This window comes from Triticum urartu, chromosome 7, assembly GCF_003073215.2.
Source record: "Triticum urartu cultivar G1812 chromosome 7, Tu2.1, whole genome shotgun sequence".
NCBI classification, from domain to species: domain Eukaryota; kingdom Viridiplantae; phylum Streptophyta; class Magnoliopsida; order Poales; family Poaceae; genus Triticum; species Triticum urartu.
Genome location: NC_053028.1, coordinates 476,404,700 through 476,476,788, shown reverse-complemented (window position 1 = coordinate 476,476,788; position 72,089 = coordinate 476,404,700). Strand labels below are relative to the sequence as shown.

General features: G+C 44.3%; 2 protein-coding genes across 8 annotated transcripts; both read right to left on the bottom strand.

Annotated features, from left to right (window-relative positions):
• Nucleotides 1-44,172: 44,172 nt before the first annotated feature.
• Nucleotides 44,173-50,479, bottom strand: LOC125518030. Of its 3 annotated transcripts, none has more exons than XM_048682998.1 (8): nt 50,295-50,479; nt 48,852-48,977; nt 48,695-48,741; nt 47,026-48,500; nt 46,194-46,899; nt 45,309-45,395; nt 45,029-45,206; nt 44,173-44,811 (listed from the first exon to the last, which is right to left on the bottom strand). In XM_048682998.1, exons 2-8 carry the CDS (start codon nt 48,960-48,962, stop codon nt 44,620-44,622), a joined length of 2,796 nt encoding a protein of 931 aa, XP_048538955.1. In that variant the 5' UTR covers nt 48,963-48,977; nt 50,295-50,479; the 3' UTR covers nt 44,173-44,619. The 3 variants fall into 3 exon arrangements, 2 of the variants coding, with proteins under 2 accessions (XP_048538955.1, XP_048538954.1); XM_048682997.1 differs by having other exon boundaries at nt 48,852-48,974; XR_007287942.1 differs by lacking the exons at nt 44,173-44,811; nt 45,029-45,206 and adding an exon at nt 45,739-45,944 and having other exon boundaries at nt 45,347-45,395; nt 48,852-48,974.
• Nucleotides 50,480-51,367: 888 nt separating this feature from the next.
• Nucleotides 51,368-64,327, bottom strand: LOC125518028 (ENHANCER OF AG-4 protein 2). 5 transcript variants are annotated; one of them, XM_048682991.1, is made up of 14 exons: nt 63,705-64,183; nt 63,457-63,533; nt 59,303-61,414; nt 58,697-59,195; nt 58,441-58,549; nt 58,237-58,349; nt 57,975-58,162; nt 55,678-56,320; nt 55,129-55,597; nt 54,956-55,051; nt 54,620-54,714; nt 54,278-54,477; nt 51,810-51,959; nt 51,368-51,709 (listed from the first exon to the last, which is right to left on the bottom strand). In XM_048682991.1, exons 1-11 carry the CDS (start codon nt 63,813-63,815, stop codon nt 54,641-54,643), a joined length of 4,491 nt encoding a protein of 1,496 aa, XP_048538948.1. In that variant the 5' UTR covers nt 63,816-64,183; the 3' UTR covers nt 51,368-51,709; nt 51,810-51,959; nt 54,278-54,477; nt 54,620-54,640. The 5 variants fall into 5 exon arrangements, with proteins under 5 accessions (XP_048538948.1, XP_048538951.1, XP_048538947.1 ...); XM_048682994.1 differs by lacking the exon at nt 51,368-51,709 and having other exon boundaries at nt 51,727-51,959; nt 64,018-64,327; XM_048682990.1 differs by lacking the exon at nt 51,368-51,709 and having other exon boundaries at nt 51,727-51,959.
• Nucleotides 64,328-72,089: the final 7,762 nt, after the last annotated feature.

Sequence of the window (72,089 nt, the reverse complement as noted above, 5' to 3'; positions counted from 1 at the left end):
CCTTCCATCTTTGGATACCGCCGCCATCGAGCTTCGCGGCCCGCCGGACACTCCTTCCTACTACGCATGAGACGCGTCAAGCTTTTGGCTCGACCTCTGTTTGCTGAAGGTTGTAATCTGCGAAGTGCCCACACCATCAGAAGACTACATGGTTACAAGCTCATTGCCGTGTTCAACATGGGATTAGTCTATCTGGAATCCGGTCGCCATACATGGTTATGGCTCATCGTCGATCCTCTTTACCCAACATGGGATTAGTCTATAGTGCACGATGGCATCATTTATGCGGTCAACGCACAGATTGGCTGCCTATACTGGTGGAATCTATCGTCGTGTAATTATTCTATCTCATCTCATCTTTACCTTAAGAATACGACTGTCTGTTCATTGTTACAAATTTAGAATATATAGTATGTCTATAACCACATCATTGCTATATGTTCCTCTCATTTCCTAGATTTTTATGACCACACATGTTATTGTTAGAGTTGATATGAGAACAATTGGTATCTAATGGTTGTTAGAATAGATATTATGAGTATAACCTCATGATTGCTATATGTTACTCTCATTTCCAGGATTTTTATAACAACGCATGTTATTGCTTAGAGTTGATATGATAACTGTAGTAAGTGCTATGGTAGAATATGAGTAGGCCCTGTCATATATGTTTTCCTCTCATTGTTACATGATGTTTGAACCATGATACATTGCTAGAATATGAAAGCCATTGGCTTATTTTTTTAACTTGGGGTATGATTATGACCACGGCATTTCAATTCTCTGTCTATGATATGTGTCGCTGTTATAATAATCTTAATTCCACACATACTCTGAACATGATTGTTTATTTTTGTCCTTTTGGTCTCCAATTTGAATTGTTGCAGCAGACGCAAAAGCACTGGCCTTCATGATTCTAGGACCTGGAATCATACCAGCTGATGGGTGGTGGTTTATCACTCGTTCATCTGACGGTGGTCATTTGATGCTCATTTGCACGTACCAAATTGACCAAACCATTTCATCAAACTACATGCAGTACAATGCCTGGGGCGTTCGTGACATTGATGGCTATGGCTGCTTCGTGTTCGAGAAAGATCCCAGCTCCATTGGGCCAGGCGTATTCAACTGGAGGCGGGTTTACAGCCTCGGCAACCACTCCATGTTCCTCGGGCTCAATTATCCGATCATCCAACCAATCATCGATCATATCACCGGCCATGATTACCGTGCTATGCAACTTCCATTCACCAGGGGGGACTATGTTTACACATCATACCATGGGTTTCATGAATCACCATATCTAGAGATTTGTTGACACAGCTTGTTGCCAGATAATCTTCAATGTGTGAAAGGCATCAAGCTTCCATGCGATGGGTGGCTTTTGCAAACCCGGCATGCGGCGATGTGGTTCATGCCAACAGCAAATATGCACAACTTGATTCGTACTGATATGTAGACTGAGCCATGTATTCTGCTGCTGTAGCACGACCCTCTTTTGTTGGATATTATGTACTGTTGTTAGTTTGAAGCACTCCTCTGGTTTGAAGGATAGATACCTTTCTGGGATCAAGTGCATCCTAACTCACCTGCGCAGGATGTACTGATAATGATGATGGAGATGCTGTGGTATATATATATATCACTTAGGCTTCAAGTGCGTACTTGTTAGTTAAACCTATGGTTAAAATGTGACACTAAATACGACTAGTAAGTAGTACAATAGCAGTACTAGTATACGTCGGGTCAAATTATTCATCATGTCCACACATTGAATTGATGTGACAACACGTTACGCATGAGGTGACACAAGAATCCCGGTGGCGTGTTTGAGTATTCTGGACTTCAGATTTGGAGTACCACTTATCTGTCGGAATCTTTCATCATTCACTTAAAACAGTCGATTGATCATACATTGAGTACCATATAACTGGAATTAACCCATGCAAGTTGAAGAAGGATTGGCCAGTGCTGCCGGCTGGCGTCAAGTTCGGTCCCACGGATCAGGAGTTGATCGAGCACCTTGAGGCCTAAGCAAGCATTTCTTCCAGCGCAATTCCAGGGCGTTCAAAAGGGGCATGTGGACACGTCGCAAGATATAGTCGGAGTGCAGCATGCATGCGATGTGGCACAACACCGACAATACCTTGCCGGTGATGGTGAATTGCCAGCAGACGGGCAGTAAAAAGGTTCTGGTGTTGCACACCAACAAGAACTTCGACCAGCAGAGGACAAACTGGGTGATGCACCAGTACCACCTCGGGGACCTGGAGCAAGAGAAGGAGCAGGAGCTGGTCCTCTGCAAAATTTTCTACCAGACGAACACTAGGGCCAGGACTAAAAAGATTATAAGTTAGTTTGGTATTGGTACTTGTACTACCTTGTCGTCCGCAAGTTGGTATTGTTGTTAACGATATTTTGGTATGAACTTGGCATTTGCTTCCAACCATCATGCTGAGGGTCGACGTAGATGTAAAGCTGAATCATTTGTTTCCAAACGAATTTTCAGGCACCTGATTTTTATTTGATGGGTAGCATAAGCACCTGCCGTTCGAATTCCCAGTTCTCCAAATTTTTCGAAACAAGTGCATGCTCTTATTATCACGATGAAAAAACAATATCCCTGCTGCATCCCAGTTATCAGTCTGTACTTGCAGAATTCTCTCGTTTATTGAGCATGTATATTGTTTTTTCGAATCGAGCAAGTTTCAACTGGGTTGTAGACTACCCAGGCTTGGTTTTGTTTTTAACAGGCCCAGCCCATGACGACAATGGGGCACAAAGATCCAGCAGGTATCTACTGGCCTCTGTCCCGCCAGTGTTAGTTATATTTTGTCTTACAACATCCGCAGGCACTTTTTTTACTGAATCAAACACACAACCTAGTTCTATTTTCCTCTTGAAACGCATGTCCTACATCCGTTTTCTAATCTCTACCTATAGTTTTACTAGTTCATATACACGTATCATTATATTGAAAATACATAAAATTCACTTTTCATATTTACATCCTTATTTTTGTTGTTGTTTTCCCTCCCAGCGCTGATTTTTCTTACCACTAGTTTTCCCTTATACCAACTCAATTGTCCCACGTCTTATTTGCTTACAAAAACAAAATGATTTTTTTGGAAAATCAATAAGTTCTTAAAAAATGTTTATCATTTCGGGATTACAAAAGTTCGGACTCCACCGAAATATGCAAAATAAGGTTGAACTTTTTGACCGTGGTCCTGGGCAGAAAATGGGCTGTAATAAATTACTTAAGAATTAGCAAATGGGCTGCAAATTATTAAAAAATAGCAAATGGGATCTATGTTGTCTGCCACGGATTTGGAGGCTGACTTGTGGGCCTATTAAGTTCATGCATACACAAGGTTTATCAAAAAAGAAACTTAGTCAACAATCGACTACCAGCGTCAGACCGTTAGATGTCAATCTAACGGCAATCGTGCTTCTTCACTCTCTGATCTTCCTGCCCCAACCGCCCAAACCAGCGTCGTCAGAACCGCCTGTTCCCACCTCCCGTGGCCGACTGTGCTGCCGGGCAGGCCTCACGGCCCCATCATATACTCGCATCCCTGGCCTGCCTATCCCTCTACTCACCCACACCTCCTGTTATTTTCCGGCGACGGCAGCCAAACCAGTCAACCCTCGTACTCTCCACCGCGTGGGCAGCCACTGCCGTGTCTTCCACGGCTCCGTGTCGTTCCCTTCATAGGCCTCGCCACCGTCCACCGTCCTGGTGCTCTCGACGCGGCGTGGTCAACGTGGTCAATGAACGACATCCATCGGAAGTGGACTGTACGTGGAGAGGCTGACAGCTGGGTCCACGGCCGCACACAAGGAAATGCCTCCTTATTACGCGCAAAATAATGATTCCTCCACCTGACATCTGGGACCTGCCGGAAGGGCCTCTGTATTTCGCGAAAAAAAGGTTCCCTCCGCTGACAAGTCAGACCCACCAACTATATCTTCGCACGCAAGGAAGTGCCTCCTTATTGCGCACAAAAAATGAATACCCCTGCTAGCTGGGACCCACCACAGTAGGAAGCTGACTTGTGGGCCTACTAATTTGACGGGGACGGAGGGCTTTGTCAAGTTAGTCAATATGAATGATTCTAGCTCCAGTGACCGTACGATGTCCATCCAACGGCCTTAGTGCTTCTTCAACCTCTGGTCTTCTTGCTCCAGCCGCCCATAGCAGCGCCGGTCGTGTCGCCTGCTCCTCCCTCCCGTGGCCGGCTGTGCTGCCGCGGAGGCCTCACTGCCCCCATACTACTCCCACCGTTGGCCAGGCCATCCCTCCACTCACCCACACCCCCTGTTATTCTGCGGCGACGGCAGCCTCACACCGCAGCCAAACCAGTGAACCCTCATACTCCTCTTCGCGTGGGCATCCACTGCCGCGTCTTCCCCGGCTCCGTGTCGTTCCCTTCCTAGGCCTCGTCGTCGTCCACCGCCTTGGTGCTCTCGGATGCGGCGTGGTCAATGTGGTCAACGACCGACTTCCATCGGAAGAGTACTGTATGTGGAGAGGCTGACAGCTGGGTCCACGGACACAGCCGGTTTTTTGTGATTTGCCAAGTAAGTCGCTTTGTCGGGCCTGTTGGGCTGCAAATCTTTCAAGACGAGGAGAGCTTCATTCGGCTGGCCAAGAAAATTGCCTATCAGTAATGAGAAATGGGTTGTACATTTTTAAAACACATCAAACCGGCAATTAGTTTCAAATTTCTTTTTTCATTTTGAGATTTTAAATTGCATTGATTTTTATGCGTGGACAATTTGTTGGATTTTATATTGATATACATTTATTTTTAAAATCAGTTTGAATGTGACTCGAAATTTTGGGATTAAAAATAGTTCGGACCGCACCAAAATATGCAAAATTTCATATAATTTTTTAACCGTGGCCACAATATGGGCTGTAATGCTAACAAAAAGAATATGGACTCCAAAAAAACCTTAAGTATTAGCAAATGGCCTGTAAATTATTAGAAATAATGGCGGATGGGTTGTATGATGTTTTCCATAGATTTGAGGCTTTCCTAAAAAAAAGGTTGACGCACAAGCAGTGACTGTTGGATGTCCATCCAACGGCCGTCGTGCTTCTTCAATCTCTGATCTTCCTGCTCCAGCCGCTCAAACAAGCACCGGCGGGACTGCCTGCTCCCTCCTCCCCGCGGCCGGCTGTGCTACCGCGCAGGCCTCACCGCCCCACCATACTCCCATCGCTGGCCTAGCCATCCCTCTACTCACCCACACCTGCTGTTATTCTCCGGCGACGGTAGACGGACCAGTAAACCCTCGTACAGTCGTACTCCCCTCCGCGTGGGAAACAACTGCCGAGTCTTCCTTGCCTCCATGTCGTTCCCTTCATAGGCCTCGTCGTCGTCCACCGCTCTGGTGCTCTTGGCGTGGCCTGGTCAACATGGTCAACGACCGACATGCATCTGAAGTGGACTGTATGTGGAGAGTCTGACAGCTGGGTCCACGGCCGCACGCAAGGAAATGCCTCCTTATTACGCGCAAAATAATGATTCCTCCACCTGACATCTCGGACCCACCGAAAGGCCTCTGTATTTCGCGAAAAAAACATTGCCGCTGCTGACAGCTTGTACCCATCAGTTATATCTTCGCACGCAAGGAAGTGCCTCCTTATTATGCACAAAACATGAATACTCCCCCTGCTAGCTGGGACCCAGTATAGTGGCAGCCTGACTTGTGGGCCTACTAAGTTGACGGGGACGGAGGGCTTTGTCAACTTAGTCAATATGCATGTTCTAGCTCCACTGACCGTACGATGCCCCTCCAACGACCGTAGTGCTTCTTCAACATCTAGTCTTCTTGCTCCAGCAGCCCAAACCAGCGTCGGTCGTGCCTCGTGCTCCTGCCTCCCGTGGCCAGCTGCGATGCGGCAGAGGCCTCACCGCCCCCTACTACTCCCACCGCTGGCCAGGTCATCCCTCTACTTACCCACACCCCCTGTTATTCTGCGGCGACGGCAGCCTCACACCGCAGCGAACCAGTGAACCCTCATACTCCTCTACGCGTGGGCATCCACTGCCGCGTCTTCCCTGGCTCTGCGTCGTCCCCTTCCTAGGCCTCGCCGTCGTCCATCGCCCTGGTGCTCTCGGCGCGGCGTGGTCAACATGGTCAAGGAATGGCTTCCATCGGACTTGGACTGTACGTGTAGAGGCTGACAGCTGGGTCCACAGCCGCAGCAAGGAAGTGCCTCCTTATTACGCGCAAAATAAATATTCCTCTACCTGACAGCGGGGACCCACCGTACGGGCCACCGTATTTCATGAAAAAACATTCCCCCCCTGACTGCTGGGACCCACCAGCTTCATCTTCGCACGCAAGGAAGTGCGTCGGGGCAAAAAAACGATTCGCCCCCCTGACTGCTGGGACCCACCAGCTACATCTTCGCACGCAAGGAAGTGCCTGACAGTCGGGACCCACCTGGTCGAAGCGTACGTAGCATTGTCATTCTGGTTGCGAACGTGTACGTACATATTGGTCGATGTAGAGGCGCGCACGTGTCGTAGTAGAGGCGCACACGTAGCATGTACACATACGTACAGCGGCCAGGGTGCAAGAAAGTAAATACGGCCACATACGTACATACGGGCGGGGTCTTGAACGCCTACTCGCGCGTACGTACGGCGAGGGCTCATGTACATGGCTGGGTCGGAACGGAGAAACAGCATCGTCGTCGTGTTCATGGGGAGCCAACCGGCTGGGTAGGAACAGAATGCGTCGTCGTGTTCATCGGGAGGACTTGGATGGAACAGCCGATGGAAACGAGACCTGGCGTACCGCAGAACGGAGGAAACGGCCTTGTGTTCGACCAGCCACATTCGAAACGGGATCATGTTCATTGGGAGGGGTCTGGCGTACCGCAAAACGAAGGAAACGGACCTCCTACGATCGAAACGGGGGTCCTATGGATCGGGAGGGGTGTGGCATACCATAAAATGGAGGAAACGGACTTGTGTTGGAGCGCTACGGTCGAAAAGGGGTCATGTTCATCAGGAGGGGTGTGGCGTACCGCAAAACAGGACTCCACGAGATACTGTTCATCTCCACCGTCGACCCCCTCCAGCCTCCACGGGCTACTGTTCATCCACCGTCGACCTCCTCCAGCCTCCACCTGCGACTGTTCATCCACGGGCTCCTGTTCATCCAGCCTCCACCGCGCGCTACTCCACCGGCTACTGTTCAACCAGCCCTCTCCATGGGCTCCAGTTCAACCACCCCTCCACGGGCTACTGTTCATCCTGCCCTCCACGGGGTGGTCCTGTTCATCCTGCCCTCCATGGGGTCATGTTCATCCAGCCCCAACCGGCTCGATCGATCAGGGTATTGTTCATCCAGAGGCAACACCACGGGGTCCTATTCATCCACCCCCACCAAGAACTGTTCATCCAACCCCCCCTGCAACGCTCACTGTTCATCCAGAGGCAGCATCGATCAGCTTCAGTTAGCAACAGTAGCGAAGGAATCGCTCGATCGGGTTCAGTTAACAACCATCAATCAATCGCTCGGGTTCAGTAACGCGTAGCCTGTAGTGCAATCGCTCGGGTTCAGTTAGAGCCCAACGCCTCACTCGGGTTCAGTTAGAGCCCAATGCCTCGCACACACGTGCGTACGTATGAGAGAAATGCGCACCGCTCGGCCCCCGACCACCCACCGTAACTGGGGACTCCCCGATATTTTCCGCGCCCTTGCTTCTACCATGGTTTTTTCCGTCATGGACGGCCCAAAGAATGTCATGTAGCTGCGTCACCGGCTCGCCCAGGACGAAAAGCCAGTTTTCTGTCATGATTTTTTGTCATAGAAGTAGGACCCAACCACATCTATGATGATACTGGGTTTTGTCACAATTATCGTCATAGAAGTGTCATAAGTATGACAGAAAAAAATTGTTCAACCCAAAATGTCACGGATGTGTCTTTTTTTGTAGTGAACCTATCTCCATCGCCAATTCCATGATGCTCCCCATCGGGAGTGAGTAATTCCTTCGTAGGCTCGCTGGTCGGTGAGGAGTTGGATGATATTCATCATGTAATCGAGTTAGTTTTGTTACGGCTTGATCCCTAGTATCCACTATGTTCTTAGATTAATGTTGCTATGACTTTGCCATGCTTAATGCTTGTCACTTTGGGCCCGGGTGCCATGATTTTAGATATGAACCGTTTATGAATTCATCATTATATCCATGTTTTAGATCCGATCTTGCAAGTTATAGTCACCTACTACGGTTATGATCCGGCAACCCCGGAGTGACAACAACCAGGCCCACTCCCGGTGATGACCGTAGTTTGAGGAGTTCATGTATTCACTATGTGTTAATGCTTTGTTCGGGTTCTCTATTAAAAGGAGGCATTAATATCCCTTAGTTTCCACTATGGACCCCGCTGCCACGAGAGGGTAGGACAAAAGATGTCATGCAAGTTCTTTTAATAAAGCACGTATGACTATTTACGGAATACATGCCTACATTATATCGATGAACTGGAGCTAGTGTCGTATCACCCTAGGTTGTAACTGTCTCATGATGAATATCATCTAACAAGTCACCGATCCAATGCCTACGAATTTACCCTTATTGATCTTGTTGTGTTACTATTGCTATCATCACTGTTACACTTGCTACAAACTACTGCTATCACTATTACTGTTACCGTTGCTGCTGTCACTATTATCAAAACTATCAAACTACTTTGATACTGATCACTTTGCTGCAGATAATTAATCTCTAGGTGTGGTTGAGTTGACAACTCAGCTGCTAATACCTTCAAATATTCTTTGGCTCCCCTTGTGTCGAATCTATAAATTTGGGTTGAATACTCTACCCTCGAAAACTATTGCGATCCCCTATACTTGTGGGTTATCAAGACCTTTTTCTGGCACTGTTGCCGGTACCATAGCTATATTTGTTGAGTCGCTTGGGATTATTATCATATTATCACTATGAATAATCTGAAGGATCCAAAGACTAAGATTTATCCCTCTAAGACGAGGGGGAGGTAAGGAACTGCCATCCAGTTCTGCTTTAGATTCACCTTCTGTTATGAGTAAATTTGTAACACCACCACATGCTATAAATTCTTATATGTCTCAAGTTATTGATGATGCTACTTCTACTATTAATGATTCTTATGATGATTCTAGTACCTTGCTTGATAATGATGATGTGCCACTTGATGAATTTCTTGACAAACAAATTGCTAGAGTTATACAACATGATGTTGTTGAATCTGATGATGAGCTTGAAACTGAAACTCCTGAAACACCTGCTAGAACTAGCCTTCCTAGATATGAATTTCCTAAGGTACCAGAAGGTTATGTTATGAGTGAAAAGCAACTAGAGATATTCTTTCTTGCAATGATAGAGTTGATCTAGAGAAATTACTACAGAAGTATAATGAAAATTCTTTGAATGCTAGAATTAAATGTGATCCTAAGTTTGCTACTTCACCTATCTATATTGCTGATAAGGATTATGAATTCTCTGTCGACCCAGAGTTAATTACTTTGGTTGAATCTGATCCTTTCCATGGTTATGAAACTGAAACTGGTGTGGCACATCTTACTAAGTTGAATGATATAGCCACCCTTTTTACACATGATGAGAAAACTCATTATTACTTTATTCTCAAGTTATTTCCTTTCTCATTAAAGGGTGATGCTAAAGCTTGGTACAATACTCTTGCTCCTGGTTGTGTGCGTAGTCCCAAGGATATGGTTTATTACTTCTCTGAAAAATATTTTCCTGCTCATATGAAACAAGCTGCCTTACAGGAAATATTTAACTTTGTGCAAACTAAAGAAGAGAGTCTCCCACAAGCTTGGGGAGGCTTTGCCAGTTACTTAATGATTTTCCTGATCATCCTCTTAAGAAAAATGAAATACTTGATATCTTCTATAATGGACTAACCGATGCTTCTAGGGACTTCCTAGATAGTTGTGCTAGTTGTGTTTTCAGGGAATGAACTATTGCTCAAGCTGAAGAATTATTGAATAACATATTGAAAAATTATGATGATTGGACTATTCCTGAACCACCGCCTAAACCCACTCCGAAGAAGAGGGGTATATTATATCTCAGTCCTGAAGATATGCAAGAGGCAAAGAAATCTATGAAGGAAAAAGGTATTAAAGCTGACGATGTTAAAAATTTACCGCCTATTGAATAAATACATGGGCTTAATACATCACCACTGCCTAAGGTGGTAGAGGTAAATTCTCTTATGGAGTTTAATGATAACGGTAATCCTCACAATATGCAGCCTAGTCCATGCCTTTATGAGTTTGAAAACTACATTAGGAAACAAGATCACTTCAATGCAAATGTTATGAAACAATTGAAATACAATTCTGATATGATTGCTCGCTTGAGTGACTTGTTATTTAGAATCTCAAATGATGTTAGAGGTGTTGGAAAACACGCTTCTATGGCTCAAACTCAACTAGAACAAGTTGCTAAATCACAAAGAGAATTACTTGATGAAATGAATCATAATATGTTGGAAATATGCCCTAGAGGCAATAATAAAAGGATTATTATTATATTTCCTTGTTCATGATGATTGTCTTTTATTCATGCTATAATTGTGTTATCCGGAAATCGTAATACATGTGTGAATACATAGACACCAACATGTCCCTAGTAAGCCTCTGGTTGACTAGCTCGTTGATCAACAGATAGTCATGGTTTCCTGACTATGGACATTGGATGTCATTGATAACGAGATCACATCATTAGGAGAATGATGTGATGGACAAGACCAAATCCTAAACATAGCACAAGATCGTATAGTTCGTTTGCTAGAGTTTTTCCAATGTCAAGTATCTTTTCCTTAGACCATGAGATTGTGTAACTCCCGGATACCATAGGAGTGCTTTGGGTGTACCAAACGTCACAACGTAACTGGGTGACTATAAAGGTATACTATGGGTATCTCCGAAAGTGTCTGTTGGGTTGACACGGATCAAGACTGGGATTTGTCGCTCCATATGACGAAGAGGTATCTCTGGGCCCACTCGGTAATGCATCATCATAATGAGCTCAAAGTGACCAAGTGTCTGGTCACAGGATCATGCACTACGGTACGAGTAAAGTGACTTGCCGGTAACGAGATTGAACGAGGTATTGGGATACCGACGATCGAATCTCGGGCAAGTAACGTACCGATTGACAAAGGGAATTGTATACGGGGTTGCCTGAATCCTCGACATCGTGGTTCATCCGATGAGATCATCGAGGAGCATGTGGGAGCCAACATGGGTATCCAGATCCCGCTGTTGGTTATTGACCGGAGAGTCGTCTCGGTCATGTCTACATGTCTCCCGAACCCGTAGGGTCTACACACTTAAGGTTCGGTGACCCTAGGGTTGTAGAGATATGAGTTTGCAGTAACCCGAAAGTTGTTCGGAGTCTCGAATGAGATCCCGGACGTCACGAGGAGTTCTGCAATGGTCCAGAGGTGAAGAGTTATATATAGGAAGTGCAGTTTCGGCCATCGGGAGAGTTTCGGGGGTCAACGGTATTGTACCGGGACCACCGGAAGGGTCCCGGGGGTCCACCGGGTGGGGCCACCCATCCCGGAGGGCCCCATGGGCTGAAGTGGGGAGGGGAACCAGCCCATAGTGGGCTGGTGCACCCCCCCTTGGGCCCCCCATGCGCCTAGGGTTGGGAACCCTAGGGGAGGGGGCGCCTCCACTTGCCTTGGGGGGCACTCCACCCCCTTGGCCGCCGCCCCCCTAGGAGATCCCATCTCCTAGGGCCGGCGCACCCCCCTAGGGGGCCTATATAAAGGGGGGGAGGGAGGGCAGCCGCACCCTGAAGCCTTGGCGCCTCCCTCTCCCCTGCTACACCTCTCCCTCTCGCAGAAGCTCGGCGAAGCCCTGCTGCGATCACTGCTGCATCCACCACCACGTCATCGTGCTGCTGGATCTTCATCAACCTCTCCTTTCCCCTTGCTGGATCAAGAAGGAGGAGACGTCATCCACTCCGTACGTGTGTTGAACGCGGAGGTGCCGTCCGTTCGGCACTTGGTCATCGGTGATTTGGATCACGGCGAGTACGACTCCATCATCCCCGTTCTCTTGAACGCTTCCGCTCGCGATCTACAAGGGTATGTAGATGCACTCCCCTCTCGTTGCTAGATGACTCCATAGATAGATCTTGGTGAAACGTAGAGAAATTTTTTTGTTTTCTGCAACGTTCCCCAACATTGGCATCATGAGCTAGGTCTATGCGTAGTTACTATGCACAAGTAGAACACAAAGTAGTTGTGGGCATCGATATTGCCAATTTGCTTGCCGTTACTAGTCTTATCCTGATTCGGCGGCATCGTGGGATGAAGCGGCCCGGACCAACCTTACACGTACACTTACGTGAGACCGGTTCCACCGACTGACATGCACTAGTTGCATAAGGTGGCTGGCGGGTGTCTATCTCTCCCACTTTAGTCGGATCGGATTTGATGAACAGGGTCCTTATGAAGGGTAAATAGAAATTGGCAATTCATGTTGTGTTTTTGGCGTAGGTAAGAAAACGTTCTTTCTAGAACCCTATTGCAGCCACGTAAAAAACTTGCAACAACAATTAGAGGACGTCTAACTTGTTTTTGCAGCAAGTGTTTCGTGATGTGATATGGCCAAAGTTGTGATGAATGATGAATGATATATATGTGATGTATGAGATCATGTTCTTGTAATAGGAATCACGACTTGCATGTCGATGAGTATGACAACCGGCAGGAGCCATAGGAGTTGTCTTTATTTTTTGTATGACCTGCATGTCATTGAGAAACGCCATGTAAATTACTTTACTTTATTGCTAAACGTGTTAGCCATAGTAGTAGAAGTAATAGTTGGTGAGCAACTTCATGGAGACACGATGATGGAGATCATGATGATGGAGATCATGGTGTCATGCCGGTGACAAGATGATCATGGAGCCCCAAGATGGAGATCAAAGGAAGCTATATGATACTGGCCATATCATGTCACTATTATTTGATTGCATGTGATGTTTATCATGTTTTTGCATCTTGTTTACTTAGAACGATGGTAGTAAATAAGATGATCCCTCATAATAATTTCAAGAAAGTGTTCCCCCTAACTATGCACCGTTGCGACAGTTCGTTGTTTCGAAGCACCACGTGATGATTGGGTGTGATAGATTCCAACGTTCACATACAACGGGTGTAAGACAGATTTACACATGCAAACACTTAGGTTGACTTGACGAGCCTAGCATGTACAGACATGGCCTCGGAACACAGAAGACCGAAAGGTCGAGCATGAGTCGTATAGAAGATACGATCAACATGAAGATGTTCACCGATGTTGACTAGTCCGTCTCACGTGATGATCGGACACGGCCTAGTTAACTCGGATCATGTTATACTTAGATGACTGGAGGGATGTCTATCTGAGTGGGAGTTCATTGAATAATTTGATTAGATGAACTTAATTATCATGAACTTAGTCTAAAATCTTTATGACATGTCTTGTAGATCAAATGGCCAACGTTGTCATCAACTTCAACGCGTTCCTAGAGAAAACCAAGCTGAAAGACGATGGCAGCAACTATACGGACTGGGTCCGAAACCTGAGGATCATCCTCATAGCTGCCAAGAAAGATTATGTCCTACAAGCACCGCTAGGTGAAGCACCTGCTCTCCCTACAGAACAAGACGTTATGAACGCTTGGCAGACACGTGCTGATGATTACTCCCTCGTTCAGTGCGGCATGCTTTACAGCTTAGAACCGGGGCTCCAAAAGCGTTTTGAGAGACACGGAGCATATGAGATGTTCGAAGAGCTGAAAATGGTTTTTCAAGCTCATGCCCAGGTCGAGAGATATGAAGTATCCGACAAATTCTTCAGCTGTAAGATGGAGGAAAACAGTTCTGTCAGTGAGCACATACTCACTATGTCTGGGTTACATAACCGCTTGACTCAGCTGGGAGTTAATCTCCTGGATGACACGGTCATTGACAGAATCCTTCAGTCGCTTCCACCGAGCTACAAGAGCTTTGTGATGAACTTCAATATGCAGGGGATGGAAAAGACCATTCCTGAAGTATTTGCAATGCTGAAATCAGCAGAGGTAGAAGTCAAAAAGGAACATCAAGTGTTGATGGTGAATAAAACCACTAAGTTCAAGAAAGGCAAGGGTAAGAAGAACTTCAAGAAGGACGGCAAGGGAGTTGCCGCGTCCGGTAAGCAAGCTGCCGGGAAGAAGCCAAAGAATGGACCCAAGCCCGAGACTGAGTGCTTTTATTGCAAGGGAAGTGGTCACTGGAAGCGGAACTGCCCCAAATACTTAGCGGACAAGAAGGCCGGCATCACGAAAGGTATATGTGATATACATGTAATTGATGTGTACCTTACCAGTACTCGTAGTAGCTCCTGGGTATTTGATACCGGTGCAGTTGCTCACATTTGTAACTCAAAGCAGGAGCTGCGGAATAAGCGGAGACTGGCGAAGGACGAGGTGACGATGAGCGTCGGGAATGGTTCCAAGGTCGATGTGATCGCCTTCGGCACGCTACCTCTACATTTACCTACGGGATTAGTTTTAAACCTCAATAATTGTTATTTAGTGCCAGCTTTGAGCATGAACATTGTATCAGGATCTCGTTTAATTCAAGATGGCTACTCATTTAAATCCGAGAATAATGGTTGTTCTATTTATATGAGAGATATGTTTTATGGTCATGCTCCGATGGTGAATGGTTTATTCTTAATGAATCTCGAGCGTAATGCTACACATATTCATAGTGTGAATACCAAAAGATGTAAGGTTGATAATGATAGTCCCACATACTTGTGGCACTACCGCCTTGGTCACATAGGTGTCAGACGCATGAAGAAGCTCCATGCAGATGGACTTTTAGAGTCTCTTGATTACGAATCATTTGACACATGCGAACCATGCCTCATGGGTAAAATGACCAAGACTCCGTTCTCAGGAACAATGGAGCGAGCAACCAACTTATTGGAAATCATACATACTGATGTGTGCGGTCCAATGAGTGTTGAGGCTCGCGGTGGCTATCGTTATGTTCTCACCCTCACTGATGACTTGAGTAGATATGGGTATGTCTATTTAATGAAACAAAAGTCTGAGACCTTTGAAAAGTTCAAGGAATTTCAGAGTGAGGTTGAGAATCAACGTGATAGGAAAATCAAGTTCTTGCGATCAGATCGTGGGGGAGAATACTTGAGTCACGAATTTGGCACACACTTAAGAAAATGTGGAATAGTTTCACAACTCACGCCGCCTGGAACACCTCAGCGTAATGGTGTGTCCGAACGTCGTAATCGCACTCTATTAGATATGGTGCGATCTATGATGTCTCTTACCGATTTACCGCTATCATTTTGGGGCTATGCTTTAGAGACTGCCGCATTCACTTTAAATAGGGCTCCGTCGAAATCCGTTGAAACGACACCGTATGAATTATGGTTTGGGAAGAAACCTAAGCTGTCGTTTCTAAAAGTTTGGGGATGCGATGCTTATGTCAAGAAACTTCAACCTGAAAAGCTCAAACCCAAGTCGGAAAAATGCGTCTTCATAGGATACCCTAAAGAAACTATTGGGTATACCTTCTACCTCAGATCCGAAGGCAAGATCTTTGTTGCCAAGAATGGATCCTTTCTAGAGAAAGAGTTTCTCTCGAAAGAAGTAAGTGGGAGGAAAGTAGAACTTGATGAAGTATTACCTCTTGAACCGGAAAGTGGCGCAACTCAAGAAAATGTTCCTGAGGTGCCTGCACCGACTAGAGAGGAAGTTAATGATGATGATCATGAAACTTCAGATCAAGTTGCTACTGAACTTCGTAGGTCCACAAGGACACGTTCCGCACCAGAGTGGTACGGCAACCCTGTCTTGGAAATCATGTTGTTAGACAACGGTGAACCTTCGAACTATGAAGAAGCGATGGCGGGCCCGGATTCCGACAAATGGCTGGAAGCCATGAAATCCGAGATAGGATCCATGTATGAAAACAAAGTATGGACTTTGATTGACTTGCCCGATGATCGGCGAGCCATAGAAAATAAATGGATCTTTAAGAAGAAGACAGACGCGGATGGTAATGTGACCATCTATAAAGCTAGGCTTGTCGCTAAGGGTTATCGACAAGTTCAAGGGGTTGACTACGATGAGACTTTCTCACCCGTAGCGAAGCTGAAGTCCGTCCGAATCATGTTAGCAATTGCCGCATTCTATGATTATGAGATATGGCAAATGGATGTCAAAACGGCATTCCTTAATGGTTTCCTTAAGGAAGAATTGTATATGATGTAGCCGGAGGGTTTTGTCGATCCTAAGAATGCTGACAAGGTGTGCAAGCTCCAACGCTCGATTTATGGGCTGGTGCAAGCATCTCGGAGTTGGAACATTCGCTTTGATGAGATGATCAAAGTGTTTGGGTTTATGCAGACTTATGGAGAAGCCTGCGTTTACAAGAAAGTGAGTGGGAGCTCTGTAGCATTTCTCATATTATATGTAGATGACATACTTTTGATGGAAATGATATAGAACTTTTGGATAGCATTAAGGCCTACTTGAATAAGAGTTTTTCAATGAAGGACCTTGGAGAAGCTGCTTATATATTAGGCATCAAGATCTATAGAGATAGATCAAGACGCCTCATAGGTCTTTCACAAAGCACATACCTTGATAAGATATTGAAGAAGTTCAATATGGATCAGTCTAACAAGGGGTTCTTGCCAGCGTTGCAAGGTTGAAATTGAGCTCAGCTCAATGTCCGACCACGGCAGAAGATATAGAAGAGATGAGTGTCATCCCCTATGCCTCAGCCATAGGGTCTATTATGTATGCCATGCTGTGTAACAGACCTGATGTAAACCTTGCCGTAAGTTTGGTAGGAAGGTACCAAAGTAATCCCGGCAAGGAACACTGGACAGCGGTCAAGAATATCCTGAAGTACCTGAAAAGGACTAAGGACATGTTTCTCGTTTATGGAGGTGACGAAGAGCTCGTCGTAAAGGGTTACGTCGACGCTAGCTTCGACACAGATCTGGATGACTCTAAGTCACAAACCGGATACGTGTATATGTTGAATGGTGGAGCAGTAAGCTGGTGCAGCTGCAAGCAGAGCGTCGTGGCGGGATCTACATGTGAAGCGGAGTACATGGCAGCCTCGGAGGCAGCGCATGAAGCAATTTGGGTGAAGGAGTTCATCACCGACCTAGGAGTCATACCCAATGCGTCGGGGCCGATCAAACTCTTCTGTGACAACACTGGAGCTATTGCACTTGCCAAGGAGCCCAGGTTTCACAAGAAGACTAGGCACATCAAGCGTCGCTTCAACTCCATTCGTGAAAATGTTCAAGATGGAGACATAGATATTTGTAAAGTACATACGGATCTGAATGTCGCAGATCCGTTGACTAAACCTCTCCCTAGGGCAAAACATGATCAACACCAGAACTCTATGGGTGTTCGATTCATCACAATGTAACTAGATTATTGACTCTAGTGCAAGTGGGAGACTGTTGGAAATATGCCCTAGAGGCAATAATAAAAGGATTATTATTATATTTCCTTGTTCATGATAATTGTCTTTTATTCATGCTATAATTGTGTTATCCGGAAATCGTAATACATGTGTGAATACATAGACACCAACATGTCCCTAGTAAGCCTCTAGTTGACTAGCTCGTTGATCAACAGATAGTCATGGTTTCCTGACTATGGACATTGGATGTCATTGATAACGAGATCACATCATTAGGAGAATGATGTGATGGACAAGACCCAATCCTAAACATAGCACAAGATCGTATAGTTCGTTTGCTAGAGTTTTCCAATGTCAAAGTATCTTTTCCTTAGACCATGAGATCGTGTAACCCCGGATACCGTAGGAGTGCTTTGGGTATGCCAAACGTCACAACGTAACTGGGTGACTATAAAGGTAGACTACGGGTATCTCCGAAAGTGTCTGTTGGGTGACATGGATCAAGACTGGGATTTGTCACTCCGTATGACGGAGAGGTATCACTTGGCCCACTCGGTAATGCATCATCATAATGAGCTCAAAGTGACCAAGTGTCTGGTTACGGGATCATGCATTACGGTACGAGTAAAGTGACTTGCCGGTAACGAGATTGAACGAGGTATTGGGATACCGACGATCGAATCTCGGGCAAGTAACATATCGATAGACAAAGGGAATTGCGTATGGGGTTGATTGAATCCTCGACATCGTGGTTCATCCGATGAAATCATCGTGGAGCATGTGGGAGCCAACATGGGTATCCAGATCCCGCTGTTGGTTATTGACCGGAGAGTCGTCTCGGTCATGTCTACTTGTCTCCCGAACCCGTAGGGTCTACACACTTAAGGTTCGGTGACGCTAGGGTTGTGAAGATATGTATATGCAGTAACCCGAATGTTGTTCGGAGTCCCGGATGAGATCCCGGACGTCACGAGGAGTTCCGAAATGGTCCGGAGGTAAAGAATTATATATAGGAAGTGCTGTTTCGGGCATCGGGACAAGTTTCGGGGTTATCGGTATTGTACCGGGACCACCGGAGGGGTCCCATGGGCCCACCGGGTGGGGCCACCTGTCCCGGGGGGCCACATGGGCTGTAGGGGTGCGCCTTGGCCTACATGGGCCAAGGGCACCAGCCCTACTAGGCCCATGCGCCTAGGGTTGGGAACCCTAGGGAGGGGGCGCCTCCACTTGCCTTGGGGGGCACTCCACCCCCTTGGCCGCCGCCCCCCTAGGAGATCCATCTCCTAGGGCCGGCGCACCCCCCTAGGGGGCCTATATAAAGGGGGGAGGGCAGCGCACCCTGATGAAGAAATATGCCCTAGAGGCAATAATAAAGTTATTATTTATTTTCTTATATCATGATAAATGTTTATTATTCATGCTAGAATTGTATTAACCGGAAACATAATACATGTGTGAATACATAGACAAACAGAGTGTCACTAGTATGCCTCTACTTGACTAGCTCGTTGATCAAAGATGGTTAAGTTTCCTAGCCATAGACATGAGTTGTCATTTAATTAACGGGATCACATCATTAGGAGAATGATGTGATTGACATGACCCATTCCGTTAGCTTAGCACCCGATCGTTTAGTATTTTGCTATTGCTTTCTCCATGACTTATACATGTTCCTATGACTATGAGATTATGTAACTCCCGTGTGCCGGAGGAACACTTTGTGTGCTACCAAACTTCACAACGTAACTGGGTGATTATAAAGGTGCTCTACAGGTGTCTCCAAAGGTACATGTTGGGTTGACGTATTTCGAGATTAGGATTTGTCACTCCGATCGTCGGAGAGGTATCTCTGGGCCCTCTCGGTAATGTACATCACTTAAGCCTCGCAAGCAATGCAACTAATGAGTTAGTTGCGAGATGATGTATTACGGAACGATTAAAGAGACTTGCCGGTAACGAGATTGAACTAGGTATTGGATACCGACGATCGAATCTCGGGCAAGTAACATACCGATGACAAAGGGAACAACGTATGCTGTTATGCGGTCTGACCGATAAAGATCTTCGTAGAATATGTAGGAGCCAATATGGGCATCCAGGTCCCGCTATTGGTATTGACCGGAGACATGTCTCAGTCATGTCTACATTGTTCTCGAACCCATAGGGTCCGCACGCTTAAGGTTTCGATGACAGTTATATTATGAGTTTATACGTTTTGATGTACCGAAGGTTGTTCGTAGTCCCGGATGTGATCACGGACATGACGAGGAGTCTCGAAATGGTCGAGACATAAAGATTGATATATTGGAAGCCTATGTTTGGATATCGGAAGTGTTCCGGGTGAAATCGGGATTTTACCGGAGTACCGGGAGGTTACCGGAACCCCCCGGGAGATATATGGGCCTTAGTGGGCCTTAGTGGAAAAGAGAAGAGGCAGCCAGAGATGGGCCGCGCGCCCCTCCCCTCCCTTGGTCCGAATAGGACAAGGAGAGGGGGCCAGCCCCTTTCCTCTTTTCCCCCCTCCGCGAATCCTATTCCAACTAGGATTGGGGGGGGGGGATCCTACTCCCGGAGGGAGTAGGACTCCTCCTGGCACACCTCTCCTAGGCCGGCCGCACCCCCCCCTTGAGCCTTTATATACAGAGGCAGGGGCACCCCAGAGGAACACAAGTTGATCCACGTGATCATATTCTTAGCCGTGTGCGGCGCCCCTTGCCACCATAGTTCTCGATAATATTGTAGCGGTGCTTAGGCGAAGCCCTGCGACAGTAGTACATCAAGATCGTCACCACGCCGTCGTGCTGACGGAATTCTTCCCCGACACTTTGCTGGATCGGAGTCTGGGGATCGTCATCGAGCTGAACGTGTGCTAGAACTCGGAGGTGCCGTAGTTTCGGTGCTTGGTCGGTCGGGCCGTGGAGACGTACGACTACATCAACCAAACGCTTCCGTTGTTGATCTACAAGGGTACGTAGATCACACTCTCCCCTCTCGTTGCTATGCATCACCATGATCTTGCGTGTGCGTAGGATATTTTTTTGAAATTACTATGTTCCCCAACAGTGGCATCCGATCCTAGGTTTTATGTGTTGATGTTATATGCACGAGTAGAACACAAGTGAGTTGTGGGCGATATAAGTCATACTGCTTACTAGCATGTCATACTTTGGTTCGGCGGTATTGTTGGATGAAGCGGCCCGGACCGACATTACTCGTACGCTTACGCGAGACCGGTTCTCCTGACGTGCTTTGCACATAGGTGGCTTGCGGGTGACAGTTTCTCCAACTTTAGTTGAACCGAGTGTGGCTACGCTCGGTCCTTGCGAAGGTTAAAACAGCACCAACTTGACACACTATCGTTGTGGTTTTGATGCATAGGTAAGATTAGTTCTTGCTTAAGCCCGTAGCAGCCACGTAAAACTTGCAACAACAAAGTAGAAGACGTCTAACTTGTTTTTGCAGGGCATGTTGTGATGTGATATGGTCAAGACATGATGCTGAATTTTATTGTATGAGATGATCATGTTTTGTAACCGAGTTATCGGCAGCTGGCAGGAGCCATATGGTTGTCGCTTTACTGTATGCAATGCAATCGCGCCGTAATGCTTTACTTTATCACTAAGCGGTAGCGATAGTCGTGGAAGCATAAGATTGGCGAGACGACAACGATGCTACGATGGAGAATCAAGGTGTCGCGCCGGTGACGATGGTGATCATGACGGTGCTTCGAAGATGGAGATCACAAGCACAAGATGATGGTGGCCATATCATATCACTTATATTGATTGCATGTGATGTTTATCTTTTATGCATCTTATCTTGCTTTGATTGACGGTAGCATTATAAGATGATCTCTCACTAATTATCAAGAAGTGTTCTCCCTGAGTATGCACCGTTGCGAAAGTTCTTCGTGCTGAGACACCACGTGATGATCGGGTGTGATAGGCTCTACGTTCAAATACAACGGGTGCAAAACAGTTGCACACGCAGAATACTCAGGTTATACTTGACGAGCCAAGCATATACAGATATGGCCTCGGAACACGGAGACCGAAAGGTCGAGCATGAATCATATAGCAGATATGATCAACATAGCGATGTTCACCAATGAAACTACTCCATCTCACGTGATGATCGGACATGGTTTAGTTGATTTGGATCACATAATCACTTAGAGGATTAGAGGGATGTCTATCTAAGTGGGAGTTATTAAGTAATATGATTAATTTGAACTTAAATTTATCATGAACTTAGTCCTGGTAGTATTTTGCAAATTATGTTGTAGATCTATAGCTCGCGTTGTTGCTTCCCTGTGTTTATTTTGATATGTTCCTAGAGAAAATTGTGTTGAAAGATGTTAGTAGCAATGATGTGGATTGGATCCGTGATCTGAGGTTTATCCTCATTGCTGCACAGAAGAATTATGTCCTTGATGCACCGCTAGGTGACGGACCTATTGTAGGAGCAGATGCAGACGTTATGAACGTTTGGCTAGCTCAATATGATGACTACTTGATAGTTTAGTTCACCATGCTTAATGGCTTAGAATCGGGACTTCAAAGACGTTTTGAACGTCATGGAGCATATGAGATGTTCCAGGAGTTGAAGTTAATATTTCAAGCAAATACCCGAGTTGAGAGATATGAAGTCTCCAACAAGTTCTATAGCTAAAAGATGGAGGAGAATCGCTCAACTAGTGAGCATGTGCTCAGATTGTCTGAGTACTACAATCGCTTGAATCAAGTGGGAGTTAATCTTCCAGATAAGATGGTGATTGACAGAATTCTCTAGTCACCATCACCAAGTTAGTAGAACTTCGTGATGAACTATGATATGCAAGGGATAACGGAAATGATTCCCAAGCTCTTCGTAATGCGGAAATTGACGAAGGTAGAAATCGAGAAAAACATCAAGTGTTGATGGTAGACAAGACCACTAGTTTCAAGAAAAGGGCAGAGGGAAGAAGGGGAACTTCAAGAACAGTAAGCAAGTTGCTGCTCAAGTGGAGAAGCCCGAGTCTGGTCCTAAGCCTAAGACTAAGTGTTTCTACTGCAAAGGGACTGGTCATTGGAAGCGGAACTACCCCAAGTGATTGGCAGATAAGAAGGATGGCAAAGTGAACATAAGTATATTTGATATACATGTTGTTGATGTGTACTTTACTAGTGTTTATAGCAACCCCTCAGTATTTGATACTAGTTCAGTTGCTAAGATTAGTAACTCGAAACGGGAGTTGCAGAATAAACAGAGACTAGTTAAGGGTGAAGTGACGATGTGTGGTTCCAAGATTGATATGATCATCATCGCACACTCCCTATACTTTCGGGATTAGTGTTGAACCTGAATAAGTGTTATTTGGTGTTTGCGTTAAGCATGAATATGATTTGATCATGTTTATTGTAATACGGTTATTCATTTAAGTAAGAGAATAAATTGTTGTTCTGAATAAAACCTTATATGGTTACACACCCAATGAAAATAGTTCGTTGGATCTCGATCGTAGTGATACACATAATCATAATATTGAAACCAAAAGATGCAAAATTAATAATGATGGTGCAACTTATTTGTAGCACTGCCGTTTAGGTCATATTGGTGTAAAAGCGCATAAAGAAACTCCATGCTGATGGGATTTTGGAATCACTTGATTATGAATCACTTGATGCTTGCGAACCATGCCTCATGGGCAAGATGACTAAGACTCCGTTCTCCGGAGCGAGCAACTGACTTATTGGAAATAATACATACTGATGTATGCGGTCCGATGAGTGTTAAGGCTCACGGCAAGTATCGTTATTTTCTGAACTTCACAGATGATTTGAGCAGATATGGGTATATCTACTTGATGAAACATAAGTCTGAAACATTTGAAAAGTTCAAAGAATTTCAGAGTGAAGTGGAAAATCATCGTGACAAGAAAATAAAGTTTCTACGATCTGATCACGGAGACAAATATTTGAGTTACGAGCTTGGTCTTCAATTAAAACAATGTGGAATAGTTTCACAAACTCATGCCACATGGAACACCACAGCATAATGGTGTGTCTGAACATCATAACCGTACTTTATTGGATATAGTGCAATCTATGATGTCTCTTACCGATCTACCACTATCATTTTGGGGTTATGCATTAGAGACAGCTGCATTCACGTTAAAAGGGAACCATCTAAATCTGTTGAGACGACACCGTATGAACTGTGGTTTGGCAAGATACCAAAGTTGTAGTTTCTTAAAGTTTGGGGTTGCAATGCTTATATGAAAAAGTTTCATCCTGATAAGCTCAAACCCAAATCGGAGAAATATGTCTTCATAGGATACCCAAAGGAGACTGTTGGGTACACCTTCTATCACAAATCCGAAGGCAAGACTTTTGTTGCTAAATTCGGAGTTTTCTAGAGAAGGAGTTTCTCTCGAAAGAAGTGAGTGGGAGGAAAGTAGAACTTGATGAGGTAACTGTACCTGCTCCCTTATTGGAAAGTAGTTCATCACAGAAATCTGTTCCTGTGACTACTACACCAATTAGTGAGGAAGCTAATGATGATGATCATGTAACTTCAGATCAAGTTACTACCGAATCTCGTAGGTAAACCAGAGTGAGATCCGCACCAGAGGGGTACAGTAATCCTGTTCTGGAAGTCATGTTACTAGACCATGACGAACTTGCGAACTATGAGGAAGCGATGATGAGCCCAGATTCCGCAAAATGGTTTGAGGCCATAAAATCTGAGATATGATCCATGTATGAGAACAAAGTATGGACTTTGATGGATTTGCCCGATGATCGGCAAGCCATAGAAAATAAATGGATCTTCAAGAGGAAGACGGATGCTGATAGTAGTGTTACTATCTACAAAGCTAGAATTGTCGCAAAAGGTTTTCGACAAGTTCAAGGTGTTGACTACGATGAGATTTTCTTACTCGTATATATGCTTAAGTCTGTCCGAATCATGTTAGCAATTGCCGCATTTTATGAAATCTGGCAAATGGATAAACAAAACTGCATTCCTTAATGGATTTCTTAAAGAAGAGTTGTATATGATGCAACCAGAAGGTTTTGTCAATCCTAAAGGTGTTAACAAAATATGCAAGCTCCAATGATCCATCTATGGACTGGTGCAAGCATCTCGGAGTTGGAATATACACTTTGATAAGTTGATCAAAGCATATAGTTTTATACAGACTTACGGTGAAGCCTGTATTTGCAAGAAAGTGAGTGGGAGCACTACAACATTTCTGATAAGTATATGTGAACAACATATTGTTGATCGAAAATAATGTATAATTTTCTGGAAAGCATAAAGGAATATTTGAAAGGAGTTTTTCAAAGAAAGACCTCGGTAAAGCTGCTTACATATTGAGCATCAAGATCTATAGAGATAGATCAAGACACTTGATAAGTTTTTTCAATGAGTACATACCTTGACAAGATTTTGAAGTAGTTCAAAATGGAACAGTCAAAGAAAGAGTTCTTGCCTGTGTTGCAAGGTGTGAAATTGAGTAAGACTCAAAGCCCGACCACGGCAGAAGATAGAAATAGAATGAAAGTCATTCCCTATGCCTTGGCCATAGGTTCTATAAAGTATGCCATGCTGTGTACCAGATCTATTGTATACCCTACACTGTGTTAAGCAAGGGAGTACAATAGTGATCTAAGAGTAGATCACTGGACAGCGGTCAAAATTATCCTTAGTGGAATAAGGAAATATTTCTCAATTATGGAGGTGACAAAAAGGTTCATCGTAAAAAGTTACGTCGATGCAAGTTTTGACACAGATCTAGATGACTCTAAGTCTCGATCTAGATACATATTGAAAGTGGGAGCAATAAGCTAGAGTAGCTCCGTGCAGAGCATTGTTGACATAGAAATTCGCAAAATACTTATTGATCTGAAATAGACCCGTTGACTAAAATTATCTCACAAGCAAAACATGATCACACCTTAGTACTCTTTGGGTGTTAATCACATAGCGATGTGAACTAGATTACTGACTCTAGTAAACCCTTTGGGTGTTGATCACATATTGATGTGAACTATGGGTGTTAATCACATGGTGATGTGAACTATTGTTGTTAAATCACATGGCGATGTGAACTAGATTATTGACTCTAGTGCAAGTGGGAGACTAAAGGAAATATACCCTAGAGGCAATAATAAAGTTATTATTTATTTCCTTATATCATGATAAATGTTTATTATTCATGCTAGAATTGTATTAACCGGAAACATAATACTTGTGTGAATACATAAACAAACAAAGTGTCACCAGTATGCCTCTACTTGACTAGCTCGTTAATCAAAGATGGTTATGTTTCCTAACCATAAACAAAAGAGTTGTTATTTGATTAACGGGATCACATCATTAGGAGAATGATGTGATTGACATGACCCATTCCATTAGCTTAGCACCCGATCGTTTAGTATGTTGCTATTGCTTTCTTCATGACTTATACATGTTCCTATGACTATGAGATTATGCAACTCCCGTTTGCCGGAGGAACACTTTGTGTGCTACCAAATTTCACAACATAAATGGGTGATTATAAAGGTGCTCTACAGGTGTCTCCAAAGGTACATGTTGGGTTGGCGTATTTCGAGATTAGGATTTGTCACTCCGATTGTCGGAGAGGTATCTCTGGGTCCTCTCGGTAATGCACATCACATAAGCCTTGCAAGCATTGCAACTAATGAGTTAGTTGCGAGATGATGTATTACGGAACGAGTAAAGAGACTTGCCGGTAACGAGATTGAACTAGGTATTGATATACCGACGATCGAATCTCGGGCAAGTAACATACCGATGACAAAGGGAACAACGTATGTTGTTATGCGGTCTGACCGATAAAGATCTTTGTAGAATATGTAGGAGCCAATATGAGCATCCAGGTTCCGCTATTGGTTATTGACCGGAGACGTGTCTCGGTCATGTCTACATTGTTCTCGAACCCATAGGGTCCGCACGCTTAAGGTTTCGATGACAGTTATATTATGAGTTTATGAGTTTTGATGTACCGAAGTTAGTTCGGAGTCCCGGATGTGATCACGGACATGACGAGGAGTCTCGAAATGGTCGAGACATAAAGATTGATATATTGGACGGCTTTATTCGGACACCGGAAGTGTTCCGGGTGATTTCGGAGAAAACCGGAGAGCTGGAGGGTTACTGGACCCCCCCCCCCCGGGAGAAGTAATGGGCCATATGGGCCTTAGTGGAGAGAGAGAGAGGGGCAGCCAAAGGTGGGCCGCGCGCCTCCTCCCCCCTGGTCCGAATTGGACTAGGAGAGGGGGGTGGCGCCCCCCTTTCCCTCTCCCTCCCCACTTCTTTCCCCCTCCTAGTAGGAGTCCTACTCCTACTAGGAGGAGGACTCCTCCTTGGCGCGCCATAGAGGGCCGGCCGGCCTCCTCCCCTTGATCCTTTATATACGGGGGCAAGGGGGCACCCTAGAGACACAAGTTGATCCACGTGATCATATTCTTAGCCGTGTGCGGTGCCCCCTTCCACCATAGTCGTCGATAATATTGTAGCGGTGCTTAGGCGAAGCCCTGCGACGGTAGTGCATCAAGATCATCACCACGCCGTCGTGCTGACGGAACTCTTCCCCAACACTTTGCTGGATCGGAGTCCGGGGATCGTCATTGAGCTGAACGTGTGCTAGAACTCGGAGGTGTCGTAGTTTCGGTGCTTGATCGGTCGGGCCGTGGAGACGTACGACTACATCAACCAAACACTTCCGTTGTCAATCTACAAGGGTACGTAGATCACACTCTCCCCTCTCGTTGCTATGCATCACCATGATCTTGCGTGTGCGTAGGAAATTTTTTGAAATTACTACGTTCCCCAACACCTGAAGCCTTGGCGCCTCCCTCTCCCCTGCTACACCTCTCCCTCTCGCGGAAGCTCGACGAAGCCCTGCTGCGATCACTACTGCATCCACCACCACGCCGTCGTGCTGCTGGATCTTCATCAACCTCTCCTTTCCCCTTGCTGGATCAAGAAGGAGGAGACGTCATCCGCTCCGTACGTGTGTTGAACGCGGAGGTGCCGTCCGTTCGGCACTTGGTCATCGGTGATTTGGATCACGGCGAGTACGACTCCATCATCCCCGTTCTCTTGAACGCTTCCGCTCGCGATCTACAAGGGTATGTAGATGCACTCCCCTCTCGTTTCTAGATGACTCCATAGATAGATCTTGGTGAAACGTAGAGAAAATTTTTTGTTTTCTGCAACGTTCCCCAACATAATATGCATGACTTTGCTGTTAGAGTTGCAACTAGAGGAGGTAAAATGACTCAGGAACCACTTTATCCTGAGGGACACCCTAAAAGAATTGAACAAGATTCACAAAGAAACAACACTAGTGCACCTAGTCCTTCTAGGAAGAAAAAGAAAAAGAAAAATGATAGGACTTTGCACACTTCTAGTGAACCTGAAATAGAGAAACCTCCTGATAATGATAATGAAATTTTTATCTCTGATGCTGAAACTCAATCTGGCAATGAACACTCACCTAATGATAATGAAAAAGATAATGGTGAGGTTCATGAAGACTCTCAACCTACCAATGATAAAGAACCAAATAATGATGTTGAGATAGAACCACATGTTGATCTTGATAACCCACAACCTAAAATAAAAGATATGACAAAAGAGACTTTGTGGCTAGGAAACACAGTAAAGAAAGAGAACTGTGGGTTCAAAAACCTATGCCTTCTCCACCTAAGTCAACTAAAAAGAATGATGATGAAGAATTTGAATGCTTTGCTGAAATGTTGAGGCCAGTCTTTTTGCGTACTCACTTGACTGATATATTGAAAATGCCTCCTTATGCAAAGTATATGAAAGACATCATCACAAATAAGAGAAAAATACCAGAAGCTGAAATATCCACTATTCTTGCTAATTATACTTTTAAAGATGAAGTACCTAAAAAACTTGGAGATCAGGGAATACCAACTATACCATGCTCTATCAAAAATAATTATGTGAAAACTGCTTTGTGTGATTTAGGAGCTGGTGTTAGTGTTATGCCTTTCTCTTTATATAAAAGACTCGACTTGAATAAACTCACACCTACTGAAATATCTTTGCAAATGGCTGATAAATCAACTTCCATACCTATTGGTATCTGTGAGGATGTGCCCGTTGTTGTTGCTAATGTTACTATTTTGACTGACTTTGTTATACTTGAGATGCCCGAGGACGACAACATGTCAATTATCCTTGGTAGACCCTTCTTGAATACTACAGGGGCTGTTATTGATTGCAATAAAAGCAAGGTCATTTTTCATATCAATGGTAATGAGCATACGGTGCACTTTCCGAAGAAACAATTCCAAGTGAATGGTATTAATGTTATTGAAAAATCTCCGACAATCACTATTGGAAGTTTTCAAATACCTCTACCTACTGTCAAAAAGAAATATGAAATGCTTATTGTTGGGGAAATGCAAATTCCCATTGAGGTAACTTAGTGATTTATGAAAGTTCTTCGGTTTCATGCTAACCGAAAGTGGTTGTTAATAAGACTTGATCAACCTCATTAATGGATCATTTTTGAATGGTATGAAGTTGATGAACTTAGTAAGCACTACTTTATGTCCCTACTTTTTATTCTCTGTTGTTATTAGTTAAATAAAATAAAAATGCCATGTTTTGTCTGTTTTCTGAATTTCCCGTGCAATAAAAAATGACCAAAAAATAAAAGTTTTTAGAATGCCCTGAAAATTTTATATGTTCTTTTCCTGAATATTTAAGAATTTTTTATGCAAAAATAACCAGAGGGGGTGCACCAGGTGGGCACAACCCACCTGGGCACGCCAGCACCCCCTGGCGCGCCCTGGGGGTTGTGGTCCCCACGTGGGCCCCCTCACTTATCTCTTCATCCCACATTGTCACCTACCTCCACAAAAAATCACTCTCCTTCTCTCTCCCGAGTTCTTGCTCATTTTGCTGCCAAATTCGATCTCTTTGCTTGAAGCTCCATTTTCAAAACTGTTTCGGAAGATTGTTGCTTGGTATGTGACTCCATCATTTGTCCAATTAGTTTTTGTTTTAGTGGATTATACTTTGAATAATTAGCTACTCTTGGTGATGTTGTAGATGTGCTTGCATGTTGAATTCTTAGTGTTCTAAGTTGTTTGAATGCTTGCTATGGCCTCTATGTATCCCTATGAGTAGTTGCTATTAGTTTTGTGAAGTTCTGTTGGAAAAAATTTGTGAACTAAAAATTCAGATTTTTGTTCATAGGAAAAATTGTATGCGGACATGAATATCTTCAGGAAATACGGCTCAAGGAAGAACTCCAAGGGTGTTATTGGGGAGTCTTCTGACAATGATCTCCACCCTAGGGGGTTGGCAGAGGTACGGCCTTGCGAATGGCCGCACATCTCTTTCCTGCAAGAAGCTGGAATTCATGATGAGTTCATGCAATTCATTGCCAATGCTGGTCTCACCGACTTCATCACAGATGAGTGTAACCAGCACCAAATCCTCACAAATATGTTTGTTCAAAGCTTTACTTTCTCGCCTAGAAATAATCCTCCTGAAGTGAGATTTGATCTATATGATGAAAATCATCAGATACCACTTACTGAGTTTTGTGACATATGCTTGATCCCTTCTGACGGGAGCTTGGCCGAGCCTAGGCCAGCTAAGTTTGAGGATTTCTGTCGCACTTTGACAGTGGGTGATGAGAGGAGAGTGTCAGCCATCACTGCTGGTGGTTTACATTTTCCTGTTGTTCGTTATTTTGCATATTTCATTACCAAATGCTTGCTTGCTAGGGAGAAGGTGGGTGCACTTAGTTCACCGGACGTTGCTGTTTTATGTCGTGCCATTGAGGGCGACAACATGTATAGCTTGGGAGCTATCGTGGCTCGTCGCCTGCACCTTAATAAATCTCAGGGCAAAATACATGGTGGGATTTATGCTACCCATTTGGCGGCTCACTTCGAGGTTGAGATACGCCCTCATGATTACCCTCTCACCAAGGTGTACCTAGACCGTGCAGCCATGGATCACCATCACTTTCTTGCACATAATCGTCCTGACATTGCCATTCCTTATAACTTGGTCATTGACACTTGTGATGTTATTGTAGGATCGAAAGTATGTCTAGAGGGGGGGTTATTAGACTACTTGACCAAATAAAAACTTAACATTTTCCCAATTTTAGTTCTTGGCAGATTTTAGCTATTGTAGGACAAGTCAAGCAATCATCACACGATTCAAGCAAGCATGCAAAGAGTATATTGGCAGCGAAAAGTAAAGCATGCAACTTGCAAGAATGTAAAGGGAAGGGTTTGGAGAATTCAAACGCAATTGGAGACACGGATGTTTTTCCCGTGGTTCGGATAGGTGGTGTATCCTACATCCACGTTGATGGAGACTTCAGCCCACGAAGGGTAACGGTCGCGCGAGTCCACGGAGGGCTCCACCCACGAAGGGTCCACGAAGTAGCAACCTTGTCTATCCCACCATGGCCATCGCCCACGAAGGACTTGCCTCACTAGCGGTAGATCTTCACGAAGTAGGCGATCTCCTTGCCCTTACAAACTCCTTGGTTCAACTCCACAATCTTGTCTGAGGCTCCCAAGTGACACCTAGCCAATCTAGGAGACACCACTCTCCAAGAAGTAACAAATGGTGTGTTGATGATGAACTCCTTGCTCTTGTGCTTCAAATGATAGTCTCCCCAACACTCAACTCTCTCTCATAGGATTTGGATTTTGTGGAAAGAAGATTTGAGTGGAAAGCAACTTGGGGAAGGCTAGAGATCAAGATTCATATGGTAGGAATGGAATATCTTGGTCTCAACACATGAGTAGGTGGTTCTCTCTCAGAACATATGAGTTGGAATTGTGTATGTGTTCTGATGGCTCTCTCCACGAATGAAGAGGAGGTGGAGGGGTATATATAGCCTCCACACAAAATCCAACCGTTACACACAGTTTTCCAATCTCGGTGGGACCGAATCAACAAACTCGGTCGGACCGAAAAGGTAAACCTAGTGACCGTTAGAGATTTTCGGTGGGACTGACATGCAACTCGGTAGGACCGATATGGTTAGGGTTTGGGCATAACTTAATCTCGGTGAGACCGATTACACAAACTCGGCGAGACCGAGTTTGGTAATAAGCTAACCAGAGAGTTGGTCAGGCAAACTCGATGGGACCGATTTGCTCTTTCGGTGAGACCGAAAAGTTACAAAAGGGAAACAAAGAGTTTACATTGCAATCTCGGTGGGACCGATTCGCTCTTTCGGTGAGACCGAAAAGTTACGAAAGGGAAACAGAGAGTTTGCAATCCCATCTCGGTGAGACCGAGATCCCTATCGGTAGAACCGAATTGCTAGGGTTTGGCAGTGGCTTATGACAAGTGAAACTCGGTGGCGCCGGATAGAAAGAATCGGTAGGACCGAGTTTGGCTTAGGGTTTAGGTCATATGTGGATATGGGAAAGTAGTTGAGGGTTTTGGAGCATATCACTAAGCACATGAAGCAAAAGGCTCATTAAGCAACACCTCATCCCTCCTTGATAGTATTGGATTTTCCTAAAGACTCAATGTGATCTTGGATCACTAAAATATAAAATGAAGAGTCTTGAGCTTTTGAGCTTGAGCCAATCCTTTGTCCTTAGCATTTTGAGGGTTCCACTTTCACATCCATGCCATGCCAATCATTGAGCTTTCCTGAAATAGTCATCTTGGAATAGCATTAGCTCAATGAGCTATATGTTGTTATGAATTACCAAAACCACCTAGGGATAGTTGCACTTTCAGTTATCCCCTTGCATGCACCTGCTTTGTTTGATTTTGTTGCCAGGGGCGGATACCGGATTATGACTGCAGACATCCTTGCCTGCTGGAACGCTCACGCTATTGCAGAGGTTGCACAGGCATCTCCACAGTGGGATTAGTGGGTGCCCGCTCCTCAGCAGTGGGATGAGTGGATGCCTGGTCCTCAGGATCCACACTACCCTCTGATGTCTACTACACAACCTTGTTCGTTTAGACATTGTTGGGCCTCCAAGTGCAGAGGTTTCTAGGACAGTAGCAAATTTTCCTCAAGTGGATGACCTAAGGTTTATCAATCCATGGGAGGTGTAGGATGAAGATGGTCTCTCTCAAACAACCCTGCAACCAAATAACAAAGAGTATCTTGTGTCCCCAACACACCCAATACAATGGTAAATTGTATAGGTGCACTAGTTCGGTGAAGAGATGGTGATACAAGTGCAATATGGATGGTAGATATAGGTTTTTATAATCTGAAAAATATAAAACAGCAAGGTAACTAATGATAAAAGTGAGCGAAAATGGTATTGCAATGCATTGAAACAAGGCCTAGGGTTCATACTTTCACTAGTGCGAGATCTCTCAACAATAATAACATAATTAGATCATATAACAATCCCTCAACATGCAACAAAGAGTCACTCCAAAGTCACTAATAGCGGAGAACAAACGAAGAGATTATTGTAGGGTACAAAATCACCTCAAAGTTATTCTTTTCGATCAATCCATTGGGCTATTCCTATAAGTGTCACAAACAGCCCTAGAGTTTGTAGTAAAATAACACCTTAAGACACAAATCAACCAAAACCCCAATGTCACCTAGATACTCCAATGTCACCACAAGTATCCGCGGGTATGATTATACGATATGCATCACACAATCTCAGATTCATCTATTCAACCAACACAAAGAACTTCAAATAGTGCCCCAAAGTTTCTACCGGAGAGTCAAGACGAAAACGTGTGCCAACCCCTATGCATAGATTCCCAAGGTCACGGAACCCGCAAGTTGATCACCAAAACATACATCAAGTGAATCAATAGAATATCCCATTTTCACCACGGGTATCCCACGCAAGACATACATCAAGTGTTCTCAAATCCTTAAAGACTCAATCCGATAAGATAACTTCAAAGGGAAAACTCAATCCATCACAAGGAGATAGAGGGGGGAGAAACATCATAAGATCCAACTATAGTAGCAAAGCTCGCGTTACATCAAGATCGTGCCAAATCAAGAACACAAGAGAGAGAGAGAGAGAGAGAGATCAAACACATAGCTACTGGTACATACCCTCAGCCCCGAGGGTGGACTACTCCCTCCTCGTCATGGAGAGCACCGGGATGATGAAGATGGCCACCGGTGATGGATCCCCCCTCCGGCAGGGTGCCAAAACAGGGTCCCGATTGGTTTTTGGTGGCTACAGAGGCTTGCGGCGGCGGAACTCCCAATCTAGGTTTCTTTTCGGGGGTTTCTGTATTTATAGGAATTTTTGGCGTCGGTCTCACGTCAGGGGGGTCTTTGAGTCATCCACGAGGCAGGGGGGCGTGCCCAGGGGGTAGGGTGACCCTCCACCCTCGTGGATGGCTCAGGACTCTTCTGGCCCAACTATTTTACTCCGGGGGCTTCTTTGGTCCATAAAAAATCATCAACAATTGGCACGTCAATTGGACTCTGTTTGATATTCCTTTTCTGTAAAACTCAAAAACAAGGAAAAAATAGAAACTGGCACTGGGCTCTAGGTTAATAGGTTAGTCCCAAAAATCATATAAAATAGCATATAAATGCATATAAAACATCCAAGATGGATAATATAATAGCATGGAACAATCAAAAATTATAGATGCATTGGAGACGTATCAAGCATCCCCAAGCTTAATTCCTGCTCGCCCTTGAGTAGGTAAATGATAAAAACAGAATTTTTGATGTGGAATGCTACCTCACATATTTATCAATGTAATCTTCTCTGTTGTGGCAAGAATATTCAGATCCATAAGATTCAAAACAAAAGTTTAATATTGACATAAAAACAGTAATACTTCAAGAACACTAACAAAGCAATCATGTCTTCTCAAAATAACATGGCCAAAGAAAGCTATCCCTACAAAATCATATAGTCTGGCTATGCTCTATCTTCATCACACAAAATATTTAAATCATGCACAACCCCGGTTTGAGCCAAGTAATTGTTTCATACTTTAGTATTCTCAAACTTTTTCAACTTTCACGCAATACATGAGCGTGAGCCATGGACATAGCACTATAGGTGGAATAGAATGGTGGTTGTGGAGAAGACAAAAGGAGAAGATAGTCTCACATCAACTTGGCGTATCAACGGGCTATGGAGATGCCCATCAATAGATATCAATGTGAGTGAGTAGGGATTGCCATGCAACGGATGCACTAGAGCTATAAGTGTATGAAAGCTCAAAAAGAAACTAAGTGGGTGTGCATCCAACTTGCTTGCTCATGAAGACCTAGGGCATTTAAGGAAGCCCATCGTTGGAATATAGAATCCAAGTTCTATGATGGAAAATTCCCATTAGTATATGAAAGTGACAACATAGGAGACTCTCTATTATGAAGATCATGGTGCTACTTTGAAGCACAAGTGTGGTAAAAGGATAGTAGCATTGCCCCTTCTCTCTTTTCCTCTCTTTTTTTTGTTTTCTCTTTTTTTGGTGGGCCCTCTCCTTTTTTTGGCCTCTTTATTATTATTATTATTTTATTTTTCGTCCGGAGTCTCAACCCGACTTGTGGGGGAATCATAGTCTCCATCATCCTTTCCTCATTGGGACAATGCTCTAATAATGATGATCATCATACTTTTATTTACTTACAACTCAATACTTAGAAAAAAATATGACTCTATATGAATGCCTCTGGCATTGTACCGGGATGTGCAATGACTCAAGAGTGACATGTATGAAAGAATTATGAAAGGTGGCTTTGCCACAAATACGATGTCAACTACATGATCATGCAAAGCAATATGACAATGATGAAGCATGTCATAATAAACGGAACGATGGAAAGTTGCATGGCAATATATCTCAGAATGGCTATGGAAATGCCATAATAGGTAGGTATGGTGGCCGTCTTGAGGAAGGTATATGGTGGGTGTATGGTACCGGCGAAAGTTGTGCGGCACAAGAGAGGCTAGCAATGGTGGAAGGGTGAGAGTGTGTATAATCCATGGACTCAGCATTAGTCATAAAGAACTCACATACTTATTGCAAAAATTTATTAGTCATCGAAAGAAAATACTACACGCATGCTCCTAGGGGAAGGGTTGGTAGGAGTTAACCATCGCGCGATCCCGACCTCCACTCATAAGGAAGACAATCAATAAATAAATCATGCTCCAACTTCATCACATAACGGTTCACCATACGTTCATGCTATGGGAATCACAAACTTTAACACAAGTATCTCTCAAATTCACAATTACTCCACTAGCATGACTCTAATATCACCATCTTCATATCTCAAAACAATCATAAAGAATCAAACTTCTCATAGTATTCAATGGACTTATTATGAATTTTTTTATTATACCCCTCTTGGATGCGCGTCCTATTAGGACTAAATTCATAACCTAAGCAAATTACCATGCTGTTTAGAGACTCTCAAAATAATATAAGTGAAGCATGAGAGTTCATCTATTTCTTCAAAATAAAACCACCGTCGTGCTCTAAAAATATATAAGTGAAGCACTAGAGTAAATGACAAACTACTCCAAAAGATATAAGTGAAGATCAATGAGTAGTCGAATAATTATGTAACTATGTGAAGACTCCTTCTCATAAATAAGATTTCAGATCTTAAGTACTTTATTTAAAAAGCAAGCAAAACAAAATAAAATGACATTGCAAGGATAGCACATATCATGTGAAGAAGCAAAAACTTAGGCTCAACCAAAACTGACCCATAGTTGTTGAAGAAGAAAGGTGGGATGCCAACCGAGGCATCCCCAAGCTTAGATGCTTGAGACTTCTTGAAATATTGACTAGGGATGCCTTGGGAATCCCCAATCTTGAGCTTTTGTGTCTCCTTAATTCCTTTCATATCGCGGTTTCTCTAAATCTTAAAAAACTTCATCCACACAAAACTCAACAAGAACTCGTGAGATAAGTTAGTATAAATCCATGCTAAACCTTATCATTCTTTACTGTAGAAAATCATTAAAATTATAATTTGACATTGCGTACTAAATTCCTCTGCATATTTAAGATTCCTATCCTTAAATAGAATCATTAAACAAGCAAACATATGCAAACAATGCAAACATAACAGCAATCTGTTTAAACAGGATAGTCTGTAAGAAATGCAAGAGGAATCATACTTTCCTAACTCCAAAAATTCTGAAAACTTACCACACTGTAGATAATTTGTTGTCGCTGATTGTGTAAAAATTTGAAGATTTTATCATGTTCTGACTATTCACAAATATTCAAAACATAACAGCAAACTTTCTGTTTTCTAAAACAGCAACATAAGGACTTGAAAAATAAGCATGGTAAAGGCTATACTTGACTTTTTTATTGAACTAAAAGATGCAAAACATTACTCTAAATAGAAGCAAGCAAATACGAATAAAATAAAATGATGCTCCAAGCAAAACACATATCATGTGGTGAATAAAAATTTAGTTGAATCAAAACCAACATAGCCTCTATAATGTTTATGTTCGTGGTGTTCATGTCCTACTCATGCTAGTGTCCAATGTTACTTATGCATAATGCCTGGTCATGATCGTTGTTGCTCTCTAGCTGGCCGCTTCCCAATCTTAAAATTGCTAGCATTCGCCTGTACTAAGTGGGGATTCTGCTTGTACATCAAAACCTTGAACCCAAAGTTATTCCAGATGAGTCCACTATACCTACCTATATACGGTATTACCATGTCGTCCTAAGTAAATTTGCATGTGCCACCTCTAAAAACTTCTAAAAAATTATCCTTTTTGTGTGCCTGGATCGTTCATGGAACGACGGAGGTGCTCGATATCTTCCATGCTAAGCATGTTATCCTCAGGTCGAGTGTTTATTCACTCGCCATCGCACGAGGAAATGTGCAGTAATAGGGATTCCCAGTCCCGAACTCAAAAATGCAAATAATTAAACAAAACTCCTCCGGGATTGTTGTTGGTTTGGATGGCACCCATTGTTTCGGACAAGCCGTGGAATGTGATTGTTGGTAGAGGGGGAGTAAACCTTTACTTTTATTGCTTGGGAACTGCCACTAGCATGCTTAGCATGGAATATGTTGATAACTGATGGTCGTGAAGTGAATGAGAAGGGTGCATGTCTCAAAATATCATCTATCTCTATTTTAAAAACTGAGCTCTGGCACCTCTGCAAATCACTGCTTCCCTCTATGAAGGGACTTTCTATTTACTTTTATGTTGTGTCATCACCTTCTATAAACAAGTGCCATAAACTGAGTAGAGCACATCGGTCATGATTTATGCATTGTGTATAGCTAATGTTGGGTGCATCATGACTGGATCTTTTCTACCATGAATTACAATGTTTAGTCGCTGCTTGAACTTCGGAGGTGCTCTGCATTTATCTTTTACGGTCTCAGAAAGGGCTAGCGAGATACCATTATTGTCATATTATATCATGGTTGTTTTGACAATGTGTTGCTGTTTGAGATATCTTATTATTGCTCGCTAGCTGATTATGTCATTGATATGAATCATTATAATCTTTAAGAGTTATTTTCCACATGGTTAGTTATAATGTTGGCTCAAAACCTGGGTGATGTTTAAGCTTATTTATGCAAATAAGAGCAAAATAGTTCATAAAAGTTTTTCTTTCTCACTTTCAGTTTATCAACTGAATTGCTTGAGGACAAGCAAAGGTTTAAGCTTGGGGGAGTTGATATGTCTCCAACGTATCTACTTTTTCTCACGCTTTTCCTCTTGTTTTGGACCCTAATTTGCATGATTTGAATGAAACTAACCCCGGATTGACGATGTTTTCAACAGAACTACCATGGTGTTGTTTTTGTGTAGAAATTGAAGTTCTCGGAATGGAACGAAACTTTTTGAGGATTTTTTATATCAAAAATAAGAATTTATGGAGCCAAGACCCACCGGAGAGGGCCCCCTGGGTGGGCACAATCCACCAGGGCACGCCCCCCTCTCCTGGCGCGCCCAGCTGGGTTGTACCCACCTGGTGGCCCCGCTAATGACCCCCCTGATACTATAAATTCACATTATCCCAGAAAAAAATCAGGGAGAAAGAATTATCACGATCCACGAGACGAAGCCGCCGCCAAGCCCTGCTCTTCCTCGGGAGGGCATATCTGGAGTTCGTTTGGGGCTCCGGAGAGGGGGATCTTCGATCTTCGTCATCACCAACCTATCTCCGTCGCCAATTCCATGATGCTCCCCACCGGGAGTGAGTAATTCCTTCATAGGCTCGCTAGTTGGTGAGGAGTTGGATGAGATTCATCATGTAATCGAGTTAGTTTTGTTAGGGCTTGATCCCTAGTATCCACTATGTTCTTAGATTGATGTTGCTATGACTTTGCCATGCTTAATGCTTCTCACTTTGGGCCCGGGTGCCATGATTTCAGATCTGAACCGTTTATGAATTCATCATTATATCCATGTTTTAGATTCGATCTTGCAAGTTATAGTCACCTACTACGGTTATGATCCAGCAACCCCTGAGTGACAACAGTCGGGCCCACTCCTGGTGATGACCATAGTTTAAGGAGTTCATGTATTCACTATGTGTTAATGCTTTGTTCCGGTTCTCTATTAAAAGGAGGCCTTAATGTCCCTTAGTTTCCAATATGGACCCCGCTACCACGGGAGGGTAGGACAAAAGATGTCATGCAAGTTCTTTTAATAAAGCACGTATGACTATTTACGGAATACATGCCTACATTATATGGATGAACTGGAGCTAGTGTTGTATCGCCCTAGGTTATAACTGTCTCGTGATGAATATCATCCAACAAGTCACCGATCCAATGCCTACGAATTTATCCTTATTGATCTTGTTGTGTTACTATTGCTATCATCACTGTTACACTTGCTACAAACTACTGCTATCACTGTTACTGTTACTGTTGCTGGTGTCACTATTATCAAACTATCAAACTACTTTGCTACTAATCACTTTGCTGCAGATAATTAATCTCTAGGTGTGGTTGAATTGACAACTCAGCTGCTGATACCTTCAAATATTCTTTAGCTCCCCTTGTGTCGAATCTATAAACTTGGGTTGAATACTCTACCCTCGAAAATTGTTGCGATGCCCTATACTTGTGGGTTATCACGCACCTGAGTTGGTTCATCATCAATGACCTAAACTCGCAAGGAAGCTCGCGAAAGATGAGGGTGCGCGTGCGCACCACACATGGTTCAACATTAATGACTTGCACTCACTAGAAAGCTCGAGGAAGAGGGGTGTGTACATGCGCACCTGACCTGGTTCCTCATTAATTACCTAAACTCGCTAGGAAGCTCGGGGAAGATAGGGGTGCACGTGCGCACCTAACCTGGTTCAACATTAATGACCTACACTCGCCGGTAAGGTCGAGGAAGACGGTGGTTCATGTGCGCACCTCACCTGGTTCATCATAAATTACCTAAACTTGCTAAGAAGCTTGAGGAAGACTGAGGGTGCACGTGCGCACCTGAAGTGGTTCATTAGTAATGACCTAAACTTGCTAGGAAGCTCAGGGGAAGATGGTGGTTACATGAGCGCCTGACGTGGTTCAACATTAATGACCCGCACTTGCCAGAAAGCTCGAGGAAGACGGGGGTGCACATGCGCACCTGGATTGGTTCATTATTAATTACCTAAACTTGCTAGGAAGCTCGGGGAAGATGAGGGTGCACATGCGCACCTGATGTGGTTCAGCATTAATGACTTGCACTCGTCGGTAAGCTTGAGGAAGATGGGGGTGCACGTGCGCACCTGACCTGGTTCATCATAAATTTGCTAAACTTGCTAGGAAGGTCGAGGAATACCGGGGTGCACATGGAAGCTCGAGAAAGAGAGAGGTGCACATGCGCACCTTACCTAGTTCATCATTAACTACGTAACTCACTAAGAAGCTCTAGGAAGATGGAGGTGAATGTGAGTACTAACCTAATTAAACATTAGTTACTTAAACTCGCTAGGAAGCTCGGGGAAGACGAGGGTGCACGTGCGGATCTGACCTGACCTGGTTCACTATGAATCACTTTCACCCGCCGGGAAGCTCAGGGAAGACAAGGGTGCACATGCGCATCTTACCTGCTTCATTATTAATTACTTAAAATCACTATGAAGCTCCAGGAACATGGAGGTGAACGTGTGTACCTGACCTAGTCCATCATTAATTACTTCTACCCGTCGGGAAGCTCAAGGAGGAGAGAGGTGCACATGCTCACCTTACCTGGTTCATCATTAATTACGTAACTCACTAGGAAGCTCGAGGAAAATGGAGGTGAACGTCGGTACTGGCCTCATTAAACAGTAGTTACCTGAACTCGCTAGGAAGCTCCAGGAAGACGAGGGTGCACGTGCGGATCTGACCTAACATCATCATATAACTTCCACCTGCCAGGAAGCTCGGGGAAAACAGGGGTAGACATGTGCACCTAATCTGGCTCATTATTAATTACCTAAACTCACTAGGAATCTCAGGGAAGATGGAGGTGAACGTGTGTACCTGACCTAGTTCAACATTAATTACTTGAAGTCGATAAGAAGCTCGGGGAAGACGAGGGTGCACGTGTGGATCTAACCTGGCCTGGTTCGTCATTAATTACTTCCATCTCCGGGAAGCTCAGGGAAGTCAGTGGTGCACATGCAAACCTTACTTGGTTCATCATTGATTACCTAAACTCACAAGGAAGCTCAAGAAGATGTCGGTGAACGTCCGTATCTGACCTAGTTCAACATTAATTACTTGAACTTGCTTGGAAGCTCAGGGAAGATAAGGGTCCGACCTGACCTGGTTCATCATTAATTACTTCCACTATCGGGAAGCTCAAGGAAGACAGTGCCGCACGTGCGCACCTTACCTGGTTCATCATTAAGTATCTAAACTCATTAGGAACCTCAAGGAAGTTGGAGGTGAACATGCTTACCTAACTTAGTTCAGCATTAATTAGTTGAACTCACTAGGAAGCTAGGGAAAGACGAGGGTGCACATGCGGATCTAACCTGGCCTGGTTCATCATTAATTACTTCCACTTCCGGGAAGCTCGGGGGAGATAGTGGTGCACGTGTGCACCTTACCTGATTCATCGTTGATTACCTAAACTCACGAGGAAGCTTGAGGAAGATGGAGGTGAACGTGTGTGTCTAACCTAGGCCAACATTAATTACTTGAACTCGCAAGGAAGCTCGGAGAAGATGGCGGTGCACGTGTGGATCTGACCTGACTTGGTTCATCATTAATTACTTCCACCACGGCAAGATCGGGGAACACAGGTATGCACATGGGCACCTTACTTGCGTAGAAATATGGAGATGAATGTGTGTACCTCACATAGTTCAACATTTATTACTTGAGCTCGCTAGGAAGCTCGGCTAATATGAGGGTGCACGTGCGGACCAGACCTCACCTTGTTCGTCATTAGTTACTTCCACCACCGGGAAGCTTAAAGAAGACAGTGGTGCACGTGCACACCTTACCTGGTTCAGCATTAATTACCTAAACTCACTAGGAAACTCGGGGAAGATGGAGGTGAACGTGCGTACCTAGCCTAGTTCAAAGTTAATTACTTGAACTCTGTAGGAAGCTCGGGGAAGACGAGGGCGCACGTGCGGAACTAACTTGACATGGTTCATCATTAATTACTTGCACCGCCGGGAAGCTCGGGGAAGACAGTGGTGCACGTGCGCACCATACTTTGTTCATCATTATTTACCTAAACTCACGAGGAATCTTGAGGAAGATGGAGGTGAATGTGCGTACCTGACCCAGTTCAACATTAATTACCTGAACTCGCTAGGAAGCTTAACGAAGACGAGGGTGCACGTGCGGATCTGACGTGGCCTGGTTCATCATTAATTACTTCCGCCACCAGGAAATGGGGAAGACAGTATACCTGGTTCATCATATATTACCCAAACTTGGCAAGAAGCTCGAGAAAGATGGAGGTGAACGTGTGTACCTAACCTAGTTCAACATTAATTACTTAAACTCGCTTGGAAGCTCGGGAAAGACGAGGGTGCACGTGCAGATCTAACCTGACCTAGTTCGTCATTACTTCCACCTCCTGGAAGCTCAGGGAAGATAGTGGTGCACGTGCGCACCTTACCTGGTTTATCATTAATTACCGAAACTCACTAGGAAGCTCCAAGAAGTTGGAAGTGATCTTGCGTACCTGGTCTAGTTCAACATTAATTACCTGAACTCTCGCTAGGAAGCTCGGGGAAGAAGAGGGTGCACGTGCGGATCTAATCTGACCTGGTTCATCATTAATTACTTCCACTGCCAGGAAGCTCAAGTAAGACAGTGGTGCACGTGCGCACCTTATCCGGTTCATCATTAATTACCTAAACTCGGGAGGAAGCTCGAGGAACATAGAGGTGAACGTGCATGCAAGACCTAGTTCAACATTAATTATCTGGACTCGCTAGCAAGCTCGAGGAAGATGAGGGTGCGTGTGTGAATCTGACATGACCTGGTTCATCATTAATTACTTCCACCGTCGAGAAGCTCGAGTAAGACAGTGGTGCACGTGCGCACCTGCTAGTTCATCAGTAATTACCTAAACTCACCAGGAAGCTCGAGGAAGATGAAGGTGAATGTGTGTATCTGACCTAGTTCAACGTTAATTACTTGAACTCGCTAGGAAGCTCGGGAAGACAAGAATGCACGTGCGGATCCAACCTGACCTGGTTCATCATTAATTACTTCCACCACAAGGAAGCTCGGGGAAGATAGTGCAGTGCATGTGCGTACCTTACCTGGTTCATCATTAATTACCTAAACTCACGAAGAAGCTCCAGGAAGATGGAGATGAACGTGCGTACCTGACCTAGTTCAACATTAACTTCCTGAACTCGCTAGGAAGCTCAGGGAAGCCGAGGTGCACGTGCGGATCTGACCTGACCTATTTCATCATTAATTGTTTCCGCCCCGGGAAGCTCGGGGAAGACAGTGGTGCATGTGCATACCGTATCTAATTCATCATTAGTTACCTAAACTCACAAATGTGTGTACCTGGCCTAGTTTATCATTAATTACTTGAACTCACTAGAAAGCTCCGGGAACATGAGGGTGCACGTGCAGATCTAACCTGGCCTGGTTCATCATTACTTACTTCCACTGCCGGAAAGCTTAAGACGGTGCACGTACGCATCTAGGATGAATGTATGTGCATATGTACAAATGTCTACGTTTATATTGTGTTTAAGAAAAATCAAGTTGGATTACGAAGTTGGACTAAACAAAGACCACATTTGAGAGGTCAAGTCAAAAGTGGGGTTCTCTTCCGAGGAAGGACCCGATTTTCTCAAGCCGTCCTTTTCGATGCTTTCGGACCTTATTTGAACTGCTTTAAAAGTCGACGCTACCGAAAAGAACGGCTTTAAAGCTTCAGGACGTGTATGTCAAGAGACCGGAAGAGAGTGAGTAGGTGGGGTGACGACCTTCGAACAACCTGTTTTACACTCATTGTGAGGTGTGGTTCTTCAAAATAACACGTTCGGCAACAACAACAAAAATTTGTTACATTCTCAAAAGAAAAACACTTGTGATCTTGTTGACCGTTTAGAACCTTGACAAGAGAGGCAAACATAAGAGGTTTCGACTTGATCATCCGTAGCAGCAACACAAGGCTAACTAGCAAATGCAAATGCCTACCAATGTTGCTTGGATATGATTAATCAAGGAAAAGCCAGGTAGAGAGAAATACTAGTTCCGCATTTCATCGACATTGGAAAAAGGTTGAGTAGCAAATCTCATCTTGCTCTCATTTTTCTTTGTCTGTACAAAAAAAGCACCTGCAGAAGCAGAACCAGCCTGCCTGCCTACCTGCATGATCTGTAAAACGAAAATGTTGCCAAACTCTTTGATCCCCTTGGCACACTTGTACAACATTCAAGGTCTAAAACTCAACCCTGTTTGCATCATCAGGTGTCTAGTAGGTTAGAATGTCACTTATAGTATCCCCTCCCTTCCCTTCTCTTCTCCTCTTCTTTCTAGGGTAAACTACTGCCGACCACTGGTTAGTGGAATGTCATATCTATTATGCTCTAATTTTTTTGTAAATTTCTTCATGGGATTCTTGCGGCGCGTTAGCATAGCAGGCAAAGGAACATAGTCTTCTCCAGGATGTAGCATAGCCGCCTAGGTAGACCGGGACAGGAAAAACTCATAATCTGGATGGTGGTTCGCAGACGACTCCTCGGATCCCCTAGGAATGACAGCCCTTGCCATCGCGAATGCACCTCGCTTCAGTGTCCTCAGCCTCTCCTCCACAACTTCAGCGCCACTGGGCTTCGAGGAATCTCGACATCTCAGCTCAAACCATTGCTCACCCTACAAAATGGACCTTGCATGTTAGACTGGGGAGTCTGTCATGTACTGACTCAATAACCCAAAACGAACCAAGCACTAGAAACAAACTTTGGCCAGGCAGCAAGTTCAGCTTGCACCTTACATTCTGGAATTTTCACTTCGTTTAGAGCTACATGCTGGATACACTCAGTACTGAAAAAAATCGCTACCCTCATAGGGAAAAAAGTTAGAATGGTACCTTGTCATTGTAACTCTGCAGACCAACAGCCGGGCAAACAATTCGGGTGTCCTGACCACCACTAGAATCTGGGGAGCATATTTGTGGAACCAGTTTACCCAGTGAATGGTATGTCAAGAATGATGCACGGAAGTTCCCATGAGGTACGCGATAAACAGGATACCAAGCAACACAGTACCTAGAAATAAAAACTGCCATGATCAACAAGTATCCAATAACAAAACAAACAGAAGTTCAGAAAGCACTGGGGAGCAAAAAATATCTAGGATTGGGAACAAACCAAGAAGCCGGATGCAGATCACGCAATTTCGCACTTTGTAGCTTTTCAGAGTCACCAGATACATTTAGGCAGCTAAGCTCCTTGATTCTGCATTTGGTTGTACCAATATTAGTACAAAAAAAATATGGAGACAAAAAAGACGTTACAAGAAAATAATAATTAATTTCCACACAAGTTTCACATTTAAAAAAAATTGACACAGGCAAGATAATGCTCACATGAGAAAGACTGCATCAAATGAAGATATGATGCATGTCAGCAACATATTTATGATTGATTTGTTAGCAACCTATAAATCATGTCTCTAAGCTACTCCCTCCGTCCGGAAATACTTGTCCTCGAAATGGTTGTATAGAGACTTATTTTAGTTATAGATACATCTATTTTATCATTTCAAGGACAAGTATTTCAGGACGGAGGGAGTACTCACTTGGGCACAAATAACTTGCATTGGTTTTGGTCAGAATCATCCCTTAACTATTTGCATCACCAAAACATGTCGACCATATTTCACAGGAAAAACGGTTTCTTGCACCCTTCATCATTGCCATGAGCACCATTGTTCACAAACTCAATATTAATTTATATGTTACACTGGTCATGACAGAAGTATTAAGCTTCCTTGCCCGCATTACACTGTTCATAATAAGAACTGTCAAACATCATTGCCTGTTTCTACCGAAGTAATAGATGGGAATCCGTTGCACTCATAAAACCATATAAGCATCTCTGAGACACACAGGACAGATTGAGGAGACATGAATACTTTACAAGAAACGGCACCAGGAACTTCAGGATAAAGTAACAACAGGCGGTTCAAATCAGACAATTTCAATAGCCATGCTTAGAATCAGTAAACACGACGAAAGACTCAAGACAACTTACTTTTCAAACAACGGAGGTCGAAAAGAAGGCTGCTCTGTTTCGAAGTATTCAAAAATGAGTTCTCCATGAGCATGCGCAGAGGAAGATGATTCTGAAAAGGATGTGTTACTTTGCTCAAATGGTTTATGCAGTTTCGCAGGCACGGGTTGAGAACTCAAAACGCTTGTGGTATTCGATGCCCCCAACAAATGTCCCTCTTGTACATCAAAACCATTATCCATATTCTTCGTAGACCACCCAAACAACTGAATAGCAGACAGGTAAGGTACAAAATATGCACAGAACTCTGAACTCTTGTGGTGTGATGTCAAGGAACTGAGATCATTGAGATCTCTTACTTCCAACCCATAGCACCCTGGCTCTTCATACCATTCCCATATATTCCTTAGGTTAATATTAGACATGTACTGCTGATAAGCTGAGTTCCTGACAACTTGATCCTGTGAACAGTTTCTGTTTTTCACACAAGGAACATGACCAATGACTGGAGTTGCAGAGTATATAAATGTCTCGAGATCAGTAATCGGATAACCAGCAGACATGTAGGCATCTGCAGCAACTTGCACCTCATAGGCATCATTAACAACCTTGATCATCTCAATTAGATGCATTTCAGAACTGCAAAACTTTCCTAATCTGTGATTCCCTTCAACAAAAGGAGTTACACCACATCCAATCACTAAGTCAGTCTGAGTGGACTTCGGATCTGCAAAATGATCGTGGTGCATGTTAGAAAGTCTGTTTAGTGTAGTATGTTAAATCTTATCATAAGATCTGGACATTAGAAAGAAAAGAAAAAAAGCATGCAAAAGAACTGCAGATTCAGCCATACCAGGTGATGGTGGTCCAGAACCTGTCCCGGTAACATCATTGGCTTGGAATGAACCTTGTAATCCTGTTTTCCGCATGGGAAAATCTCCTACAATATGATCTGTTGATTCACCAGATTCTGAAGTACAGTTGTCCTGCGCAGACTCGGAAGTTGTAGGTTCAGAAGCTGAATTTGATAACATCTCACAAGAACTTGACTCACTGCAGTACACAGCATTGGGTAGCCTTTTGTTTAAATCAATGTTCTGCTCTTTGTCAAAATCACCATTTGATTTGCTATTGATGTTTTCTTGTGGACTTGTAAAATGATTGTGACTTGCTCCTGATTCAAAGTCCTTCAGTGGAACTTCGTTACTCCTCCTATGGATGAAATTCTTGATGGAGCGTTTCAACGCAACCCCATGCTGAGGCTGTATGCTACCAACATGATCTGGTCTATGTGACCACTCCTTAGTGTTGAGTTCCTTAATCATCTGCCTAGAAGAGCGGCCAGTATATTTTTCATTTGGACCATGCGTAACAGCAGATGCATGCTCCCCAGTAAAGCTCTTCCACATTGACATTTTCCTCTCTTTTCTAGCTCTCTTTCTCGAAATTACTAGATGAAAATCACTGCCTCTGCTACCATTTTCAGAACAAAAGCTACTACTGCAGTTGGAATTCTCTAGCCAACTATCATCAACTCCATCACTAGAGCTGCAAAATTCTGCTGTTTCACATGGATCATGTACACAATCATTTCTGAACAGTGTCTTGGTCATATCACTACAGCTCCCACTCCTGCTGGCATAATGAAGCTCTTGAGATGAATCCATCAGGTCACAATTTGGAGTATCATCCAAGCACCTGCAGTCACTGCTGTTACATTGTCCAAACAATTCCAGGCCTGATGTAGTTGGTCTAGACAGTTCTGTCTCATCAGAGTAAGACGCGCTTGAAACAGAAGCAACTGAACAGCCATTGTACTCATTATCATTTTCACTGTCAGGAGCCTTTTCAGAGGCTTCTTTCACCGAAGAACTAGGAGAAAAGGTTTCCTCAAACAGTATATCACCAACATGCTTAGGTGAAAGTGTCGAACCTTCACAAGAATCAACCATATCGACTGAAGGGGTAGAGCCGTTGCTCTCTGCGCATGTAATTTCAGATCCATCAGCTGGCTTTCTGAAGTGTTTCTTCTGCTTCTTGTTTTTCTTTTTGCTCTTCCTTCTTGTAGTATGCCTTGCATCCACCCTTGTCTTGGTAGAGGTATTTTCTGAGAAACCTGAATTGGACATACTATTGGATGATGTGGATCGCTCTGCCAGCAGCCTTTGATTAGATGAATATTTTCTGAGAGGTTCATCTGCCACACTAAAATGCAAGAAAATAATTGATGGCGAGGAGGATGACGGGCCAAGGCTATCTTCTGGAGATGTAGGTTCAGATGAGGTGTGGAAGAACTCAATTGGTAAGATCGTCGTGAAGATACACCGCCTGAACAAAGCAGTAAAGAATTACGACAAGCAACATTCAATAACTCTTTTCTGGTAGCAGTTCAGAAGGACAAAATTCTTGCAAAAAAGGTGCCACTGTAATTGAACTTGTAAAAGAACGATATTAAAAAAGGAAGATATTTTGCCAATTCAGAAAGGAGAAATATATGGACACAGAAAGAAAAATAACTATACCTGGGTTGCTGCTGCTGTCTAGATTCAAGACGAGCTACATGACGCTCCTGAAAATGTGTAGGAAAGAAAACATTATACGGTATACAAACAAAAAGATGTTACTGCTTCTAAGAAAGAGAAAAGGGGGAAATAATTTGCATATATATTTGGCACGTACAAATTGGAAATTGGTGGGGTTCTTCCTCTCTGATGAGTTAAAAAGGCGCTTGATCTTCCTGTTGGCGGTGCCATCATTAGTACCATTGGCAAATCCATGTACAGTTACCATTTTGCATCAGTCCTGCTAGACGTAGGAGAAACACATCAGAACCTCAAAAGGATGTGCAGTGATCCGGAAGAGAAAAGGCCCTTGTTTTTATACCCGAACAATACCATCCAGCCATACATAAGTCAAACAGCATGTTTTGTGGACAATTTATTATACATACATAGTCGAAACGGCAAAAATACCATCCAGCCATACATAAGTCAAACAGCATGTTTTGTGGACAATTTATTATACATACATAGTCGAAACGGCAAAAATACCATCCAGACATAAATAAGTCAAGCAGCATGTTTTGTGGACAATTTCTTATACATACATAGTCGAAACGGCAATTACAAGTGTGACCCGACGACTACAAGCGTGCGCTAATGTGTCAAACCATTAAACTGGACTTGTGGCAAAGCTAGACGATGTTTTGATAGGGACGGCAAAAGTAGAAGAGAAGGCAATGCAGAAGACTAGTGATGTTGCATATACATCAGGCATGATTTCACAGAGAGCGAAGCAGATGAAACGGCACCACATATTGTAATTCCAGGTGACGGTAGCATGTTGACCATTGAGGTTCAGTACATGTTTGACCAAACAGCAACTTGCAGCCCAAGATTTATTCATCCAGTCAAGGAGTGCTAGTTTGATCCCAACTCCCAATATTAAAACCCTAACCGAACTTTAAAAATGCTTCCGAGAGGATGAAGGCATAATGGATTTGTTGATACAAACAATAATAAACAAACAGAAGTTTCCAAGTGAAGCTGAGAAAGTAAAGCTACTAGGCAGCAGCAAATCCAATCCAGCATCTGCCTGTTAGCGATGTGGCAAGCAAAAGCAGCACTCCGCGTGAATCACGAGAAGCAATCAATCAACCAACCAAGCAAGCATTAAATCCGTGCGGCCGGAAGAGGAGAAGGCAAGCACGGAAAGTAAATACGTAGATGGCAGCCCTAACCAATCAATAACGAGGGAATTAAGAAGCTGGAGCGAAGCGATCCAGGACGGGGCCCGAAATGCTGGCGGAGCAGGCGGCCCTCGCAGATCAAAAAGAAAAAATAATCGGCGTGCCTAACAAGGAACGAGATACGGATCGCAGCACCCATCGCACTCATCGAAGGTGTGGGGGGGGATGCGGATCGATTGCGAAGCGCAAAACCTAGCGTGGAGATTTAGAGCTGGCGCCGGAATCCGCAGGATCGGCCGCGCCCCGCGCACGCGCACGCAGCGTCCGTAGCAAAGCGAAGCGAAGCAGAGCAATCCCCGAAGCAGGCGGAAAATTAATCGGAGCGTGGGAGGGGAAAGCGAGGGAGGAAGGGAGAGGGATGGAGTAGCACGCACGGTGGCCGCCGCGGCAGGGGAGGGCGGAGCTGCCGCTCCGATCCCACTCTCGGCGGATGGGTGGATCGATCGACGGAGGCCGCGGGCGGAATTGGGAGCCCTCTCTCTGTCTGTCTGTCTGTCTGTCTCTCTGTGTGCGTCTCGCTCTCTGCGTGGGCGTCTGTCAAATACAATCGGGGGGGGGGGGGGGGGGGGGGGGGGGGGGGGGGGGGGGGGGGGGGGGGTGACGGGGAGAGAGAGGGAGAGGGGGGAGCTGGTAGGTGAGAGGAAACGCAAAGGAATATACCGGACCCAACCGGACCCGGACCGGACCTGACCGGACCGACTGCTGCTGTTGCTACGGTGCTGGGCTGCTGCTGATTTTCTCTTCTCTTCTCTTTTTTTTTCTATACTATTTTTTAAATCATTTTATTTCTCTATCTATCTACATAAAAGAAAAGGTATGCGTATTGATAACATACTTTATATGTGTTTTCTTATAACGGCAAGATAAGAAAAGGTGTGCTTGTTGATATCATACTCTATCTCTTGCCTCCTGGTATAGAGAACTCAACCTTTTTATGAAAGAAAAAGCAATCTCTTCTTTTCTTCTCTCTGCAAGACAAGCATGCGTATTAATATCGTATACTCTATCTATTTCTTCGTATAGAAAACTTTCTTAGCAAAATGTGTATAGGCGTGCGACTGCCTTGCTTGTTAATGGTATCTGCCCAAAATAGGTAAGGGTCCCTAATCATTGGGATGGATGATTCGGCTTTGTGATATCTGCGGCAGCAGCCAAGAACACGCCTGCCTGATCTGCCTGGCATGAATGCGGCCTTCCCACCCGAATCCTAAATGGGATTTGGTTGACACAGAGCATGCATTCAACACAGGATTACCTTGGAAAGCACTAATTCTCATCCACACAAAAAAAATTAAAGCACTAATTCTACTACGTACTGCTCACAGCGCAGCATGTAGATGGATTATTCAGCCTAGGCTTGATCTGAATGCCCCTTCCATTCGCTATTTAACTACCCAGATGAAGATGCAGATGCAGCAGCTAGTGCTCTACAGTCACTGTCCCCATCTCAACAACAACAACAAACACTTGACTGAATATACACCTCCACACATCCTGCTTACAATAACCACCAGGGCAACATATATTTCTCATACCCTAACCGAATCGACACGGCTACGGTCCAACAGAACATCATCCCCGCACAGTTACTGATGATACTAATAACAACCTGCTGTGCGGTGCATGCCTCCCTTTTCCAGAAAGATGAACCATCACAGGAAAACTTGAGCTACGCCACCCTTTGCACCCCAGGTTTGGACTCATCATCACAACATTTCTTTCTTCCATTTTGTCCAACAAAACAATGAAGCAACATCTATCATCCCTAGCTTGTGCCAAGGGACTACCCCTACGCATAACAACATATACATCAACTTCCCTTTTAAAAGTTTTGCCCAAAAAGCTGTACATTGAGTATCTCTTTTGTACAATTCTTCAGTGAGGCTTACCTCTCTACAAACTAAGCACTCAACATCCATCCCCTCAGGTAAAAAGAAAACACTCGACTCACCACATGAGCTCCCCTCAACTCCACCAACAGGTAACAGCCATCGCAACCACATCATAACACACGCCGCCGACTTGTATAGTTTCCAGACCTGCCATATGAACAGAAATTTTAGTCAGACAAGGTAATTTTTCAGACAATATAGCACATACATGTAAAATCACCCATACCCACAAGCAGTCCAGACGTAAAAGGCGTGTGCAATGTTCAGCTGGCAGCCTTGCAGCCAACCAGATTTTAAGCTAAATTAACTCTAGTCAACCAGTGATCAATTATGAAACTATATTTCAGGCTGAGAAACGAATTGTCAATTGCTGTAACCCTAAAATCAGCTACTAGTGCAGCCACCGAATTAAAAGAGACCAAACAAAGGACCTTGGATTAATGCCTTAGATACGAATAAGACAGCACCGGACATGTTCACACCATTCGTTCCCCAGACTACAGAAATCATACGCATACGAAACCAAAGTACTCTTGAAGCTTCAACTAATCTCCAATGGATACATGTAACAAATTTGACCTAAAAAAGAGGATGTATATTTCCTTTTTGCATACATAAAACTGAAAGCAGCAATTCTAGTGTTAAAGAAGTTCAAAGGAGCACTCAGAAACAAGTCAGTCAGAACATACTCAAATCAATCGCTCCACAGACTACAGAACTATATTCAACAAATTAACACTCAAAACATAAAATATTGTCACAGCTTAATAATCTTTCTGCGACTTGACATGTATAATTTGACAAATGAAGAAAAATAATATCTATTTTTAATTTGCACATATAAACTGGAAGGAGCAACTGTGTACAGAATTTAGACAAATCTGTGTATCACTGGGATAATTAGTACCCAGCACCCGCTACCAACTTCGCGGGAATAAAAAATACAATGACAAAGTCAATATACATCATGGAAAAATAGAACAGCACAAAATCAGATCTGAAGTATGAAACACACAGTACAGTTCCTAAATTTTATAAATAATGCTCATCACAGAAAATCTTCAGCAGGACAAAATCAGAAGATACATAGCAGAATTTCTAAAGTTTCATAATTCCCAGTTTCTCACTGATTTATATACTTCTAAAAGATCAGTTTTCCATGGTTATGAATCAGATAAGAACACCAGGAACACATATTGCCACTTCAAAACTAAGAATCTACTCCCTCAGTCCCATAATAGCTTGAAAAATGTTCTTATATTATGGGACGGAGGGAGTACCTTGTATGCCTATTTTATTTCCATTAAACTACTTCTCTCAATGCAAGTTGTGCTGTGAATTTGCACTGTTTACTTAGACTGGATAACGGAAGACCAATTTTGTACAGGAGTTATAACTAGTGCATCTTTTTGGGAAACAAATACAGATTTACTGTCCCTATGGGCACCACACATCCATTTCTTCAAGAGCAAGATGCACTATTTGAAATGTCAATGATGCAGTATATATCATACATGCACACAGAATTTGAAGGGCCAATATGTCGGAAATATATACTAGAAAATGAAAAAAGACAAGCATTGCATGGAAAGGTGCTTATTTAATATTGGTGATAACAAGACCTTCCGCAGTGGGTAGTATTAGAAGTTAGCATCATGCATATATGATACTACCTCCGCAATGCATTGTATCATAGATTATCTTAGATGACCTTATTTATTGCCATGCATGACATATAGTAGCATAGCATTTATTATGATATGGTATCATGATATGATACTCAACCCTCTCTTTCTTCATTTAATTGTATGCCACCTCACCAAAAATGCTTATTTGGCATGCATGATACTAGCTATAATACTCCCACTGCAGGAGGTCTAAGGTGTGGACAAATTTGGCATATCTGTACTATACTACATGCAATGCATCCATGGAACTATAAATAACAATTGAATGGCTTAAAATTTATCACAAACGCCCAATAGGTCACCAGGTAATTTCCAGGAAATGAATACCAGCATACAATATCAACCAATCTATGGAAACCCAAATGATGTCCACATAAACCCATCATAGTTTTAGCCTTGTCTGCTAACACATAACTGGATAGGAGATATATATAATTTTATCTAAAGAGCAAAGTCGCAGTGCATAGAGAACAAGAGTAAGAACAGTACTTTAGCTTTTCTGTTTTGACTTAGATTTGTCTACGTGAAACTTGATATGTGTTGCACAGTAGGCACAACAGTCCAAGTACAGCAAACTGTAGAAAGTGCCATAGATACCATCAGTATGCCCTTGTATATATAAGTTCCCAATATTTTACTATAAGAACTGATACTTATGTCTAACACACCGTCTGAGCAAAATACATTAACCGCAGTTTGCACTCCTCAAAGAAACACACCAAAAGCAACATCTAAATGAACAGGAGAGTACTTGTCTCATGTAAAACATGCGCTTACACTAAGAGAGATTAGTCTGCTGGATGCTGCTGTCAAGACTAATTACAATGTAAAATGTCCATTCCAATTACTAACATCAGATCTCATCATTACTCCCAGGCAAAAGTGCATCCTCATCGCAGAACAGGCTAACATAAGCACCTCTTGTTGAATCCCCATTTAAAATGGCTCCCAACGTCTCCAATTTCCCATGTCAAAACCTGTATGTGAAGAACTGAGAAGTCAACTCAACTGCAGTACTAGATAGATGGAAGTGTCGTAGACAACTAATCTAAAGATCAATGAAGATAACAAAGAGACAAATAGAAAAGTGATACAAAGTATCAACAGAGAGGAGATTACCGCAGAGTTAATTATACAGGTTCATCCAGAAGGCCTCCAGCAATTAAGTGCATGAATATCAGGCTTGGCTGGCAGCATGTGAGGAACAACATGGCCTGTCAAAAAACAAGAATAGAAACAAAAGGATTTAAAAAAAAGGAAAGATATAGCGTATATACATGAACTGATTATTTAACGAAATTCACAAGATTAGCCGACAAGGAGGTATCACAGCACAATGGGGTACATGGCATCTATTATCAATGGATCTTACTAAGCTTCATTAAGATTCATTTGAATGCACAAGCTATCAGAAGGAAAAAATAGTGACAATGTGAACTTTAAGAAGCCAAAAACCTGGATGTGGTGCTCCAGACGGCAAATGGTTAAGTACAGCATGTTGATGACTCATTGGATTCATTGAAGATCTGTCAATGTTCGACCTCGGATACCCTATCAGAAAAGTGAATCATTATCATCTCAAGTTTCTCAAATATAACATACATAAACCAGGTTACAGGCAAACATACCATCCTGCATGAATGACCCATCTGAACAAGATAGTGATCTGCCACCTGGTAACCAGGTATTATGCTGGTCATCTGGACTGAAGTTACCAGATGTCATTCGCCACTGTTCTTCCGATGTATACTGGCTTTGACTATTTGGAAAGGGCTGTACACCGTAAGAATTGCATGGAGGTGGTACAGATTGTTGGCCCATGGGGTTAATGTGTGTGTGATGAGTGTGGGGGTGAACTGGTGGTGTTTGTGCCGATGGGAAAGCACTGAAAGCCCCTTGATGAAAAGATACACCAGGCTGAAACTGATAATTACCATTAGAAGCTTGCTGTGGCAGAAAGATATTGTTGCTTCCATAATCCGGTGGCAATGATGGGGCATAATTAACTGGAGCTTGTGCATTCACTGGTACAGCAGGCATAAAGTTCGGCGTATTTCCAACACCTTGAATTGATGAATTTCCTGTTAGTTGGTTACCCTGCATCCAAAAATCTTTATTATTAAACGAAGAACACAACAGGACCTGCTAAATAAAGTACGCATTGAAAAAACAATTACATTGGGAGGCCTAAAATATTCTGGCATGGCATGCTGATAACCCAGTGATGATGGAGATGACGGAACAGGTGGCGGGATTGAAGGATGAGGAGGTGGTGGAGCAGGCTGCGGAGGTGGTCCAGATGGCAGGGGTGGCGGTGGAGGTGGCGAAGATGGTGAAAGTGGTGGTGGCGGCGGAGGTGGTGTAGCAGGTGGTGGTGAAGGGGGCAAAGGAGGTGGGGGAGGCGGTGAATCCAATGGAAGAGGTGGAGGGCCCTCAGGTAAAGGCTGGGGAGGTAATGAATCCAGTGGAAGAGGTGGAGGACCCTCAGGTAGAGGGGGAAGCTCGTACTGATTAGTCAATGCCTCCTCTGAACCTGCTTCCTGCTTAGAATCATGCTCAATGAGGGTAGATCCCTCTATCTGTTGACTGTTCCTTGGTAAAACTGAAGCATCTTCCATTACAGCATCACTAGTTGCACTTTCTAGTACCGTAATGTGTTCCTCAACAGAGTTTGGAGCAATAATCTCTTCACTTTCTTGTATCCCACCCCCTCCAACTCGCAGTGAAATAACTGGCAATGACCCATCAATCCGACGGAAATCCTCATCATTTACAAAGACATTTGATGATAATATTCCAGAGAACTCAATGGTTGTATTACTGCACAAAACACAAAAAAGAACACATAACATATGTCAGCAATGAGTTGAATTAAGATGATACCACACATACGGCCACTAAAATCTCAAGGAACTCAATTTAATAGGTTCCAGCAGAGGTAGGTGAACATAAAATCAGCTGGCGCACTTGGATTATCGAAACAAGATGAAGGTCCCTAGAGTACCTAAGGGCCTTACTATGGTCAAAGCATGTGGCACTGACATTCTCATAGAATACTACAAGTACGATACAGATATGGTCATACATGATTTTACAGAACAGCAACAAGGTAATAACTATAAAACATAGTTCATTGATTTATGTCTTGAGCAGAACATGTATCTGTCTATCCGACACAGAGACTGCTGAGTTTACTGGCTTTCTTATAAGATGAAAAGTATCAGTGAAACTGATTCATGTGTCATGGATCTTGATAGGGATAAGGGTCCAAAGACCAGGGGTAGGGTATTCACCTCATCTAACCATCACAGGGCCTAATCACCATCATGGTAGTGATACTCTGAAGCTTAGTTGACCTGTTGAGTCTTCGTTCAGTAATTAATACACATAACCTTTATCTAGGCAAGCGACTTGATTCACAAGCCAGATCACAACTAGACTCTTGACCAAACCATAACTATATCTTCCTAAACTTAAAAGACCCAGCCACGCCCAACACGGATATAACTTGATTTGCTCGACTCTTACTTCCTCTAACATAACCTATCATATACCTCCCCGTATGCCCATACAAGGCCGCGAGCATGCACACTTGTCAAGCCCACACCACTGCCGCTGTGGCTTGTGGTCTTGCAACACGGCTGTTGCACAGAACTCAAAGCCCATAACATCATGTCAACTGCACCACCGCCCGCCTCCCCAAGCGGAGCCACGGCCGCCCGCACTGCCCACTCAGTCACCTCTGCTGCACCACCTGCCTCAGTCACCCGCCACTGCCATCTGCCATCCGCCACCCACCTCCAAGCTCAACCATCGTGAGCTCCCGGGCACTGCGGGTGAAAAATAAAGGAAAAACTATGACCCAATGATGGGTGGGTTCCACTTGCCATTATCTACGTAGACAAGAAAATAAGGTGGAGGTATTGGTAGGCCGCTGGTGGAAGAGCACAAACAGTGATCTCGCATTATATAAGGACTCGCTCGCCGGCTCGCCCTATATTGGATGTAGTCTTCTGGAGATGCTCTGAAGTGGTTCATTAAGTGGTACTCATTATAGATTTAAAATATTTGTTAAGAAACCCATCATACAAACTTATGACTTTCAGCCACAAAATAAAACCAGTTATACTGAGTTTTATTAAACGGAAGTTATACCGTGTTACAAAGCTAGTACATACCCCCTGCTCTCCGTTCTTTTTCTATTTTATGTTTTGATGACTTGTGTATCCAAAACCAAATGTGGCTTTGACCATTGCCTTTATGTAACTTCCTATTCCTATTAGTATTATATATTAAATTAATAGAACAATAACTTCGGATGACAAAGCTAGTACATAGCTCTGTACCTTCCCTTGAGAGTTTTAACCATATAATGGTGGCCTGGTGGTCAGGTTTAATTGTAGCTTGTAAGGATTCTAAAACATCAAACAAAAAAGGACAAAGGGAGTATATCAGTTATCAGATCACAAAATACCTGCCATATTCATCAACAAGCATGTCATCCATCTCCCTAATAGGGTCATCAACAGAACGTTCAGCTCGGGACGGTCGCCTGAGCATGAAACCAGCGTGTGTGTTATCATTTGGCACCTCTATGTCATTCATGTATTTTCGCAGTACATTTTCTGGCATAATCTTTCTCTCTAGCCACAATCTTAAAACCTACAAAGCAAATGGACAGAAATGAAAATTGTCTGTGGAAATAACAACTCGATAATTAGTATTAAAGTTGGTACTTTGAGGCACTGGCGTCGGTTTTCACGAGCACCAGCTACAGGTGGAGCAGCAGCACTCAAAAGACGAGGTAATGCAGCTTGAACAGTGGGAACATATGAAGCCCCAGCAACGCCTAAGCATTCAGAAATCAGGTAATTAAATCTTGGACTTAAGGAAACGTATAGTTATGTGAATTGGTGCAACATAATACAAAGAGAACTTACCTTTCTGAGAGTGAGAACACTGTGTTATGGAGTCCAAAAGAAAAAGGAGATCAACCTTGCGATGCAAATTAGGCTCATTCTCGATTTTCCTTATGAGAAGCGCAACAATCTGATGACATATAATGAATTAATTAATAAGGGTACTTTGCTTGTGATGAAAAGGCAATGCTGATGGCATGTGGATTAATGAATGTACATGATTGAAAAATGTGTGTGTCTATGAATGCATGTGTGGGTGTGGGTGTGCAGGGGGTACCTCTTCAGCAATGCCATGTTTCGAGCACTCGATTGCATGACGTGTAGCACGACCTATACTATCCTTTGTCCTCGACAGAGTCTCTATCATTCCCTCCAGGGCATCACGTGCAATTGCTGCATCAGTACCACCACCCAGTGAACTGCTGGATTGCTTAGGTTTCGGACTCTTTTCATGTTCATGGTCAGTTTCTGCTGGCTTTTTCAGATCAACTCGGTGACCAGGTTCACAGATGGAATCTTGAGATTGCATGATGTCACCCTCTGAAATAGCATTTCTTGATGCAGAAGGAATGTGAAAAACAGGACTAGGACTTAGTCCAGGCAAGCCATACGCTGCGGAAGCAAGAACAGCATTATCTGCAGAAGAGCCATCAGAATTTCCTTGACCAGACGCAAGATGGTTTCTCTTTGCTTGGGCAGCTGCAATAAGACGCTTAATTGACTTGTCAGAGTCAGCATTAGACTCGGCGAAATCTGCTTTATCAACAAAATTTGATCTGCATAAGAGGAAATTGCAACATCAACAAAGTGCATAGCTAAACATGCATAAACGTAGACAAAAAAAAACATAAGAAAGAAACTTAGCAAATTCAAAGCAGTATACCTGTCCTCTTTAGAGTGATCCAGCTTCCCGCTTCGTTCATCTGACAAAGTGGCACTTAACCTATTCTCGGCAGTCATAGCTATCTGTGTGCTGGGCTTAGCTTTAACCTTGGCATTTTCTGATTTAGACAGAAGTACATTCTTTTCTAAGGTAGCATGGCTTTGAGAGTGAGAGTTCCCAGATGTCTGCTGCACTACTTTAGAAGAACTACCTTGCGGTTTCTTCACTTCAGATGATCCTGGATTTTTTAATTGGTCGGAGGATTTGCGGTCTGCCGGGTTAATCTTGTTACCCAAAGCAGAAGAAGTGTCAACTGAGATAGTGGCCGATTTTCGCCCAGTCATTTGTGGTCTAGCGTGCACTTTACCTTGACTTGGTGAATAAATTGGCTCGTGCTTCACAGGTGACCTTCCAACACTTCTGGGTTTCTCTTCTCTTGCCAAACCAGATTTTTTTGCAGAAACATTGCCAACTTGTGATGAAGGAATCCCCCGAATACCTGTCTGATGGATCTTGTCTGTTGGGGTTACATGAGTGGAGATTGATTTGGCCACAGTTTTATGAGGTGGGGTTCGTTGTTCTTCCTCATCATCATCATCGAAACGACATGCTCTTCTCCTGGGTTGTGCCAATGGCCTACCAACACGTGAGCCATCCTCCCTCATGCTGGAGCCCTTCTTAGCAGTATCAAAACCAATTAACTTGGTTGCAGAACCAGGTGCCTGTTCCATTCGCTCAGAATGCGGCCTTGGTAGGGGTGATACAACTACACCTGATTTCCTTGTCCTACCATCAGCGGTTACAGTCTCGGGAAATGTGTTGTTTCTGGCTCCAACGGAAGTGGATTTCTCATTTTTCACAGAATTATCCTTTCCATTATCAACAGGTAACCTAAGTTCACTCTTTGCCCCTGTCTTAACTGTTTCATTGGCTCTGTCTACTAGTTTTGGCCTCTTTGCCGGACGCATATCAGTGCTACCCTCCGGCTTGCGCTGACCACTACCAGGCAGAGATTTCTTATTGGAAGACAAGACAACAGGTGATTTTACAGTCAACTGCTTGTTAGGCTTGTCAACCATTACTTTGTTAGGGCACCTTCTCTCTGATTTGTCCATAAGTGATTGTTTCATCATCGGTTTCAGCTTTCTAAATCCTCCGCTCTCTTTGTCAGCACTATTGGCTGGTACAGTACCAGGTAGAGCCTCAGGAGTAGTCCTCCCAGAAATACCAGTGCCATCGACATGCTTGTTTTCCTCCCTGTCAGCAGTCTTCAACTGCATCTTGGATTTATCTTTCTTTGGCACTTCAAGGGCACAAACTATCTCTACATTAGGGTCCAAAAGGATACCTTCAGTTGGACGGCCCTCTTTCCCAACTTTTTGGCCTTCAGTCTCTCTTCCTGAGAACAGAGAGGTTGGTGAGCGTGCTTGTTCAAGGTGCATGTTGATAGCTGACTTCGATGTGACAGGCTTCTTTTTCTTGGGATGGTCAGAATTCTTTTCTACAGATTTTTTCCTATTAGTAACTGTTGGAAAAGTATCCTTTCTGTCATGACCACCATCTTTCACGTTCTCCTCAGTTCCTGAACCGTGCCTTAAATTATTCAAGTTGCCCACAGAACTATCAACTTCCATTTGTTCAAGGTGCATGTTGGTAGCTGACTTCGATGTCACAGGCTTCTTTTTCTTGGGATGGTCAGAATCCTTTTCTGCAGGTTTTTTCCTATTAATAACTGCTGGAACAATGTCCTTTCTGTCATGACCACCATCTTTCACATTCTCCTCGGTTCCTGAACCGTGCCTTAAAGTATTCAAGTTGTCCACAGAACTATCAACTTCCATTTGTTCCACTCTTGGAGTCTCACCATCATCAGGTGGCTTTACAAGGGATTCTGTAGGTTTCTCACTCATATCAAGAGGTTGATCAGGCAACACATCATTGGCAGTTTCAGATGATTTTGGCAGCTCGTCATAGGCCTTGCATATCTCCACCAAGGCTTCTTCAAGACCTTTCGCATGTCTTTTCGGAAATCTTTTCTCTCGAGCTTGATTTACCAAGTCATTCTTCACCTGTTCTGTAAATGGCTGGAGATCTGGCAAACCTACGAAAGCACTGTCGGAGATATTCATTCATTAGTAATCAAGTAATTCTTTTACTTTAGCCTTTAAAGAGTTGTCGCGATAAGCTCAAAATAGCAAAGAAAACGCAGGCATCGAAGACAGCAAGGGTAACAAATCAATATTGTATCTAGACAAAATGGTGACACGGTTTTAAAGCAATTAAAGAAATGCTCCGCGTAGAGAATACCTTATAAGCTAAAGCAACCGACTGAATCAATCAAGTGGAGTAATTTAATTGCTCTATTAGCACCAAAGTAATTTAAGAGGTCTAAAGATCATTACCTACCACAATTTATGGAGAATAACATACTTAACAATATGTAGATCAGTTTGCTGCACAGGCTCAAGTTACAATAGAATTAATAACATTCTCATTCTTACTATTTGGAAGAAAATGAAAGGCTGTAGGAGCGGTTAAGAGTACTTATCAATAATTGAAAACTAGAAATAAAGAGTGAGAAGTTCATAATAAATCAACTAAGAGTGAAAGTACTGCTTTCATCTTTCAGACTCAGTCTGTGAAGAATTGTACCTCCTAGACTGACCTTGCACAGCAATGTGTAACCTTAGATCATTGGTGGAAACAATAATCACAAGACTTAAACTTTTACACCAAAGAGATTTTTTAGTATAGATATAGGAATCTTCTATTCTTAAATAAGTACAACCCACTACCTATTTTTTCTAGCCATGCAACCATGCACATAAGCAAGTCATGCATGCAAGTCATCTTCTATACTATTCCTAAATAGCTACAACCCACTACCTATTTTTCCAAGATATGGAACCATGCCACATAAGCTAGTCATGCATGCAAGTCATAATTACAGTTTTTTGCATTACTCCATACATGCAGCGCTGTCAGATAAACTCATGCATGTTAGTCATAAGTTAATTTTTTGCATTAGATTTTATGTCGACAATATATGTTTTGGGAAATTGCAGCATACCTATGTAGTTCACCCTTCCCATTTTGTTAGAAACGACAGTCTTTTAACTGTAATTTATTTTTATTTTTTATATGCTTCGTGTTTTTATTGTTTAATAACTTAATTTGCTTCCATTAGTTTTAGATGATTTTGCAGCGACTATTTATGCATTTCTTTTAGCAAGATTCCCGCAGCAACGTGCGGGGCATCATATAGTATATAGCAATCTACCGACCCAAGCCGAAAATCAGATTAAGTAAAGCTCAGGTAAAATAAAAGAGATGATTTTGCAGCGACTATTTATGCATTTCTTTTAGCAAGGTTCCGGCAGTAACGCCCGGGGCATCATCTAGTATATACTAATCTACCCAGCCAAGCCGAAAGTCAGATTAAGTAAAGCTCAGATAAAATAAAATAGGCAGAATTAAAAACTGCAAACTATGCAGTACAAGCATTTATTTAAATCAGAATCAAATGATCGCTCTGTCCTATTTTTTTCCCTAGTACACGTGTAAAATCCATCTTGCCAACAATAAGAAATATGTTGTCACTATAGGAGACAGAGTAGCCATGTTCCCAAAGCAAAAAATACATAAACTACTTACCCACACGTGGCATACCTTAACGGATGAACTTAGCGGAATTTGAGGCAATAAATTGGGTATGAATAACTACAAAAGAGTGTTGGTGTCTCCTGCACATGATCTTGGCTGTGTGATAAATGTAAAGAATACAAACACAAAAAGGCAAGTATGAAGTGGCGCATTCATCAAGAGCGTGGCGACATGTGGCATTCATGTATCCGATCAATCATCCGCAGTAGAATTGGCAGTTAGAATACCGTTAAACATGGCGACAAACGGAGCTAGTAACTAATGAGCACGAGGACGGCCTTACATCTGTTATACAATAAATCATCCATGGTGGAATTGGCAGTTAGAATACCATTAAACATGGCGACAAAAGGAGCTAGTAACTAATGAGCACGAGGACGGTCTTAAATCTCTTATCCGATAAATCATCCAGGGTAGAATTGGCCGTTAGAATACCGTTAAACATGGCGACAAAAGGAGCTAGTAACTAATGAGCATGAGGATGGTCTTACATCTCTTTGGTGCCAAAGAAGAGGACAAAGAACTTGCGCGGAGTGGGCTCCTGATTCCAATCCTCCGGCCTGCTCACCTGCATAGATAAGAAGCATTAACCTCCAAGGCTGAAGCACACGGTCAGTATCCTAGACATATCAAGATTCAGGCAGGCAGAGATGTGGCCAAGAAAGATGCAGAAAGGGAGGGAACTGGCTCGCTATGGGGGAAGAAAACCCTAGGTAGCAGGCAGGAGTGTAGGCTGGACCTTGGCTGGCCAGAAAGGGTAGCCCTTGACCTTGGCGAGGACGAGGTCCCCGAGCTGCGGGTCTCTGTTCCATTTGGTGCCCTTGGCGCCCCGCTTTGCGGCGGGAGCCATTGGGCGGCGAGGCCCTAGGCGCCCTTCTTCCCCAGCGTCCGCCCGCACCCCGTTGAAGAGGAGGGGGCCAACGGGGGAACCCTAACCGGCGAGGGCGAGGGCAAGGGCGAGGGGAACCCTAGCAGCTCGCAGTGCGGGACGAAAGGAGACCCTAGTCGAAGGGAAGGGGGAGGGTAGCGGCGCCGGCCGTGAGGGTTCCTACAGCGGTGGGGGGAGGCGATGGCGGCGGCGGCGGCGATCGAATCCGTGCGGTGGTGGAGTGGATTACTGGGTTGCAACTGCGATTCGGAATCCTCCTCCCCTCCTCGCAATTTTCTCCCCTCTGCTCAATGTGATGATTGTGAATAACCAGACGATGTGAATAACCAGGAGGAGGAAAAATCTCTCCTTTTTCTTCCGCCTGGACCTCGTGGACGGGGAGAGGTGTCACGCTGGCGACCAGCCGCGCGATCTGAATCGGACGGCGGCGATAGGTTGTTGATGCGGCGCCGTTCGGTTTGGAGAACACCTGGGGTTTCCTTGTCACTTCCGGTACTCATTTATGACGCTGGTGATGCAAATACTATCTCTACCAGCTCAGCATTTTGCGTTTCTTTCTCCTTTTGTTTTCTCTTCTTTTTCTTTTGGGCTAAGCATGAACATAGACACTTTTGCCACCAGATGCCAACCTTACCTACTGTCTTGCATCGAAGAAAAAAAAGAGAAAAACCATGAAGATAAAATTCACCAACCAAAGTTGCAAATGCTAATCAGAACATATGGCTTTGGATCTAGAACCAAGGTTGCAAGAGTTCGAATTACCTTTGTCCCTCGCCAAAGCTGACGTTGATTTTGCTCATGGTCTTCATCTTGCTTTAGCATTCCACGAAGCGCCAGCCATTGACAGGGATGAGCCGTAGTATACAACTAGGAGACGCGGATGTTTGGAGTGGTCAGATGCAACAAGAACGACAACTCCAGTAGGGAATACAGATGCTGGAGAAGGAGGGGAGAGGCCGTTCAGTGTATCACTAGCTACGCCAGATGAATGACGAGACTGGCTAGTGAGGTTGCGCCCCCAAATCAGCCGTTGTGGTTGGGACCTAACGAAGAGCGACTGGTTGCGGGGAGGGGGAGAGGGGGATTGGGTTGATTAATACGTGGCGACTTTTTTCTCTAGTGGTATCTTAACTTATATAGCCTCATCGGTATATCTCGCTAACATCACTGGACCAAAAGTGAATCGCACCGAAAACCGCGATAGGCTTACATTGTTTTACGGAATACCCAAGTCCATCTCGATTGGGTGGACCCTCTGAATTGTTAAAATGCCATCAAAGATTTTAAATCGTTAATATGACGTTGGTTTGGCCAAAAAATCAGAAAAATGATACTTCGATACGATCAGATGTCGAGTCAAAATGACTCTCATGCGCTTTGAGGCAAGAAGAAAAATCTACTGAGAGGCGTTTAGTTTTTCCTTTGTGTATAGAATTTGAATTTGGGTGTTGCACAACCAACGCATTACTCTTAAAAAGGATGTTGGAGTACCCGCCTCCCGGGGAGGGCTTCGCGGGCGAGAGTGCCCTCTATGTGCTTCGTTCCCAGATGGCGTGCTACGGGGGACTCTCGGGACTCTCCGTGCCATCCCATCTACACGTTGGTGCACACCCGGGCAACCCACCTCGGCGGTCCATAGCGATTGGACCACGGGCGCACTCGAGGCCATCGTCATGGGGCTCCTTCGGTCATGAACTTGATAGCCCTCCCCCGCGTTGCCTCATGCACGATGGCATGGTCGACCCCCCCCTGTCGACATCCTTCGCCTCTTACAGGCAGGTCCGGTCGCAATAGGTGGGGCGTGCGTTGACGGTGTCATACACCGGGGGTGGCTCACCCAAGGGAGCCCGACCTCGGACTTGACCAGGGGCCCATGAGGCCCGGGGCAAGGGAGAAACCCTAAGGAGGGCGCAGGAAGCCTTATTTCCCTCAAATTCAAGGGCGGCGGCGGCATAGATCGCGTCTCCCTCCCTGTAAACCCTAGCCTCCATCGTTTGTATAAGGAGAGGCTAGGGAGCTCTCGTTCCCATATATTCTCAGATAAAAACTCCTGGTAGCAATGTCACACACCATTGTATCCCCTCGTATGAGGTATCCCTCCACCATGAATAACCAAACACAAGCAGGACGTAGGACATTACTCTCTGGAGGCCCAAACCTCGATAAACCCCTCGTGTGACCTCCAATCTAAGACTTCTAGCTGCGCTTGGACCCCTACCGAGGGATCTGGCGGTATTTTGCATCGTCATGCGCCGCGACCGCCTATGTCGGCTCATGTGTGGGGGCGTGGGTCGAGCATGCGTGAAGCTAGCCGGCCAGGTTTTGTTGGCCTCATGCGGGTACGCATGGGTGGCTTGCGTGGTGCGATGCCCATGTGCGCCTGCTCAGCCTCTACTGGGCTAGTCAAATCATGAGTGGGGCCATGCTATCAGGACCGGCTATCCATGCCGGGTTGGTTCAAGTTGTTCCATTTGGCTCATGTGTGTGCGAGGCGAGCAGTGCGAGCCCAACGACACGGCTTGTCCGGTTAAGGGCGCACATCCGGGCATGCCCCCACGCACGCCCGCATCCAGCTCACATGGTCGAACCTACCCGGCTAGGGGTGAAGGCGCTGGCAAACGGTCCATGTTGTCTCGCGTGAGTTGTGGTCTGACGAGTAAGGGTGCTTTGTGAGCTTTTTGGTCTTTTCCTTAAGGCGATTGTGTTTTCTTATTAATTCGTTGTTTTATGCCGCGGGCTGGGCGTGGAACACACTTGCTCGTGGTTTGTCTAAATTTGTTGCTAGTCGTTTGTTCGTTGCTTCGTCGGCTGACTTCCCGTTTGCTCCTCCCACTGGCCGAGGTTTGGATGCTTCCCCTTTGCTTTTCAGGGATATGATTGAAGGAAATATGCCCTAGAGGCAATAATAAAGTTGTTGTTTATATTTCCTTATATCATGATAAATGTTCGTTATTCATGCTATAATTGTATTAACCGGAAACTTGATACATGTGTGAATACATAGACAAAATAAAGTGTCCCTAGTATGCCTCTACCTTACTAGCTCGTTAATCAAAGATGGTTAGGTTTCCTGACCATAGACATGTGTTGTCATTTGATGAACGGGATCACAACATTAGGAGAATGATGTGATGGACAAGACCCATCTGTTAGCTTAGCATAATGATCGTTAAGTTTTATTTCTATTGCTTTCTTCATGACTTATACATATTCATTTGACTATGAGATTATGCAACTCCCGAATACCGGAGGAACACCTTGTGTGCTATCAAACGTCACAACATAATTGGGTGATTATAAAGATGCTCTACAGGTGTCTCCGAAGGTGTTTGTTGGGTTGGCATAGATCGAGATTAGGATTTGTCACTCCGAGTATTGGAGAGGTATCTCTAGGCCCTCTCGGTAATGCACATCATGATAAGCCTTGCAAGCAATGTCACTAATGAGTTAGTTATGAGATGATGCATTATGGAACGAGTAAAGAGACTTGCCGATAATGAGATTGAACTAGGTATGGAGATATCGACGATCGAATCTCTGGCAAGTAACATACCGATGACAAAGGGAATAACGTATGTTGTCATTGCGGTTTGACCGATAAAGATCTTCATAGAATATGTAGGAACCAATATGAGCATCCAGGTTCCGCTGTTGGTTATTGAACAGAGATGTGTCTTAGTCATGTCTACATAGTTCTCGAACCCGTAGGGTCCGCACGCTTAACGTTCGATGACGATTTGTATTATGAGTTATGTGTTTTGGTGACCAAAGTTTGTGTTGGGGATCGTAGCAGAAATTCAAAATTTTCTACGCATCACCAAGATCAATCTATGGAGTAATCTAGCAACGAAGGGAAGGAGAGTGCATCTACATACCCTTGTAGATCGCTAAGCGAAAGCGTTCAAGTGAACGGGGTTGATGGAGTCGTACTCGTCGTGATCCAAATCACCGATGATCCTAGCGCCGAACGGACGGCACCTCCGCGTTCAACACACGTACGGTTGGGAGACGTCTCCTTCTTGATCCAGCAAGGTGAGAGGAGAAGTTGAGGGAAAACTCCGACAGCACGACGGCGTGGTGGTGATGGAGCTCGTGGTTCTCCGGCAGGGCTTCGCCAAGCACTACGGAGGAGGATGAGGTGTTCGAGGAGGAAGAGGGCTGCGCCAGGGGAAGGGTGCGGCTGCCCTCTCTCTCCTTCACTATATATAGGGGAAAGGGAGGAGGGGGAGGCGCCCTAGGGTTCCCTAGGGGAGGGGCGGCGGCCACAGGGGAAACCCTAGATGGGTTTGGGCGCCCCACCCCCTAGGAAACTTGCCCCCCAAGCCGGGAGGGGCGATTGCCCTAGGGGTGGCGCCCCCACCTCTCCTGGTTACGTGAGATGGGGTGGGAGGGGCGCTCAGCCCCTTAGTGGGCTGATGTGCCCTCTCCCCTTGGCCCATAAGGCCCGCCAACGCTTGTCGGGGCCTCCAAAACCCCTTTCGGACACGCTGGTCATCACCTGGTACCCCCGGAACAATTCCGGACTCCAATACCCTTCGTCCAATATACCGATCTTCACCTCCGGACCATTCCGGAGCTCCTCGTCATGTCCGGGATCTCATCCGGGACTCCGAACAACCTTCGGTAACCACATACTATTTCCCATAACAACTCTAGCGTCACCGAACCTTAAGTGTGTAGACCCTACGGGTTCGGGAACCATGCAGACATGACCGAGACAACTTTCCGGCCAATAACCAACAGCGGGATCTGGATACCCATGTTGGCTCCCACATGTTCCACGATGATCTCATCGGATGAACCACGATGTCGAGGATTCAATCAATCCCGTATACAATTCCCTTTGTCCAGCGGTATTGTACTTGCCCGAGATTCGATCGTCGGTATCCGATACCTTGTTCAATCTCGTTACCGGCAAGTCTCTTTACTCGTTCCGTAACACATCATCCCGTGATCAACTCCTTGGTCACATTGTGCACATTATGATGATGTCCTACCGAGTGGGCCCAGAGATACCTCTCCGTTTACATGGAGTGACAAATCCCAGTCTCGATTCGTGCCAACCCAACAGACACTTTTGGAGATACCTGTAGTGAACCTTTATAGCCACCCAGTTACATTGTGACGTTTGGTACACCCAAAGCATTCCTACGGTATCCGGGAGTTGCACAATCTCATGGTCTAAGGAAATGATACTTGACATTAGAAAAGCTTTAGCATACGAACTACACGATCTTTGTGCTAGGCTTAGGATTGGGTCTTGTCCATCACATCATTCTCCTAATGATGTGATCCCGTTATCAACGACATCCAATGTCCATGGTCAGGAAACCGTAACCATCTATTGATCAACGAGCTAGTCAACTAGAGGCTTACTAGGGACATGGTGCTGTCTATGTATCCACACATGTATCTGAGTTTCCTATCAATACAATTCTAGCATGGATAATAAACGATTATCATGAACAAGGAAATATAATAATAACCAATTTATTATTGCCTCTAGGGCATATTTCCAACAGTTTGTTCGGAGTCCCGTATGAGATCACGGACATGACGAGGAGTCTCGAAATGGTCAAGAGGTAAAGATTATTATATTGGACGATGGTATTCGGACACCGGAATGGTTCCCGAGCATTTCGGGTATTTTTCGGAGTACCGGGAGGTTACCGGAACCCCTCGGGGAAGTAATGGGCCTACATGGGCCATAGGGGAAAAAGAGGGGAGCCCGCAAGGGGTGGCACCCCTCCCCCATGGGTTGTCTGAATTGGACAAGGGGAAGGGGGCGCGGCCCCCTTTCCTCCCCCTCTCCTTCTCCTTCCCCCTTTCCCCCTCCGAAAGAAGGAAGGGGGGCCGACTTTGACTAGGAGTCCTAGTCGGCCCCCCCCATGGCGCGCCCCCTGTGGCCGGCCTCCTCCCTCTCCTCCTTTATATACGGGGGCAGGGGCACCCCAAAGCACATCAATTGTTCTTAGCCGTGTGCAGTGCCCCCTCCACAGTTTACTCCTCCGGTCATATTTCCGTAGTGCTTAGGAGAAGCCCTGCATGGATCACATCACCATCATCGTCACCACGCTGTCGTGCTGAGAAACTCTCCCTCGACACTTTGCTGGATCAAGAGTTCGAGGGACATCATCGAGCTGAACGTGTGCTGAACTCGGAGGTGTCGTACGTTCCGTACTTGATCGGTTGGATCGCGAAGACGTTCTACTACATCAACCGCGTTAACCTAACGCTTCCACTTTTGGTCTACGAGGGTACGTGGACACACTCTCCCCCTCTCGTTGCTATGCATCTCCTAGATAGATCTTGCGTGATCGTAGGATAATTTTTGAAATTGCATGCTACGTTCCCCAACAATGATGCCTTTGCTCATTGTGTCGCTCCTCTCCTCTTCGTGTTTGCAGGCATTTGCGCTAGTTGTTTTCTGTGTCGGTTCTGGCTATTCATCTCCTTTCCTCCGTGCACCGCCTGAGTCTTAGGATTGTTATGCCTCTTACCCATGCTTGATCAGCCTTCTTGCTCACAGTGGTCTTTTTTCATGTTTTTTACTACATGTGTTTGTGGTTGTCCCTATTCTCGGGCCTTATGTCTTCTGCTTTGGGGTAGTTTTTTCCTCACTTGATTGCTTGTGCTTGTGTTTGTGTTATCTTTCATTACGACCTTGTAGTGGGTATTCGGCTACAAGAGTTGCTGACAATGTTTCCTCCATATGTTTTTGATGCATTTTGTATTCTTAGTATCGAAACCTATCGAGTCTTTTGGCATAGTGTCAGCGATAAAACCGGCAGACCTCAGGGTAGGGGGTCCCAAGCTGCGGATCTCGGATCGGTGGTAACAGGGACGAAGGAGATAGTATTTACCCAGGTCCGGGCCCTCTCGAAGAGGTACCCTACATCCTGCTTTGATTGTATTGATGATGATGTATTGAGTACAAGATTGATCTACCTCGAGATCGTAAGGAGAGACCCAACTCTAAGGCTAGGAGAATGTAATTGTGTTTGGGATGGATGGATCTCCTCTATCGACTAGCCTGGCCTCGGCTTATATAATGTACCGGAGGCCAAGGATAACAAGAGTCCTAGTCGAATACGTAGGTGGAGAGGAGTCCTTGTCTTGATTACCAAGTCTTGTGGAATCTTCCTCGTATATGTCATGGGCTGCCCCAAGTGGCCCATTAGTGAGCCGCCATGGGGGTCCTCGTCTCAACCCACCTAGTTGGGAGATGATGTGGTGAGTACCCCTAGTCTAGGACACCGTCAGTAGCCCCCTGAACCGGTATTCAAGTTGGGGACGCTCCTCGGTTCTTCCGAACTGTTCTTTGTTTTCGGTCGTTGGTCTTGAAAACTGGTTCAACAAATCTTCCCATCTTCGATCTTGAGGATCGCCGAGGTGAATCCGAAGAGTTTACACGTCGGGTATCCGAGGAGCCCTTTAAGTTCTCGGCCTTTATCACTGCCTTGTTATCTTTACTCCACACCTCGGGTTTGAAGTTTTTTGCGTATGACACTGTCCTCTTGCATCCGAGCTCCAACGCCGGACTGCATTTGAGGTGTCCTTTTGTAGCCGAGCTCCAATGACGGTCTGCATTTGAGGTGTCATGGATCACCTTGGTTTGAAAAAGTTGAAGGAGTTCAGCCGAGCTTAATGCCGGAAATGCCCTCTATGGAGCCAGCCAATTGCATCCGAGATTTATATTCGACTGCTTCCGAGGTGGTGCACCACCTCGCCCATGGGCTGATTTTTGTGGATTTTTTCCAATTGGTGCAAATTATTCTCTACTGAGGTGTATAACCAGTATCCCTCCAGGTGCGTGTCAACCTAAAATCCGGGATGCGCCTGAAGGATAAAACAAAACCACTGATCCTAGTAGCCCCTGAGACTCAGATCGATTCGCGAAATCGTCCTAAGGATCAAGTCCTTGCTCGACAACATAGTTCAGGAACAGAAATATGGTGTGCAATAGCTCCCGAGACTTAGGTTGGGTGTGTGCGACCAACCTGAGGATCATAATCTCCTCAAAAACTATTTTGCACATTGACTTTTTTGCATTGAATCAACAATGCAGTAGCCCCCAAGACTTGGGTTGGGCACATGGATGACCCTAAGATCATATCTCCTTGGGAACTTGTTCAGTCGGTGTTTGAGTGTCGTCATCACCGAGGTGTAGGTCAGTAGGAAAGATGCCGAGCTGCGGGTCAGAAAAGATTTCCCAAGCTGAATTATTAAGCATGG

Coding starts and splice junctions, on each gene's coding strand:
- LOC125518030 (XM_048682998.1), bottom strand. CDS start 48,962: ATGGTAACTGTACATGGATTTGCCAATGGTACTAATGATGGCACCGCC. Junction 48,742..48,851: donor ACCCCACCAATTTCCAATTT/GTACGTGCCAAA, acceptor ACACATTTTCAG/GAGCGTCATGTAGCTCGTCT. Junction 45,396..46,193: donor CGACCTCCGTTGTTTGAAAA/GTAAGTTGTCTT, acceptor AACCAAATGCAG/AATCAAGGAGCTTAGCTGCC.
- LOC125518028 (XM_048682991.1), bottom strand. CDS start 63,815: ATGGCTCCCGCCGCAAAGCGGGGCGCCAAGGGCACCAAATGGAACAGA. Junction 58,550..58,696: donor AACATGGCATTGCTGAAGAG/GTACCCCCTGCA, acceptor ATATGTCATCAG/ATTGTTGCGCTTCTCATAAG. Junction 54,715..54,955: donor GTCTGGAGCACCACATCCAG/GTTTTTGGCTTC, acceptor GTTTTTTGACAG/GCCATGTTGTTCCTCACATG.